Source organism: Adelges cooleyi, unplaced genomic scaffold (genome assembly GCF_023614345.1).
Source record: "Adelges cooleyi isolate 19-005CV unplaced genomic scaffold, UGA_ACOO_1.1 ACOO_flye_CR_arks_rails_tigmint_CR_PRNA_55, whole genome shotgun sequence".
NCBI lineage: Eukaryota > Metazoa > Arthropoda > Insecta > Hemiptera > Adelgidae > Adelges > Adelges cooleyi.
In genome coordinates this window covers 832799-887296 of record NW_026096241.1, presented here as the reverse complement: position 1 = coordinate 887296, position 54498 = coordinate 832799, and the positions used below count along the sequence as shown (strand labels likewise).

General features: G+C 28.9%; 3 protein-coding genes across 4 annotated transcripts; all 3 read left to right on the top strand.

The window, feature by feature from the left end:
* Positions 1-1516: 1516 nt before the first annotated feature.
* Positions 1517-5785, top strand: LOC126842546 (uncharacterized). Its single transcript, XM_050579558.1, has 6 exons — positions 1517-1558; positions 1954-2016; positions 3457-3561; positions 3840-3917; positions 4087-4201; positions 5511-5785. Exons 2-6 carry the CDS (start codon positions 1963-1965, stop codon positions 5783-5785), a joined length of 627 nt encoding a protein of 208 aa, XP_050435515.1. The 5' UTR covers positions 1517-1558; positions 1954-1962.
* A 3253-nt stretch (positions 5786-9038) lies between these two features.
* LOC126842587 (uncharacterized) lies at positions 9039-42239 on the top strand. Its single transcript, XM_050579628.1, has 6 exons — positions 9039-9103; positions 29954-30016; positions 33797-33874; positions 33956-34060; positions 34270-34384; positions 41950-42239. The coding sequence occupies exons 2-6, from the start codon at positions 29963-29965 to the stop codon at positions 42228-42230; spliced, it is 633 nt and encodes a 210-aa protein (XP_050435585.1). The 5' UTR covers positions 9039-9103; positions 29954-29962; the 3' UTR covers positions 42231-42239.
* A 7572-nt stretch (positions 42240-49811) lies between these two features.
* On the top strand, positions 49812-52590 carry LOC126842590 (uncharacterized). 2 transcript variants are annotated; one of them, XM_050579632.1, is made up of 5 exons: positions 49849-49935; positions 50607-50663; positions 50924-51028; positions 51229-51367; positions 52330-52590. In XM_050579632.1, the coding sequence occupies exons 2-5, from the start codon at positions 50616-50618 to the stop codon at positions 52587-52589; spliced, it is 552 nt and encodes a 183-aa protein (XP_050435589.1). In that variant the 5' UTR covers positions 49849-49935; positions 50607-50615; the 3' UTR covers position 52590. The 2 variants fall into 2 exon arrangements, with proteins under 2 accessions (XP_050435590.1, XP_050435589.1); XM_050579633.1 differs by lacking the exon at positions 50607-50663 and having other exon boundaries at positions 49812-49935.
* The last annotated feature ends 1908 nt before the right edge of the window (positions 52591-54498 follow it).

Below are 54498 nucleotides of genomic sequence, written 5' to 3'. Positions count from 1 at the left end.
ATAAATAAAAATGTAGGATACGTCATCGCTGTGATCTTTATTCGAACAGAAAAACCTGTGTATTATAGAAAATTTTGTAAAAAAAAAAAAAAAATCTTTATATTTGCATGATAGTATTATGCGAAAATAAAAATGATTTTTCAAAAAAAATGTTTGCCAAAGATGTACTAAAGTGCGAGAGGCTGTTTTTTTAGAAATTAAATCTTAAGATTTCAGAATATTAGCATCAACCGATATTTTTTGTGTATCTGTAATTCGAAATTCCCATCTCTATATACATAAGTTTCTGTATAGTTTTTAAGCAGCAATTTGAATGCATGCATTACGGTTAAAATGCAATAAGTTGCATTGTTCAAATAGTCTTTAAATGCAGAAATAAATAAAATAAATAGAATCTATTGCCAATGTTCAATACTTTTTTGGTGGGGGTTTCGAGTTTTGACAATAGTAATATATTTGGTACAGACTGAATGTATGGTAAAGATATTGGTTCTAGGTCGTTTAATTTTCCATTATCACAAACCAATCATTTGTTTTTGTATAGACTTGTGTAAGCTTTTAGTATTATAAAATTGATTAACCAATAATTGCTTTTTTTTTCAAGTGCCTGTCTGATATTTATCATAAAACTGTTTGCAAGTTCACTTATTAAATTTAAAAGTAAAAGCTGAAGCTCCATCTAATGTATTATGATGTCAGACTTATAATCTAAATCTTAAATATGGTTTTATAAAATTAATATTAATAATTTTTTTTTTTAGGCATCACTAGAAATATAAATAATGAAAAAGGAGGGATGGGGGTAAATATTCATATAAAATCAAAGTTATGCAAATTATGCTCTTGGTGGGATCTAATAGTAATAACGCATTTTTAAAGAAATATAAATTGAAATGAGTACTTAACAAAACACTTTAAAGTTATAATTAGATACAGTCATTAGTTATTTAAAGCTAGTAATTTTATGTGTTTTTATTTATTACTACAATCTTCTTAAATACTACAAGTTGCAACAATACAATTATTAAATATAATTTTATCGCTATTTTGGGAAGTTTAATTTAAAATAATTATTCTAATTCATAAGCATATACATGCAAGACCCTTCAATGTCTAATCATTAATATTTTATTTTTTTAAATTGCATTACAATTGTAGTTAATTGAATCATTGATTGTAAATACTATTTATAATCAGTGGTTAAATCTATTGCTTACACATAAGCCATGGATACATTTTTTTTTACATTTTATAAAGTTGTTTTCTACAGTTTTTGTATAACTTTATTATTGTATTTTATCACGCAAAAATGTTATGGTTTGTTGTTTATCGAAAACAAATTATTTTTTTCCCAAGGTGGCGGATAGTAGGGCGTGAACATTTGAGTCCGATTGGCTTAGAAGTTTGTTATCATCATAATAACATCTTGAATAAAGCATATATTTCTTAAGTAAACACAAAAGTATTACGTATGCGAAGAGCCGCAATTCCAAATAGTTAGTGGAACAGTCTTAGTGTGTTTGTGAGTTTCTTTGAGATAAGTTTATCTTGCATAAAAGTAAGCGATATTTGAAATTATTTTTCGTAGGACAATGTTTTTCTTAAAAATTTAAAAATGTTGACTTATTTCCATCAAAAAATCATTACAACTAAAATATATGTATTTTTTTTATCGAAAAATAATTAAATTTTCGGTAACGTTTACATTTTAACGTTCAAATTTTACCATATTTAACTTTTTATAAAGTATACAAATTTTAAAATTTTGTTTGGTATTTTTTAGAGCGCTAACAACTTCTGAAAATTTTGTACCAGGGTTATTATAAATAAAAAAAAATGATATTTTTTTTTTATTTAGACAATGATGTTTTAAATTGTAACTGCTGTTTTCGTATTTTTTTTTTGTTTCAATATTATTATTTATAAAAAATGTTGATTTTTATATTGTTTTAGGTATTTAAAATGAAATCCAGTATGAGTGTTGCGCTGTTTGCAGTGTTTTTGTTCGGTGTTATTGTAAGTAAATACCTACTTAGGTGTGTTATTATATTTTTAATCGCAATACTAAAAAACTCACAATGTTTTGTTACGTTTTTTTATTACATATTAGTACATATTCTATGTAGTACCCCTATTGTGAGGATTTCTCCTCATGCTAATCATGTACATATTTTATAGTAAATTTATGTTTTCAAAATACATACTGTAAAACATTTGTTACTGATTGTATAATCTCAATAAGCGCGATTTAAATTAAAAAAAAATAATTTTCTTTGACCTATCTTCACTCGAATGAAAAAAAAAAACAAATATCAATACTTATTAATATTTTATTAAAGTTAAAACTTATAAGTGTGGATTAAATAATTTTTTAATTACTAAAATATAATATAATATGTATAAAAAAACTAAAATTAATTATTTTTTAAGTTTGCATTTAGTTAATACGTCATGACGTGTGGATAGCTCTTAAAAGAATGTTTGACTACTATCATATAGTATTGGCCCCTAGTACCAATAATGATATTAACTTAACCTAACCTATATATTCGTTGCCTTTATCAATGGATTTAGATGATATTGTGTTGAACAATTGCATATGATCGAACTCTTTTGTGATATCTAAAATAATAATGCTAGTGGAGTGAATTTGAAATTATTTTAGTAAGAAAACGGTATTATGTATTTCTTTAGATATTAAAAATATGTTTTTCTTATTGTCGACATAAAACTACTACAACTGACACATATTTATATTATTTTTCCCTCGAAAAATAGTTAAAATTTGGTAACGTTTACATTTTAACGTTCAAATTTTACCATATTTAACTTTTTACAAAGTATCCAAATTTTTAACTTTTTTTTGTAGTTTCTAAAGCACTATTAACTCTTAGACATTTTGTATCGTATACCAATATTTTTCGTTTTTAATTAGTAAATTAAAAATAATTGAATGTCAATTTATACTGGTCGATAGGATTAGAATAGTATTCGATTTTATTATTTAAAGTGAAGGAATTAAACTTTTACAATTAAATCCAATATGAGTGTTGCGTTATATGCAGTGTATTTGTTCGGTCTTATTGTAAGTAAATATAGATTTTGGACTACATTTTAACTATTTCTTTATTGATGTAGCTTGATCCTTTCCTCTCAATATTCGTATACCTAACTCCTAATTTTTTTTTTTTTTCATTAAAAAAGTTCAAGTTTATTCTATCAGTATTAAGCTTTCATATAGTTAATGCATCAACTTCTAAACGTCTTTTTGACTATCATTATAAAATATTGGTCACTTGTAACAATAATGATATTAACTTAACCTAACCTACATATTCGTTGCCTGTATCAATGGATTTAGACGATATTGTGTTGAACAACCGCATAGGATCGCGCTCTATTGTACTACTGCTTGTGAAGTGTACGATAATACTAATATTAGTGTATGCCTTTCAGATTTCATTGAATTGTTCGCCTATGGTACCAGACGGTGGCGAGACATCGGGGACATCAGAGACATCAAACACTTGGCTTGAATTTATAAGAAACTTTATAACAAAAGTAAATTCATAAAAACTAGTTTGTACTTATTTAGGTGAAGCACTTATGATTTCCGGAGCGTCCCTAACTTTATATTACAGTTTCTTTGACCTATGTTTGATCTCACTAAAGACTAGTGTACGTTAATACATTGGGTATTTGACGACACTATGATGCTAGTAATAATACTAATACTAATATGTAGGTCTTTCAGCTTTTGCTTTTTAGCTCTATCGCGCTCTATAATACTACTGCTTGTGAAGTGTACGACACTACTAATATTAGTGTATGTCTTTCAGGTGTTTTTGAATAGTTCGCCAAGCGGCGGCGAGACATCAGACACCTTACCCATCTCTATACGCAACTACATATTGAATGTAAATACATAAAAACTAGTTTGTACTTAATTAGATCAAGCACTAATGATTTCCAGGGCCTCTTTAATTTCATAATACATTTTCTTTGACCTATCTTAAGTAAAACTGCAAGCCAAGAGTACTTTAATACATTGAGTATTTGACTAATATTAATACATGGGTCTTTCAGATTTTGATTTACAATAGACCAGGAGGATTGCCCACAAATGAACATGGTTCTATAAAATATATAGATTTTTCGAAAAATGTAGATAGTCTAAAAGATGATAGTCTTATATCAGACTGTGAGTATTTAAATAATTATTTTTCTCTTATGCACAAAGCAAAAATGAGGGTATTAAAACGATAGAAATTTAAATTAAAAATAATGCACATATTGAAAAACACATTTGTAGTCAAACGTTTGTCTATTTTATCAATTTCCCAAACTTAAACTTTTAAATGTCTTTTTAAACTTTTAAACTTTGTGGAAATTAACGTAACAAAGAGCTGTCAGCCAGCATGAAAATGTTATACCGGGTAATTCTTTTTACGCCCTACACCAGTTTACTCATAAAGTAATTGCAAATTTGTAGTGTTTTTCTTTCAAAGTATTTTTGTCTATACTATATTAAAAAATGAGACATTATTTAAATTTTATCCTTTCTAGTATTTGCTATAGCTTTATTAACTTATAAAATCTAAGGACCACGTATATATTTTATTAGCTTTAAAAATTAGGAACAGTTTACTGAAAAGCTCTACTCTCCACCCTTCCTTAATTTTAAACTTTAATTATATCAAAACTGTTCATTCAAAACTGGTTATCGACCAGTGAAAATGTTCAGCAAACTATTGTTAATTCGAAAAGTTTATAATATGTTTACGTTATCATTTAGGTTTCGAAATCTAATAAAGCTCAAGAAAATACGTAAAAGGTACAAATTTAAATAGGTATAATCGCATACAGTAATAAAGCATAAACAAACATGTGTCCAAAAAGAATAACTACAAAATTGCAATTATTTTAAGAGTAAACTAGTATAAGACTTTAAACAACCACCCGGTATTTAAAACACTTGTTGATTAAAGAAAAGCGGTTTTTTTTCAAATAGACGTTTCAGACCAAAAAGCCAGACTACTTATAGTGGCCCGATTTGAATTCTGCAAAGATATACAGAAGATATCAAATTCACTGGAATCTTAACAAGGTTATGTAGAAAAGAGATTTTTTTATAAAATTGAATTTATTTAATTACAAGAAACCGGCATTTATGAATGAGATTTAGCTTTCTACATAACATAATAAAATAGCCGAAAAACTCAAATCTCTGCACAAGAATTGAAATTGGACTATCCTATGTAGTCTACATTTTGGCCTAGAATAAACCAAAGTTGCTTTAACAAAACTCCTTAAAAACAGACCGCATACAATCGCATAAATAAGTACATCTTTGGCAAACATTAAAAAAAATGTATATTCGAACGTTATCTTTAATTCCGTTTTTCACCAATGGTTGTTTTTCAATTAACGCCAACATATATTATTACAATATGTTGTCTATTAGTTTAATACGATGACCAGACCAAATCTGAATTGTTATTTGTATACAGATTTGAAATTCGGATTAGACCCTGAGTTTATTGCACGGGTTACCGAGGCCAAAGACCAAATTCATCTTGGATTAGCAGAAAGAAATTTAGTCAACAAAATTGATAAAGTACGGGCTAGTTTACTCGATATAACAAAAAAGAAAATAAATGAGAAGAATAGCAATAATGAATTAAAAACTGTAAAATATTATGCATGTAACGACGTACAACTAAATGAAGTCATCAATTATTTCATAAGCGACGTGAACAGTATCGATGATTTCTGTAAACTGTAATTCATTTGTTTTGTGTGATTGAAGCTTTATTGTTTATTTTTACACAATAAACTATATATTAAAAATCGTTGTTAATATTTTTATATATTTTTTTTTATTATTCAAAAGGCTTGACTGCAGGGTCGTTGGCGTATAGTTATAATATTTTAATTTGTCACGTTAAGTTAAACAACACAGTGCATATGTCCCGCCAATTGGATTTACTTTATTTGTCCAAAATAAATATTTACCAATTTTAAACATTGTCTGGCCGTCCACAAAAGAAATAGAATAGTCTCAATTCTTCTTCTTATCTTTTATTAAATATAATACTACTCTATATAACATGATAAAATAAAAAATTATTGAAAAACAAGCTGGAAATGAACGATGCGATCAAATATGTTTACATAATTAAAATACTAAGTAGGCGTAATTTTATCAGGATTTTAGATCTAAATTGGTTTCTTGTGTCACCAAAATGGTTTTAACTCGTAGAAAAAATTGTATACATTAAGAAACATTATAATACCCTGAAGCTTGACCTTAAATAAATTTGATATGGTCGACATTTACTAAAACTTTTTTTTCTTAGATTTTGCCTGTATAAAACAACTTAAAAACCACCCACTTTCAATTCCCTTAACAGCCATTATTTCACAATTAAAGATTTAATATTGAATCTTATAATACCCGATGTTATAATAAAACATGGTCTAAATCTTTTGTATACATTTTTAACAGCTGTGGAAGTTTTTGAAAATATGACCCACGGCCCTTCCCCATTGATTCAAAATTTCAAAACGTTTAATTAATATAAATTAAATTCAAAATAAACAAAATTTTCCTAGATATATTGCGCCTAATAACTTACTTAGTATCTGAAATTAATTTCATTAATCAAACTTTCGCCCTAACTCTGAGAGAAATAACTTTGAAAGTTGTACAGCTAGATAAAATGAATAACAATGGTTACAATATATTTGTGTCAAATATTGCTTAGCCATTTGCATAAAGATCACCAACATGACATTATCCTTCATTTTTGTGTGTCATAGTAAATTGTTTACAATATGTTTGTACCATAAACACATTTGGATACCTAAAATCGTTTTTGGTAAAACAACAACAGTAGGCATAAACAGCACCGCAATGACCTAAACTCATCATAATTCCCGACCATATATTTTTATGCCTAACAAATGTAATAAACACAATTGGAAATCAAAATATGTTTTTAAAGAGGGTGTTTTTGAAAAAAAAATGTTCTCGTTTAGTTAAAAATGTATAATAAAAATATAAATTTATAAAAAATACACCCCCTCGGTGAAACTCTTAAATTAAGATTCGTGGTTACCTAAAAAATCTAATATTTATTTTTTAGACATGTACAATGTACATAGTATTGAGGACACTTTATTAGTAGTTAATTTTTTATCAGGCTATCACACAATATTGTTTGATAGCCTGAATTAAACACAAAATTCCAAACAAAAAAAATTATCGGCGTAGGTACATTTTTGGAAAATATATTTTTGAAAATAAGTCTCTCTAGATATATCATTAATTATAGAAAGTGTGATAAATGTCAATAAAAAATAATTAGAAAAATTAAAATAAATAATTTGTATAACTCTTTATAGAATTCATAATATGTGATTAAAAATCACAAGTCTATCCACAACTATGATATCGCATGGTTTAATGTATATGCTTAATGAACAAGTTTATGTACTTGTACAATATCCACCAAATTGTTGTAAATAAAACTAAATTTGTATCTTTTATCTTTTTTCAACGAGTAGTAATTGTGTTATGTTTCTTTTGGACCATTGTTCAACACAAGTTATAATTATTACGGACAGAAAATATAGGATCCAGAAAATAATAATACACTGTGCCTAGATTTTGTTAGAATAACCCCGAATCTAAATTAAAGAGTGTAACTGAAGGGTTGTATTTTTTATGAATTAGTATTTTTATTATACTTTTTAAACTTAATAACAAATTTGTTTTTTCAAAAAAAAACCTCATTGAAAACATATTTTGGTGTCCAAATGTGTTTTTTCCATTAGTTAGGCACAAAAAAATATGGTCGTGAATTCATTATGATGAATTTAGGTCATGGCGGTGCTGTTTATGCCAGTTGTATTTGCAAAAAGCGATTTTAAGTATCCAGATGTGTTCATGGCACAAACATGTTGTGGAAAAAATACTACACCTAAGCCTGTGTATTGTAATAAATTTGTAAAAAACAAAAACAATAATATTAAACATTATTATGCGAATATAAAAATGATTTTCAAAAAAATGTTTGCGAAGGATGTACTTTAGTGCGAGCGGCTGTTTTTATTTAGAAATCCTGTATTAACAAAGGTTGTGATATTCTTAGAGAAAATTGCTATTAAAGTTACCTTCATAGTTAATGTAAAAACAATTTTAGATTTATTCAACCAGTACTGTCTACAACGAAAGCCTTAAAAACTAGTATATGGACATCCTATGAACTTCCCACATGCCATTTGGCACACAAGTCATAAATACAGACAGGGAAATATAGAACCCTAGATAATAGTAATTTTTTGTCATAATGTAATTTTTGTAAAACAATGTGTTATCTAGAATATAAGACATACGTAGGTAAAGAAAACATGTTTTATAAGTATTTTTATGGGTGTTCAAATAATATCAATAATAATAACAAATAATAAAACAAGATATGTCCAAAAAAAACTTGATTTCTATGAAAACTGTATTTGTAAAGTATACCGATTCTCTCGAGGTTAAAACTTAAAAAATTGCGTTGTTAACAGTCATTTGTCTAGATACAGAAACAGAATGAATCGTTGGCTTTTTTTAAATTACATAGAATCTAACTAGAATAAAATATGTTAGTTGAGTACATAAAAACTGATTAAACTGTCAATGCTCATTAAATGCGATAGTTTAATACGCACAGTGTTATGCCTAAAGTTGTAAAAAAACATAAAATATGGATTTTAATTTAAAATAAATAGTAGGGATTCATTTTTATATCGTGGACTGCAAAATAAACTTAGGTGTAACTCTAGGTGTGTTACATTCTCCTATGCACCGCATTAGGTACTCTGACCAGACAAAGTGGTGGAAAGTAGGGCGTGAACAATTGAATCCGATTGGTCTAGAACATTGTTATCTTCGTAATATCTTGAATAAAGCATACTTTTTCTTAAGTAAACACAAAAATATGACGTACGCGAAAAGTCGCAAATCTAACTAACAGAAGGCAACCCAAGCACCAATAAAAGTATTAGTGTGTTTTTGAGTTTCTCTGCGTTAAGTTTGTCAAACATAAAAAAAGTAAGCGATATTTTAAATTATTTTATTAAGACAATGGTATTATGTTTTTTTTTAGATATTAAACATATGTTTTGCTTATTGCCGACATAAAACCATTACAACTGAAACATATTTATATTTTTTTGTCCTCGAAAAATAATTAAACTTTGGTAACGTTTACATTTTAACGTTCAAACTTTACCGTTTTTAACTTTTAACTTACAAAGTATCCAAATTTTTAACTTTTTTTTGGTAGTTTCTAGAGCACTAACAACTTTTGAACATTTTGTATCGTATACCTATATTTTTCGTTTTTAATTAGGAAATTAAAAATAACAGAATGTCATTTTTTACTGGTCGATAGGATTAGAATAGTTTTCGATATAATTTAAAGCGAAGGAATTAAACTTTTACATTTAAATCAAATAAAGAATACTTTTTCTTAAGTAAACACAAAAACGCCAAGTATTACAGGTAATCTAAATAAATATGACGTATGCAAAAAGTCGCAAATCTAACCAACAAAAGGCAACTCAAACACCACTAACAGTATTAGTGTGTTTTTTAGTTAATCTGCGTTAAGTTTAACAAATATAAAAAAAAGTAAGCGATATTTGAAATTATTTTTCGTAACACTTGGTAAATATAAATGTTTTTCTTTGACTTTAAAATATTTAAAATGTATGTAATAAATTTATGTTGGCAATAAAATAATATTTTATTGCCAACATAAAACCATTACAACTGCAACATACGAGAATTTATATATTTTTTTCCTCGAAAAATAATTAAAATCTGGTAACGTTTACATTTTAACGTTCAAACTTTACCATTTTTAATTTTATAAAGTATCTAAATTATTAACTATTTTTCGATATTTTTTAAAAGTCTATTATCTCATTAACGTATTGTATCATATACCTATATTTTTCGTTTTCAATTGGAAAACTAAAAATGAGTGAATGATAATTTTTGCTGTTCGATAGGATTAGAATTATTCGATTATAAAATTAAAAGCGAAGGAATTAAACTTTTATAATTATTAAATCAAATAAAGTAAAGCACAAATAATAATACACAAAAAATACGACAACAGTATGAATAACAGCATATATAGATAATATTTTTTTTCCTATTTAGGTGATGATGTTTTTAATTGCACTTTACTGGTTTTACACTTTTTTATAATTTTTTATGTTCAAGATAGACTTTTTATTAAGAACAACTTGATATAAATCATTAAAAAAGTTGTAAAAATATTAACTAGAACAAAAGTTGTTTAATTTGTCAAATTGATATAATTATTTATACAAATTGATGAGCTTTTTATTGTTTTAGGTATTTACGATGAAATCCAACACAAGTTTTGCTCTATTTGCAGTGTGTTTATTCGGTCTTATCGTAAGTAAATATACAATTTGGACTAAATTTCAACTATTCCATTATAAATGTTGATTTTAATCCTTTCCTCTCAATATTATTATACCTACCACTTAGTATTATTATTTTCGTATATATTTGGAATAGAAAAATGAATAGTTAATATTATATCATTATAATATTTTAATATCTATATTAGTTTTATAATATTGTGCGAATGTATACAACTATTTAGGTATAGTCTTATTTTTTTAATAGAAATAAACATAATTTCACAATGTTTGAAGAGTCTTAGGAAGATTAATAGGATTTTACATTTTATATAAAATATGATTGAAAATAACTGTGGTGAATCAATCATCAATCATAAATGTATAATATCAATCTTGGTATCACACAAGCTATTAATTTCCCAATAATATTGCGCAATCACTAAAATTCCCAGTGCCTCTATAAACTTATACCGAATAATCTATTGTGGGGCTTTCTCCTCATGTACATATTTTATTTAAAATTTTTTTTTTTAAATACTTACTTTAAATCATTTTTTAACGATTGTATTTCCTCATAAAAAGCGATTTAAATTTTAAATAAAACAAATTTTCAAATTTCATTATTAATGTTTATTTTGATAAATTCCGCGCCATAACCTCATACAGTGCCTAAACTGCCATGAATACGGGCATACGAAATCCTACTGTGCACACCCAGCTAGATGCGTCCGTTGCGCAGAATACTGAACTTCAAAAATTGCGCCATTCAAACTATCACGAGAACAATCATCATTTTACTAAAAATAACGAATATACACTTAAGACCACACAACCCGCGCAAACTCCAACCAACCCAACCACTCCTTTCAAAAACCTTCATGTGCAAAAATCACAGCTAACCAAGATTATGAAACTCCTACCACAACTCTTAATGGTACATGTCTCCTACTTACCAATTTCTTGAACGATTTCAAAGCTATAATAAATCCTCTTCTCTCCCTCCTAACTACAGTACTCAACAAATTGATTTCTCAAAATGACAAATAATTCTCCGACATCAAAATCACTACTAATACTTCTCTGGAATGCCAACGGTATAAAAAACCATCTAGCTGACTACAACAAACCCTTCATGAAAAAAGAATCGACGTAGCTTTAATATCCGAAACACACTTAACTGAATCAATGAAAATTTACATACCAGACTATAAAATAATCCACACAAATCATCCGGATAACACATCTCACGCTGGTGCAGCAATTCTTGTCAGATCTATTTAAAATTTGATTTATCATTCACAACAAAAAGAAGACTACCTTCAGTCTGCAACTATACAACTAACATTGGACCACTCCCCTATCACATTGACCTCCTGTTATTGCCCACCAAAGCATAAATTAACTGTAAACCAATTTCATCAGTTTATTAACACATTGGGAAACAATTTCACAATAGGGGGTGACCAAAATGCCAAACACAGACAACGGGGCTGCCACTCCAACTCACCTCGAGGTAATACCCTCCTCCACGTAGCAAATAAATTAAACTACCACATCATTGCTCCAGACAATCCAACTTATTGGCTGACATCTCCAAGAAAACGACCAGATATCTTAGGTATATTTATTAACAAAATACCAAAACGTATAGCCAGTTGGACAGAAAATCTTTCACATCCCCTCTCTGATCACTCGCCAGTCATTCTAACTCTTAATACAGTACCACCGATAAAAACACCACCCTCTTCACTAATAAATGGAAAAATAAACTGGTCACTTTTCCAAACAAATCTTACTGAAAAAATTAATCTAAATACCCGTCTAGAATCACCAAATGAATTAGACAATGCCGTATAAATATGTACAAAAACCATTCGAAATGCAGCCCGGAGCTCGTCCTCGCCAAAACAACCTAATCGTAATCCGGCGCAAAACCTAGTCCCGACACATACAAGGACGCTTCTTCAAAGACAGCTAGCTAAACAACGATCTGAAGACTTTGCTAAACACACATCTAGAATATCCGTAAAAGATAACTCCCTTTGGAAAACGACCCGCAATTTATTAAGAATTAATCAACGCTCATCTCCCCTTATTAAACAAGACGGCAGCTTAGCCATTGATGATAAAGAAAAAGCTGAGACTTTCTGTGAACACTTATCCAATGTCTTCAAGCCCTTTGACACACCCAACACCACTAGCAATGAAGAAATCAACCAGTTTCTGCAATCTCCACTACCCATGGACAGACCACCAAAATACTTCTCTCCCAAAGAAGTGAAGGCAGTAATACAGAAATTCCCTCTGGGTAAATCTCCCGGATTCGATCTAATAACACCCGGAGTAGCTCGTAAACTTCCACCGAAAGCAATCATTCACCTAACACACTTACTAAACGCAACTCTAAGACACTCATACTTTCCAATCCCATGGAAGTCCTCAATAATAGTTATTTTTTTCAAAGCCCAACAAATCAAGCATCATCTTACAGACCCGTCAGTCTCCTTCCTTTTTTCTCCAAGCTATGCGAAAAACTAATTTTGAAACGAATATATCCAATTATTAAAGATAAATCAATTATTCCCGATAGCCAATTTGGATTCCGAGAATCACACTCAACAATACATCAAATTCATAGAATTGCAGATACAATTTCCAGCTCGCTAGAAAAGAAGCTTTATACGTCTGCAGTATTCCTAGATGTCTCGCAAGCGTTCGATAAAGTATGGCACCCAGGGCTCTTATATAAATTAAAAACCTTACCGCACAACCATATAACTTATTTTTCAAATCTTATCTCAGCGAAAGACACTTCGCTGTCAGATCTGGAGCAGTGCTTTCCAATATTTCGCCAATATTAGCTGGCGTCCCCCAAGGTTCAGTCGCGTCTCCTACGCTACATAATATTTACACCTCTGATCAACCAACTCAATCAAACACTAACGTTGCAGAATATGCAGATGACAAAGTCATTTTCACAACTCATAATGATCCAACGATAGTCTCAACATCAATACAAAACCACTTAGACTTTCTCACACCTTGGTATTCAAAGTGGCATGTTAAAACAAATTAATCTAAATCCAATTATACAACCTTTGCCCTGCGTAGCGGTATACCTCCATCTGTTTTCTTAAACAACAACGTAATACCAGTCGCCCATCATCTGAAGTACCTAGGACTTTTCTTTGACAAGCGGCTGACCTGGGCAAAACATATTCATGAAACAAAAATCAAACTAAACAACCGCCTAAACCTCCTGAAATATATTCTCGGAAAAATCTCCAAAATTAATTTAAAGTCCAAAATTCTATTATACAATACACTCCTGAAACCAATCTGGACATACGGAATCCTATAGAAGATTCAACAGAAGCCTCCTCAATCATACCAACACACTAATTTCCAATCTATCCTTTCCCAATCTCCCTGGCAATCCTGCAAGTAGACTTAAGCGAAACTGGCCGAGAGATTTCCTAAGATCCTAATGTAGTATAAAGCAACTAACCTTACACGTCGGAGTACCACCACTGGGTGTTTTCTCCAATCAAGAAATCTAGCAAAATTATATTTATCCATCATCAGTTACGCTTATTGTACATAATTAAAAAAAAGTTTGATAAATTCCTCTCAATATACCTATTTCTCTTATACCTACCGCTAAGTATTATTTTTTGACGCCACTATTTTATGTTAATAAAAGTGGTTAAAATTAAAAAAAAAACAATTGTGATATCTATAATATTGCTTTTAGTGAAGTGTATAATACTACTAATATTAGTTTATGTCTTCCAGGCTTCTTTGAATGGTTGGCCTATGGGAATAGGCGGTAGCAAGGCATCAGGGACATCAGAGACATCAGATTCCTTACCCGTAACTATAAGAAACTATATAGTTATTTAATAAATGTGAATATATAAAAACTAGTTAGTACTTATATATTATGTCTTTTAGGTTTCTTTGAATAGTACGCCCATGGTACCAAGCGGTGGCGAGACATCAGGGACATCAGAGACATCAAACAACTTGCACGAATCTATAAGACGCTATATAATAAATGTAAATATATAAAAACTAGTTCGTACTTATATAGGACAAGCACTAATGATTTCCAGGGCCTCTTTAATTTCATAATACATTCTCTTTGATCTATCTTAAGTAAAACTGCATGACTAGTGTACTTTAATACATTGGGTATTTGACGACAGTCAACAAGAACCGTATGTTATACTCGTAATAATACAAATACTGATATGTGGGTCTTTCAGATTTTGACACACAAAGATGAAAACACATTGACCGTGGCTGTACAAAATACTATAAGAGCTCCTGATTTTCTGGAAAAATTAGATGATTTCAAAGATAACGTTTTTATAACAGTTTGTGAGTATTAGAATAATTATATTTCTCTAATAAGCAAACCGAAAATATGGGTATTAAAATGATCCAATTTCAATACTGCAGACTACTGTTCCTTTGTTTGGATTTCTTAGGAAACTTATATTTTTTTAATTCTCAGCTGTATTTGCTTACAAACCAAACTTATCGGGTAATTTTTTGAACGCCCTACATCAGATCACTCATAAAATAATTTGCTATAGCTCTATCAACTTATACAACTTAAATGACCACGTAAACCGTTAAAGAATCACCCGGTTTTCAACATACTTGTTGATTAAAGAAAAGCGGGTTTTTTTTACAGTTGTCGTTTTTGACCAAATAAGCCAGACAAAAATGTCGACTACTTAGAGTGGTCCGATTTCAATTCTGTAAAGATACATAGAAGAATTCACTGACAACTTAACTAGGTTATGTAGGAAAGAGATTTTTAATTTTTTTATAAAAATAATCGGATTTAAGTATTAAAAAATTGCAAATCGTATTTATTTAATTACAAGAAATGGGCATTTTTGAATGAGATACAGCTTTCTACATAACATAGTAGAGTAACCGAAGAACTTTTCCCAAGATTTGAAATTGGACCATTCTATGTAGTCATTATTTTTTCTGGCTTTATGGTCTAAATAAAACCAAAATTGCTTTTACTCATAGAAATAATGTTTTAAATTAAAAATAATACCTTGTAGCTTTTACAACTATCTTATAAATTAAATTACATGGTCGAAATTTATTAAAACCTCTTTTTTTTTTTGTAAATATTGCCTGTACAAAACTTCTTAATAACAGACCGCATACAATGCCCTTAATTAAATCTTTGGCAACATTTTTTTTTTAAATAAATGTTTTATATTCGAATGTTATCGTCAAGTTCGTTTTCTACCAATGGTTGTTTTCCGATTTACGCCAACAAATATTACATACATAGTTATATAACATAATATAACTAATATTTATTAGTTTAATACAATAATCAGACCATACCTGAAATATTATTTGTATACAGATTCGAAATTTCTATTAGACCCAGAATTTATTGCACGGGTTACTGAGGCCAAGAACCAAATTCGTCTTGGACACCAAGATTCTAAAATACGTGATGCTTTATTCAGTATAACAATAAAAAAATTAAAAGAGAAGCTGAACAAGAAGGAGTTAAAAACTTTAAAATATACTGCAGATACCAAAGACCTAAATGAGGTCATCACTGATTTCATAGGAGATGTGAAATTTTTTTCATAAAACACAAGTGTTGATGATTTGTAAATTATAATACATTTGTTTTGTTTGGTTGTTGGAGCTTCATTGTTTCTTTTTACGTAATAAACTATATATTAAAAATCGTTGTTAATATTTTAATTTTTTTTTTTATTATTCAAAAGGCTTGACTCCAGGGTCGTTGGCGTACAGTTAATATTTTAATTTGTCACGTTTAGTTAAACAATATACACTGCATATGTCCCACCAATTAGATTTACTTTATTTGTCCAAAATAAATATTTACCAATTTCAAACGTTGTCTGGCCGTCAACAAAGAAAATAGATTAGTCTAAATTCTTCTTCTTATCTTTTATTAAATATAATACTACTCTATGTAACATGATAAAATAAACAATGATTGAAAAACAAGCTGGAAATGAACGATGCGATCAAATATGTTTACAGAATTAAAATACGAAGTAGGCGTAATTTTATCAGGATTTTAGATCTAAATTGGTTTCTTGTGTCACCAAAATGGTTTTAACTCATAGAAAAAATTGTATACATAAAGAAACATTATAATACCCTGAAGCTTGACCTTAAATAAATTTGATATGGTCGACATTTACTAAAGCTTTTTTTTCTTAGATTTTGCCTGTATAAAACAACTTAAAAACCACCCACTTTCAATTCCCTTAACAGCTATTATTTCACAATTTAAGGTTTAATATTGAATCTTATACTACCCGATGTTATAATAAAAAATGGTCTAAATCTTTTGTATACATTTTGAACAGCTGTGGAAGTTTTTGAAAATATGACCCTCGGCCCTTCCCCATTGATTCAAAATTTCAAAACGTTTAATTAATATAAATTAAATTCAAAATAAACAAAATTTTCCTAGATATATTGCGCTTAATAACTTACTTAGTATCTGAAATTAATTTCATTAATCAAACTTTCGCCATAACTCTGAGAGAAATAACTTTGAAAGTTGTACAGCTAGATAAAATGAATAACAATGGTTACAATATATTTGTGTCAAATATTGCTTAGCCATTTGCATAAAGATCACCAACATGACATTATCCTTCATTTTTGTGTGTCATAGTAAATTGTTTACAATATGTTTGTACCATAAACACATTTGGATACCTAAAATCGTTTTTGGTAAAACAACAACAGTAGGCATAAACAGCACCGCAATGACCTAAACTCATCATAATTATCGACCATATATTTTTATGCCTAACAAATGTAATTAACACATTTGGAAATCAAAATATTTTTTTAAAGAGGGTGTTTTTGAAAAAAAAATTTTCTCGTTAAGTTAAAAATGTATAATAAAAATATAAATTTATAAAAAATACACCCCCTCGGTGAAACTCTTAAATTAAGATTCGTGGTTACCTAAAAAATCTAATATTTATTTTTTAGACATGTACAATGTACATAGTATTGAGGACACTTTATTAGTAGTTAATTTTTTATCAGGCTATCACACAATATTGTTTGATAGCCTGAATTAAACACAAAATTCCAAACAAAAAAAATTATCGGCGTAGGTACATTTTTGGAAAATATATTTTTGAAAATAAGTCTCTCTAGATATATCATTAATTATAGAAAGTGTGATAAATGTCAATAAAAAATAATTAGAAAAATTAAAATAAATAATTTGTATAACTCTTTATAGAATTCATAATATGTGATTAAAAATCACTATCTAGCCAAAAATATGATATCGCATGGTTTAATGTATATGCTTAATGAACAGGTTTATGTACTTGTACAATATCCACCAAATTGTTGTAAATAAAACTAAATTTGTATCTTTTATCTTTTTTTCAACGAGTAGTAATTGTGTTATGTTTCTTTTTGGACCATTGTTCAACACAAGTTATAATTATTACAGACAGAAAATATAGGATCCAGAAATTAATAATACACTGTGCCTAGATTTTGTTAGAATAACCCCGAATCTAAATTAAAGAGTGTAACTGAAGGGTTGTATTTTTTATGAATTAGTATTTTTATTATACTTTTTAAACTTAATAACAAATTTGTTTTTTCAAAAAAAACCTCATTGAAAACATATTTTGGTGTCCAAATGTGTTTTTTCCATTAGTTAGGCACAAAAAAATATGGTCGTGAATTCATTATGATGAATTTAGGTCATGGCGGTGCTGTTTATGCCAGTTGTATTTGCAAAAAGCGATTTTAAGTATGATGTGTTCCAGATGTGTTCATGGCACAAACATGTTATGGAAAAAATACTACGCCTAAGCCTGTGTATTGTAATAAATTTGTAAAAAACAAAAAACAATGATATTAAACATTATTATGCGAATATAAAAATGATTTTCAAAAAAATGTTTGCGAAGGATGTACTTTAGTGCGAGCGGCTGTTTTTATTTAGAAATCCTGTATTAACAAAGGTTGTGATATTCTTAGAGAAAATTGCTATTAAAGTTACCTTCATAGTTAATGTAAAAACAATTTTAGATTTATTCAACCAGTACTGTCTACAACGAAAGCCTTAAAAACTAGTATATGGACATCCTATGAACTTCCCACATGCCATTTGGCACACAAGTCATAAATACAGACAGGGAAATATAGAACCCTAGATAATAGTAATTTTTTGTCATAATGTAATTTTTTGTAAAACAATGTGTTATCTAGAATATAAGACATACGTAGGTAAAGAAAACATGTTTTATAAGTATTGTTATGGGTGTTCAAATAATATCAATAATAATAACAAATAATAAAACAAGATATGTCCAAAAAAAACTTGATTTCTATGAAAACTGTATTTGTAAAGTATACCGATTCTCTCGAGGTAAAAACTTAAAAAATTGCGTTGTTAACAGTCATTTGTCTAGATACAGAAACAGAATGAATCGTTGGCTTTTTTTAAATTACATAGAATCTAACTAGAATAAAATATGTTAGTTGAATACATAAAAACTGATTAAACTGTCAATGCTCATTAAATGCGATAGTTTAATAAGCACAGTGTTATGCCTAAAGTTGTAAAAAAACATAAAATATGGATTTTAATTTAAAATAAATAGTAGGGATTCATTTTTATATCGTGGACTGCAAAATAAACTTAGGTGTAACTCTAGGTGTGTTACATTCTCCTATGCACCGCATTAGGTACTCTGACCAGACAAAGTGGTGGAAAGTAGGGCGTGAACAATTGAATCCGATTGGTCTAGAACATTGTTATCTTCGTAATATCTTGAATAAAGCATACTTTTTCTTAAGTAAACACAAAAACGTCAAGTATTACAGGCAATCTAAATAAATATGACGCATGCAAAGAGTCGCAAATCTAACCAACAAAAGGCAACTCAAACACCACTAACAGTATTAGTGTGTTTTTTAGTTACTCTGCGTTAAGTTTAACAAATATAAAAAAAAGTAAGCGATATTTGAAATTATTTTTCGTAACACTTGGTATATATAAATGTTTTTCTTTGACTTTAAAAATATTTAAAATGTATGTAATAAATAAAATATTATTTTATTGCCAACATAAAACCATTACAACTGAAACATACGAGAATTTATACATTTTTTTCCTCGAAAATAATTAAAATGTGGTAACGTTTACATTTGAACGTTCAAACTTTACCATTTTTAATTTTATAAGATGATATAAAGAATAAAGAATATATTTAATTATAATAGCGAATTTTAATATTTTTTTTCTATTTAGGCGGTGATGTTTTTATTTGTACTAAACTGTTTTTACATTTTGTTTTGTTTCAAGGTTACTATTTAGTAAAAAATGATGAGTTTTTTATTGTTTTAGGTATTTACAATGAAATCCAACGCGAACGTTGGGCTATGTGCAGTGTATTTGTTCGTTCTTATTGTAAGTAAATATATTTTTTGGACTAAATTTCAACTACCTAATTCATTATTAATGTTTAGTTTAATCATTTAATACACCTATCGCTAGGTATTATTGTTTTTGTAAATTTTTGTAGTAGAAAATGTATAGTTTATATTAGTTTTTTAATTTTTTTTTAGTAAAAACCTCAATACTTTAATCTCCATGTTAGTTTTATAATATTTTTTAAGTGTATAAAACTACATAGGCATGTTCTTATTTTTAAATAGAAATAAACATCATTTTATAATATTTGATGTACATTAATATTAATATTAAGTATAGTAATAGGATTTTACTTTTTGTATAAAATATGATTGAAAATAACTGCAGTGAATATTGATTCACCAATCATAAATGTATGATATCAATCTTGGTATCACACAAGCTATTAAGTTCCCTATAGGTTCGTAACAAATATTCTATGCGATGCCCGTATCGTATATTTATATAAATAAAAAACAAAAATCAATACTTGTTAATATTTTATTAAAGTTAAAACTTATAAGTGTGGATAAGATAATTTTTTAATTACTTACATATAATATAATATTGGCAGAAATTGTTTGAAAAATAATAATTTAAAAAAAATATATAATTTTTTAAGTTTACATTTAGTTAATACGTCATAAGTGGATAACTTCCATAAAACTGTTTTATTACCATCATATAGTATTGGTCCCTTGTATCAATATTAATATTAATTTGACCTAATTCACATATTCGTTGCCTGTATCAATAGATTTAGATGATAATTTGTTGAACAACCGCAAATGCTCGAACTCTTTTGTGATATTTATAATAATACTGCTAGTGAAGTGAACGATACTACTAATTTTAGTGTATGTCTTTCAGGTTTCTTTGAATAGTTTTCCCATGGTACCAGACGGCGGCGAGACATCAGGGACATCAAACACCTTGTCCATACCTATAAGAAACTATATAATAAATGTAAATATTATATAAAAACTAGTTTGTACTTATTTAGGTCAAGCACTTATGATTTCCAGGGCCTCTTAATTGTTATACTACATTCTCTTTGGCCTATTTTAAGTAAAACTGCAAGACTAGTGTACTTTGATACGGTGACTATTTGACGACAGTCGATAAGAACCGTATGCTATACTAGTGATACTACTATTACTAATATGTGGGTCTTTCAGATTTTGACTCGCAAGAGTCCAATAACTGTAATGCCAATGACAATGTCATTACAGTCATTGCCATTGCCAATGACTGATGGTTTAAAAAATGATAATTTTATATTAGACTGTGAGTATTATTATAACTATATTTCCCTAATAAGTAAAGCAAAAAATAAGGGTATTAAAATGATCCAATTTCAATACTGAATAAAATACTGTTTTTTTATTGGGTTTTTTAGGAAACTTATATTTTTTTAATTTTCAATTGTTTTTAGGAAAAACTAACAATGAGGGGATATATCAACGAAAGTATTAGGTTTTTAAATATGTCTGAAAAATGAAATTTTATGGAATAGTAGAAATTAAAGCCTGAAACTATCACAAAAAGTAGATTTGGAGGATATAAAGAGCAATTTAAATTTAGAACAATGCACTTATTGAAAAACACATTTGTAGTCAACGTTTGTTTATTTTAACAACTTTTAAAACACCTACTTATAAATGTCTTAAACTTTGTGGAAATTTGCCTAAAAAGAGCTGTCAAGCCACTCATAAAACAAAAATGTAGTTTTAATATTGAAAAAATGTCAAATTGTATTTATTAAATTACAAGAAATTGACATTTTTTTGATAAGATTCTTCTAACTACATATCTAATTAATATTTATTAGTTCAATACAATGACCAGACCAAAACTGAAATGTTATTTGTATACAGATTCGAAATTTCAATTAGACCCAGAGTTTATTGCACGGGTTACCGAGGCCGAAGAGCAAATTCTTCTTGGATTAAAAAATGGAAATTCAGAAGACCAAGATAAAAAAGCATCGGATGCTTTACTCGATATAACAAAAATGAAAATAAATGAGAAGAAGGGCAATAATGAATTAAAAACTTTAGAACTTTATGCTGATAACGAAGAAGAACTAAATGAGGTCATCACTGATTTCATAGTAGACGTGAAAGATTATGTATACAACAAAAGTATTGATGATTTGTAAATTATAATACATTTGTTTTGTTTGATTGGAAGTTCATTGTTTATTTTACATAACAGACTATGTATTAAAAATCGTTCTTTATATTTTAATTTGTTACGTATAATATATAGTCAAACAAAACACACGGAATATTTCCCGCCAATTGGATTTACTTTATTTGGCCTAATATACATTTATTATCTATTATAGATTTAATGCCAATTTTAAATGTCTTCCCGCCGTCAACAAAGGAAATAGTTTAGTCTCAATTCTTCATCTTATCTTGTATTAAATAAAATAATAAAAATGATTGAAATACAACCCGGAAAAAAAGAACAAAGAGATCAAGTATGGCCTTAAAGATAGCTTATGAGTCTTAATTATTTTGAATAAGTTTTTATTTACCTTACATAATTTTTTTGTTAAGGGGATTAAAAATGGGCTGTTTCTCAAGTTGTTTTATATAGGGCATATTTAAGGAAAATTGGTTTCATTAGTTTCGACCGCATACATTTTTCTATGAATAAAAGCCATTTTAGTGGAATAAAATTCTTTCGTTCTGATAAAATTTTGAAACTGGCTATTATATAGGTATTTAAAGATATATCAGGAACATATTATCAATATATAAAAAACCAGTACAGAGGGGTCGGGGCATAGTGGGGACGGAGCATAGTTGGGTCGGGGCATATTGGGGACGGGGAGTTCACAGGTTTACAGGAATTTTTAAATCTGAAAGTGATAAAATCACTTTCGAAAAAACGCTTCGATGCAAATCGGTAGTTAGTATTTTCAAGCCAGTACAGTCCAAACCAAGCACAGTATGAACCAGTAAAGTTAGAAAGTTTTAAATGAAGGTTCTGTATTTACAAATGAGCATCAAAGCGCTTATTTGAAAGCGATTTTATCTGAGAGGACTAGTACAGTAGAGTATTGGCATAATGTAATCAAAGCAATGAGGAAACGGAGAGGTCACAGATCTACAAGAATTATTATAAATAAAAGTGATAAAATTGAATAAAATCGCTTTCAAAAAACGCTTTGATGCTCATTTGTAAATACAGAACCTTCATTTAAAACTTTCTAACTTTACTGGTTTATACTGTGCTTGGTTTGGACTGTACTGGCTTGAAAATACTAACTACCGATTTGCATCGAAGCGTTTTTTCAGATTTAAAAATTCCTGTAAACCTGTGACCTCCCCGTCACCACTATGCCCCGACCCAACTATGCTCCGTCCCCACTATGCCCCGACCCCTCTGTACTGGTTTTTTTTTTTTTTGCAAAAACTTAGTGGACCAAATAACACATATACAATGTCTTGTTATATTTTGTTGGAATGGTCGACGATTCATGTTTCAATCGTTTGTACTCCATAGTTTAAATTATAATCGCTTATTCTCAATAAAATTAATATTTATGTATTATATACTTCCATTATAGCAATCTCACACAAACTATTTATACTTCACAGATTATATTATTTCAAAGCTATATTATACTTCTATTTTACTAGATTGACAATGTACAAAATAAAATGTAACTAAAAAAACCTTTTCATAGATCCTTAAAATGTAAAGGGTGGGTTAGTGAAACGGGTTTTACCATTTAAATACATTAGAAAATCGCCGTTTTACTGCCTCATCCTGTATATTAATTTCTTGTTATTTTCTAAAGAAAAATCGATTTTCTTACATTTAAATTAAAATAAATCGTATACTGGTACTGTGATGGAGAAAACAATAAATTTTACCTACATTTATTACTTATTAGTTAAATATTACTAACGTGTATAGCCACTAGCAGTCGGCTGTTGCCTGTTATTTAACAATAACCTTTAATGGAGATTTTAAAAATTGTGTTTTTTTAATAATAGCATAGGAGCAGTATCATGATGTTAAATGTTCACGAGATTTGATCTAGTCATAAAATAAAGTATTATCATTTATGACTTAATTATTATTCAAATTTATCTTAATAGTAATAGTACATAGTAATAAAATAATGAAATATTTTTTACAAAATAAGAGCTACAAGTTGATAAACTAAAAAAATAAAATTAGCACGAAGCAGATTATCTAATATTAGACAATTTAAACAATCAATTAAATGAATAACAGTATAACAATATACAAAACATTAGTTTTTCTTTAAAAAAATTGTGTAATAAAAAAAACATTTTGAGTCGGTATACTGCATAAAAACCAACACTTAATCTGAATCCAAAAAACAACAGTCCTCTTCATTATTTGCAGGTATTTGGACATTAAATACTCATAGTTAACCTTCGGTAAGGTTATATAACGCAGGCTATAAAATAACGAGATAACGACAGTGGTTTTGTCGTATCAGAATCATTAAGTGTCTCAATAAGTACACGGACAGGTTTTTTTCCCAATAAATCGAGTGTCTACTATAATCAGTTACACGATTTAGTCGTCTGTGATATCATGTAATAAACACAATATTATGATACCGATCATTGGGCCCTAAACTAATCTAACACGGATAGACGTTACCAACTGATAGTTTTTAGTGTTCGTTCGTTTCTCACATCTGGTACACTGGGTTTTTAGTTAAAAAAAAAAAAAAAAAGTTGAATTTGTGTAAACTTTAAGTCAAAAGTGGTACTTGAGCACAAAACCTAATAGTATCATTCTGCATAGATATAAATAAAATTGTTTTAATGATTTGATCAATTTTTTTTAAAGATTTTAGGTGTTTTTGATAAAATATACGCAATGTGCGAAAACACGGTTTTCCGGCAAATAAAAAAAAACCGTAGTGCCGAATTTTTTACCCGCTTAATATGTTATGGATACATATGAGTTCCAACTACTGGCAAATTTTCAACCCAAAAGTTTTAAAATTACGGCTAAAAACCCCGAAAAACAAAAAAACTTGTATCCCCCCTAGGGGGGCGGGAAATGGGTATATTTTGAATTTGACAAAACTGACGTGCGCGGGCATACCAAAAAAATATTTCTTATACATTTCAACTCGATCCGACTCTTTTTCTCGATACTATAGCCAGTAAAAGTTCTAACTTAAAAACTCGTACGGTTTTTTTTTTGTTTTTTCAACTTTCGTCTGTGAAGACTTAAACTTTTTCAACTTTTACCCCCTCAAAATACAAACTAGACAAAATTTGTGATTTATAGAGTTGCTATTCGAAGGAATTGGTCTAGTATTAAAAAAGTTACAGTGTATACAGCGAAAAAAAAAGCCCACATCAGAGTAAAACCAATACCTTCTCGCTTTGCATCGAAGCTAAAATGGCTTTAATCAACTTTAAAGTAAAAACGCTCTTAAAAACCTAAAATAAACGAAAATATAAAGCGTTTTTTTTTCATATTATTTGATTTGATTTTCGGTAAAAACAATCATAAAAACATTATACCGAATTATGTACATTTGAAAGGTGTCGCATTTAAATAGACAGTAAAATTAACAAATGGAGAATTTTCAAAAACAATCTGATTTAAGCTGATTGCCTTACTGAAGAATAGGTTTTAATTTAAATTTTAAGCATTATTTCCAACCTCTTCAGATAATTGGTGATCAATTGCATTTTTAAAATTTAATTTTAATAAACTGTTCAAACAAAGTGTATTATCAACACAGATTTACTGAAATCGATAGTATAAAGAATGCAATAACAAAAATACATACGACAATTTTACCAAATTACCCAGTCCATAAAAAATTGAATAATTTAACTCTTTTTAAAATTCATTATATAATGTGATTAAAACTTACAGTATGGCCACAAATATGATATCGCCATTTTTTAACTTAAATGTGTATGTTTAGTGAACAGTTTTCATGTACACTATCCACCAAATTGTTGTGTATTCAGGGACCAAAAAATGCGGTCGCAAGTTCATTTTGATAACCAAAAAAACAAGAATTTAGGTCATGCCTGTGCTGTTTATACGAATTGTTGTTGTTTAACCAAAATCGATTTTGAATGCCCATATATGTTAACGGCATTACTAAAGCACAAACATGTTGTGGAAAATAAACCATGATAAACAAAAATACAGGATACCTTATCGCTATGATCATTATTCGAATAGAAAAACCTGTGTATTATAGTAAATTTGTAAAAAAAAAAATGAAACATCTTTATATCCGAATGATGATATTCAATATTGTTATACAAATATAACAATTATTTTCAAAAATATACTTTAGTGCGAGAGGTTGTTTTTTTAAATAATTCTATATTAACAAAGGTTAGGAATGATAGTCTGATAAAAAAATGGAACTACAAATCAAGTATCCTCAATACTATTATAATTCATAATTAATGTAAAATACCAATTTCAGAACTACATAAATTTTGTTCAAAGAATTTTGTCTAGAACGAAAGCCTTAAAAACTAGTATATTATGCGGCATCCTCTAAACTTTCGTTTGGCCAGTTGGCTCATAACTACAGAAGGGGAAATATAGATCCAGAAAATAAAAACTATTGTCTCCTAAATTTTGTTAAATTACCCCGAATCTACTTAAAACTTTACGAAAACTGTATTTTTCAGAAAAAAACGTTGTCGAAAAGATATTTTGGTTTCCAGATGTCTTTTTAGTATTATTTGAACAGAAAAACATGTTGCCGCAAGTAATTTTTGATAGTAAAAAAATACCAAAAAATTTAGGTCATCGCGGTGCTGTTTGTGCGAATCGTTGTTGATTTTGACTGCCCAGATGTGTGTATAAGGCACAAACATATTGTGGAAATTATAAAAAAATGTAGGATAACGTCATCTTTATATAAATAGTAATACAAACAATTTAATAATTTTGGGAAACTCTATTTAGGATTCATTATATGTGATTGAAAATTACAGTCTTGCCAATGATAGTATATCGCATGTATGTATATTTAATGAACAGGTTTCATGTACTTGTACACTGTCCACCGAATGGTTGTAATTAAAACTAAAATTATATCTCTTATCTTTTTCAACGAATTTGAATTGTGTTACGTTTATTTTTATACCTTTGTTTAACACAAGTCATAATTACAGACAGGGAAATACAGGACCCAGAAAATAAATATACAATGTGCCTAGATTTTTGTTAGATTAATACCGAATATAAATTAAAGAGTGCAAATTATTTTTATTAATTTGTAACATTACGAAAAATGTGTTTTTCAACAAAAAAAGCTCGTTGAAAACATAGTTTTATTTTCAAATGTGTATTTAGGGACAAAAATATGGGGTCGCAAGTTCATTTTGATAGCCATAAAAATAAAAATTTAGATTGTGGCTGTTAAGGCGAAATTCTGTTCTTTCCAAAATCGATTTTGAATGTCCATATGTGTTTACGGCATTACTAAGGCACAAACAAGTTGTGGAAAATAAACTAAGATAAACAAAAATACAGGACACGTTATCGCTATGATATCCATGCGAATAGAAAAACCTGTGTATTATAGTAAATTTGTAAAAAAACATCTTTATATTCGCATAGTATTATTAAATGTTATTAAAATGCGAATATAAAATCTAAAAATAAAATGTCTTCAATACTATCATAGTTAATTAAAAAACAATTTTAGATCTACATAATGTTTATTCAAACAGTACTGTCTACAACGAAAGCATAAAACACTAGTATATACGGCATCCTCTTAACTATCGACCTACTAGTTGGCACACATGTCATAATATACTTAATTGTTGTTAAGTTTATAGTAGTAGTTTTATGTGTTTTTATTCACTTCTACAATCTTATTAGTTACTATAATTTTCAACAATACGCAATTATTTAATCACTATATTGGGTAGTTGAAATAAAAGTCATTAGTCTAGCTCATATACATACACATGCAAGACTTTTTTATATCTAAAAGACCCTTTTATGTTTAATAATTAGTATTTTATTTCTTAAACTTGAATTACAATTTTAGTTAAATCATTGATTGCAAATACTATTTATAATCAGTGGTTAAACCTTTTTTTTACACATAAGCAAACGATAAATTTTTTTACATTTTATAAAGTTGTTTTCCACTATTTTTGTATAGCCTTAATTTTGTGTTCTATCACACAAAATATTCAAACAATTCCATACGATATTATGTTATGGTTTTTTGTTTATCGAAAACAAGTGGTTTATTCAAATGTTTCAATTATATTACAAAAACTATGGTGAATAACTATTTTGTACGTTAGGATACATAATTATTGTATGAAATTGTCCCAATGTAAACATTTATAATTATTATTTGCAACAATATCTTTAACAGTATGGTACACTACCATGCCATTAAATTCAAAGGTTCAAACGAGAAAATATGAAAAATTTAGAAATCAAATATTAATACAAGATATGTCAAAAAACCAACTTGATTTCTATGAAAACTGTGTTTGTAAAGTATTACAATTCTGTCAAGGTTAAAACTTAAAAATTTGCATTGTTCACAGTCATTTGTCAAGAAGATTCAGAATGTATCGTTGGTTTTTCTTTACAAATACATTGATTCAAACTAGAATGAAAAATGTTTGTTGAATACATAAAAACTGATTAAAATGACAAGGGTAGTTATAGTTTTATGTCTGATGGTGTGAAGAACATATAATAAGAATTCTACTTTTAAAATAAATAGTAGGGATTCATCTTTATATCATAGACAGCAAAATAAACTGTTTGAAAATATGTTTGTTTCCAACTTTATTTTACACTTATTACAGAGTTGTTCCCTCCGCATTGGGCTCAATGTGAGTACGCGAAGGGTACAGGAACAAAAAACAAAAAAGTCCCTTTTTTAGTAATCTAAGGAAAACATGTTTAAAAAATGCCCTATTATTGTTTTTAATCAAAAATACATGCTTATTTTTCTCTGTACCCTTCAACATAACTTTAGGTGTGTTACGCTCTTCTAAGTACCGCTTTACGTATCGACTAGTACAAAGTGGTGGAAAGTAGGGCGTGAACAATTGAATCAGATTGGTCTAGAAGTTTGTTATCGTCATAATATCTTGAATAAAGCATATTTCCCTTAAGTCAACACAAAAACGCCAAGTGTTTACAGGCAATCTAAATAAATACGACGTATGTGAAGAGTCGCAAATCTAACCAACAAATGGCAACCCGAACACCACTAACAGTATTAGTGTGATTTTTAGTTTCTTTGCGTTAAGTTTAACAAATATAAAAAAGTAAGCGATATTTGAAATTATTTTTCGTAAGACAATGGTATACATAAATGGTTTTCTTTAGATGTAAAAAAATATTTTTTTTTTCTTTGCCAACATAAAACCATTACAACTGACACATATTTATATTTTTTGCCCCTCGAAAAATAATTAAAATTTGGTAACGTTTACATTTTAACGTTCAAACTATACCATTTTTTATTTTATAAAGTATCTAAATTTTTAACTATTTTTCGATATTTTTTAAAAGGCTATTATCTCATTAACGTATTGTATCATGTACCTATATTTTTCGTTTTTAATTGGAAAACTAAAAATAAGTGAATGACAATTTTTGCTGTTCGATAGGATTAGAATTATTCGATTATAAAATTAAAAGCGAAGGAATTAAACTTTTATAATTATTAAATCAAATAAAGTAAAGCACAAATAATAATACACAAAAAATACGACAACAGTATGAATAACAGCATATTTAGATAATATTTTTTTTCCTATTTAGGTGATGATGTTTTGAATTGCACTTTAATGGTTTTACACTTTTATATCATTTTTTATGTTCAAGATAGACTTTTTATTAAGAACAACTGGATATAAATCATTAAAAAAATTGTAAAAATATTAACTAGAACAAAAGTTGTTTAATTTGTCAAATTGATATAATTATTTATACAAATTGATGAGCTTTTTATTGTTTTAGGTATTTACGATGAAATCCAACACAAGTTTTGCTCTATTTGCAGTGTGTTTATTCGGTCTTATCGTAAGTAAATATACAATTTGGACTAAATTTCAACTATTCCATTATAAATGTTGATTTTGATCCTTTCCTCTCAATATTATTATACCTACCACTTAGTATTATTATTTTCGTATATATTTGGAATAGAAAAATGAATAGTTAATATTATATCATTATAATATTTTAATATCTATATTAGTTTTATAATATTGTGCGAATGTATACAACTATTTAGGTATGGTCTTATTTTTTTAATAGAAATAAACATAATTTCACAATGTTTGAAGAGTCTTAGGGAGATTAATAGGATTTTACATTTTATATAAAATATGATTGAAAATAACTGTGGTGAATCAATCATCAATCATAAATGTATGATATCAATCTTGGTACCACACAAGCTATTAATTTCCCTATAATATTGCGCAATCACTAAAATTCCCAGAGCCTCTATAAGTTTATAACGAATAATCTATGTGGTGCTCCTATTGTGGGGCTTTCTCCTCATGTACATATTTTATTAAACATTTTTTTTTTTAAATACTTACTTTAAATCATTTTTTAAAGATTGTATTTTCTCATAAAAAGCGATTTAAATTTTAAATAAAACAAATTTTCAAATTTCATTATTAATGTTTATTTTGATAAATTCCGCGCCATAACCTCATACAGTGCCTAAACTGCCAAGAATACGGGCATACAAAATCCTACTGTGCACACCCAGCTAGATGCGTCCGTTGCGCAGAATACTGAACTTCAAAAACTGCGCCATTCAAACTATCACGAGAACAATCATCAATTTACTAAAAATAACGAATATACACTTAAGACCACACAACCCGCGCAAACTCCACCCAACCTCAACCCAACCTCTCAAAAACCTTTATATGCAAAAATCACAGCTAACCAAGATTATGAAACTCCTACCACAACTTGTAATGGTACTTGTCTCCTACTTACCAATTTCTTGAACGATTTCAAAGCTATAATAAATCCTCTTCTATTCCTCCTAACTACAGTACTCAACAAATTGATTTCTCAAAATGACAAATAATTCTCCGACATCAAAATCACTACTAATACTTCTCTGGAATGCCAACGGTATAAAAAAACCATCTAGCTGACTACAACAAACCCTTCACGAAAAAAGAATCGACGTAGCTTTAATATCCGAAACACACTTAACTGAATCAATGAAAATTTACATACCAGACTATAAAATAATCCACACAAACCATTCGGATAACACATCTCACGCTGGTGCAGCAATTCTTGTCAGATCTAGTTAAAATTTGATTTATCATTCACAACAAAAAGAAGACTACCTTCAATCTGCAACTATACAGCTAACATTGGACCACTCCCCTATCACATTGACCTCCTGTTATTGCCCACCAAAGCATAAATTAACTGTAAACCAATTTCATCAGTTTATTAACACATTGGGAAACAATTTCACAATAGGAGGTGACCAAAATGCCAAACACAGACAACGGGGCTGCCACTCCAACTCACCTCGAGGTAATACCCTCCTCCACGTAGCAAATACATTAAACTACCACATCATTGCTCCAGACAATCCAACTTATTGGCCGACATCTCCAAGAAAACGACCAGATATCTTAGATATATTTATTAGCTAAATACCAAAACGTATAGCCAGTTGGACAGAAAATCTTTCACATCCCCTCTCTGATCACTCGCCAGTCATTCTAACTCTTAATACAGAACCACCGATAAAAACACCACCCCCTTCACTAATAAATGGAAAAATAAACTGGTCACTTTTCCAAACAAATCTTACTGAAAAAATTAATCTAAATACCCGTCTAGAATCACCAAATGAATTAGACAATGCCGTATAAATATTTACAAAAACCATTCGAAATGCAGCCCGGAGCTCGTCCTCGCCAAAACAACCTAATCGTAATCCGGCGCAAAACCTAATCCCGACACATACAAGGACGCTTCTTCAAAGACAGCTAGCTAAACAACGATCTGAAGACTTTGCTAAACACACATCTAGACTATCCGTAAAAGATAACTCCCTTTGGAAAACGACCCGTAATATATTAAGAATTAAACAAAGCTCATCTCCCCTTATTAAACAAGACGGCAGCTTAGCCATTGATGATAAAGAAAAAGCTGAGACTTTCTGTGAACACTTATCCAATGTCTTCAAGCCCTTTGACACACCCAACACCACTAGCGATGAAGAAATCAACCAGTTTCTGCAATCTCCACTACCCATGGACAGACCACCAAAATACTTCTCTCCCAGAGAAGTGAAGGCAGTAACACAGAAATTCCCTCTGGGTAAATCTCCCGGATTCGATCTAATAACACCCGGAGTAGCTCGTAAACTTCCACCGAAAGCAATCATTCACCTAACACACTTACTAAACGCAACTCTAAGACACTCATACTTTCCAATCCCATGGAAGTCCTCAATAATAATTATTTTTTCAAAGCCCAACAAATCAAGCATCATCTTACAGACCCGTCAGTCTCCTTCCTTTTTTCTCCAAGCTATGCGAAAAACTAATTTTGAAACGAATATATCCAATTATTAAAGATAAATCAATTATTCCCGATACCAATTTGGATTCCGAGAATCACACTCAACAATACATCAAATTCATAGAATTGCAGATACAATTTCCAGCTCGCTAGAAAAGAAGCTTTATACGTCTGCAGTATTCCTAGATGTCTCGCAAGCGTTCGATAAAGTATGGCACCCAGGGCTCTTATATAAATTAAAAACCTTACCGCACAACCATATAACTTATTTTTCAAATCTTATCTCAGCGAAAGACACTTCGCTGTCAGATCTGGAGCAGTGCTTTCCAATATTTCGCCAATATTAGCTGGCGTCCCCCAAGGTTCAGTCGCGTCTCCTACGCTACATAATATTTACACCTCTGATCAACCAACTCAATCAAACACTAACGTTGCAGAATATGCAGATGACAAAGTCATTTTCACAACTCATAATGATCCAACGATAGTCTCAACATCAATACAAAACCACTTAGACTTTCTCACACCTTGGTATTCAAAGTGGCATGTTAAAACAAATTAATCTAAATCCAATTATACAACCTTTGCCCTGCGTAGCGGTATACCTCCATCTGTTTTCTTAAACAACAACGTAATACCAGTCGCCCATCATCTGAAGTACCTAGGACTTTTCTTTGACAAGCGGCTGACCTGGGCAAAACATATTCATGAAACAAAAATCAAACTAAACAACCGCCTAAACCTCCTGAAATATATTCTCGGAAAAATCTCCAAAATTAATTTAAAGTCCAAAATTCTATTATACAATACACTCCTGAAACCAATCTGGACATACGGAATCCTATAGAAGATTCAACAGAAGCCTCCTCAATCATACCAACACACTAATTTCCAATCTATCCTTTCCCAATCTCCCTGGCAATCCTGCAAGTAGACTTAAGCGAAACTGGCCGAGAGATTTCCTAAGATCCTAATGTAGTATAAAGCAACTAACCTTACACGTCGGAGTACCACCACTGGGTGTTTTCTCCAATCAAGAAATCTAGCAAAATTATATTTATCCATCATCAGTTACGCTTATTGTACATAATTAAAAAAAAGTTTGATAAATTCCTCTCAATATACCTATTTCTCTTATACCTACCGCTAAGTATTATTTTTTGACGCCACTATTTTATGTTAATAAAAGTGGTTAAAATTAAAAAAAAAACAATTGTGATATCTATAATATTGCTTTTAGTGAAGTGTATAATACTACTAATATTAGTTTATGTCTTCCAGGCTTCTTTGAATGGTTGGCCTATGGGAATAGGCGGTAGCAAGGCATCAGGGACATCAGAGACATCAGATTCCTTACCCGTAACTATAAGAAACTATATAGTTATTTAATAAATGTGAATATATAAAAACTAGTTAGTACTTATATATTATGTCTTTTAGGTTTCTTTGAATAGTACGCCCATGGTACCAAGCGGTGGCGAGACATCAGGGACATCAGAGACATCAAACAACTTGCACGAATCTATAAGACGCTATATAATAAATGTAAATATATAAAAACTAGTTCGTACTTATATAGGACAAGCACTAATGATTTCCAGGGCCTCTTTAATTTCATAATACATTCTCTTTGATCTATCTTAAGTAAAACTGCATGACTAGTGTACTTTAATACATTGGGTATTTGACGACAGTCGACAAGAACCGTATGTTATACTCGTAATAATACAAATACTGATATGTGGGTCTTTCAGATTTTGACACACAAAGATGAAAACACATTGACCGTGGCTGTACAAAAAACTATAAGAGCTCCTGATTTTCTGAAAAAATTAGATGATTTCAAAGATAACGTTTTTATAACAGTTTGTGAGTATTAGAATAATTATATTTCTCTAATAAGCAAACCGAAAATATGGGTATTAAAATGATCCAATTTCAATACTGCAGACTACTGTTCCTTTGTTTGGATTTCTTAGGAAACTTATATTTTTTTAATTCTCAGCTGTATTTGCTTACAAACCAAACTTATCGGGTAATTTTTTGAACGCCCTACATCAGATCACTCATAAAATAATTTGCTATAGCTCTATCAACTTATACAACTTAAATGACCACGTAAACCGTTAAAGAATCACCCGGTTTTCAACATACTTGTTGATTAAAGAAAAGCGGGTTTTTTTTACAGTTGTCGTTTTTGACCAAATAAGCCAGACAAAAATGTCGACTACTTAGAGTGGTCCGATTTCAATTCTGTAAAGATACATAGAAGAATTCACTGACAACTTAACTAGGTTATGTAGGAAAGAGATTTTTAATTTTTTTATAAAAATAATCGGATTTAAGTATTAAAAAATTGCAAATCGTATTTATTTAATTACAAGAAATAGGCATTTTTGAATGAGATACAGCTTTCTACATAACATAGTAGAGTAACCGAAGAACTTTTCCCAAGATTTGAAATTGGACCATCCTATGTAGTCATTATTTTTTCTGGCTTTATGGTCTAAATAAAACCAAAATTGCTTTTACTCATAGAAATAATGTTTTAAATTAAAAATAATACCTTGTAGCTTTTACAACTATCCTATAAATTAAATTACATGGTCGAAATTTATTAAAACCTCTTTTTTTTTTTTGTAAATATTGCCTGTACAAAACTTCTTAATAACAGACCGCATACAATCCCCTTAATTAAATCTTTGGCAACATTTTTTTTTCAACAAATGTTTTATATTCGAATGTTATCGTCAAGTTCGTTTTCTACCAATGGTTGTTTTCCGATTTACGCCAACATATATTACATACATAGTTATATAACATAATATAACTAATATTTATTAGTTAAATACAATAATCAGACCATACCTGAAATATTATTTGTTTACAGATTCGAAATTTCTATTAGACCCAGAATTTATTGCACGGGTTACTGAGGCCAAGAACCAAATTCGTCTTGGTGGATACCAAGAATCTGAAATACGTGATGCTTTATTTAATATAACAATACAAAAATTAAAAGAGAAGCTGAACAAGAATGAGTTAAAAACTTTAAAATTTACTGCAGATACCGAAGACCTAAATGAGGTCATCACTGATTTCATAGGAGATGTGAATATTTTTTTATAAAACACAAGTGTTGATGATTTGTAAATTATAATACATTTGTTTTGTTTGGTTGTTGGAGCTTTATTGTTTATTTTTACATAATAAACTATAATATATTAAAAATCGTTGTTTATATTTTAATTTGTCACGTATAGTTAAACAATACGAACGGCATTATGTATTTCCTGCCAATTGTATTTACTTTATTTGGCCAGAATAACCATTTATTATCTATTGAAGATTTAAGGTCAATTTTAAATGTCAATAATAATTTAAATATTAATTTTAAAGGTGGAAAAAAGATCAATAAGATCATATATGGCCCTAAGGATAGCTTATGAGTTATGAGTCTAACTTATTTAAAATAAGTTTTTATTTAGCTTACAAATATTTCTTGTTAAGGGGATTGAAAATGGGCTTTTTTTAAGTTGTTTTACATAGGCAATATTTAAGGAAAATTGGTTTTATTAGTTTCGACCACATACATTTTTCTATGAGTAAAAGCCATTTTAGTGGAATAAAGTGCTTTTGTTCTGACAAAATTTTGAGACCGACTATTATATAGGTATTTAAAGATATATCAGTAACATGCTATCAAAAATATAAAATGGCTTTAATTAACTTACAACGTTAAAGTGGAAACCCTAATAGAAAACCTAAAATATACAGCTTTTTTTTTTCTTATTTGATTTTTTGTATAAACACTGTGTGTCAATATATCAGCTCTGACAGCACAACATATGTGTTAACGGCATTACTAAAGCACAAACATGTTGTGGAAAATAAACTATGATAAACAAAAATACAGTATACGTTATCAAAAACGTTAAAAAAATGGAACTACAAATCAAGTATCCTCAATACTATCATCATTAATGTAAAAAAAAAATAACAATTTCAGATCTACATAAAGTTTGTTCAATAAATACTGTCTACAACGAAAACCTTGAAAACTAGTATATGCGGCATCCTTTTAAATTTCGACTTGCCGGTTGGCTCTTAACTACTATAGAATGGGAAATATAGTAAATTTGTAAAAAAACATCTTTATATTCGCATGGTATTATTATGCGAATATAAAATATATTTTCAAAAAAATCTTTGCCAAAGATGTACTTAAGTGCGAGAGGCTGATTTTTTTTAAAAGGTTGTGATAGTCTGATAAAAGATTGAACTACAAATAAAATGTCCTCAATACTATCATAGTTAATTTAAAAACAATTTTAGATCTACATAGTGTTTATTCAAACAGTACTGTCTAAAACGAAAGCCTAAACACTAGTATATGCGGCATCCTCTTAATTATCGACCTGCCAGTTGGCACACATATCATAATATACTTAATAATTATTATTAAGTTTATAGTTGTAGTTTTATGTGTTTTTATTCACTACTACAATCTTATAAGTTACTACAATTTCCAACAATAAGCAATTATTAAATACAATTTAATCGCTATATTGGGTAGTTGAAATAAAAGTCATTAATCTAGCTCATATACATACACATGCAATACTTTTTTATATCTAAAAGACCCTTTTATGTTTAATAAAAGTATTTTATTTCTTAAACTTGAATTACAATTTTAGTTAAATCATTGATTGCAAATACTATTTATAATCATTGGTTAAACCTTTTTTTTACACATAAGCAAACGATACATTTTTTTACATTTTATAAAGTTGTTTTCCACTATTTTTGTATAGCTTTAATTTTGTGTTCTATCACACAAAATATTCAAACAATTCCATACGATATTATGTTATGGTTTGTTGTATATCGAAAACAAGTTGGTTTTCTTAAACTATTTTTGTTATGTCGTTTGTTTATTCAAATGTTTCAACTATATTACAAAAACTATGGTGAATAACTATTTTGAACGTTAAGATACATAATTATTGTACACAATTTTCCCGATATAAACATTTATAATTATTATTTTATACAATATATGGTATACTATCATGCCATCAAATTCAAATGTTCAAACATGAAAATATGAAAAATGTAGAAATCAAATATTAATACAAGATGTGTCCAAAAACCAACTTGATTTCTATGAAAACTGTGTTTGTATTACAAGTATTACAATTCTGTCAAGGTTAAAACTTAAAAATTTGCGTTGTTCACAGTCATTTTCCTTTTTTCAAGAAGATACAGAATGTATCGTTGGTTTTTAACACGCTGATATTATTTTTTTTACAAATACATTGATTCAAACTTGAATAAAAAATGATTGTTGAAAACATAAAAACTGATTAAAATGACAAGAGTAGTTATAGTTTAATGTCTTAAGGCGTGAAGAACATATAATAAGAATTCTACTTTTAAAATAAATAGTAGGGATTCATCTTTAGACCATGGACAGCAAAATAAACTGTTTAAAAATATGTTTGTTCCCAACTTTATTTTACACTTGTTAAAGAGTTGTTCCCTCCGCATTGGGCTCGATGTGAGTACAGGAACAAAAAACCAAAAGTCCTTTTTTTGTAATCTAAAAAAAACATATTTAAAAAATACAAAAAAATGTCCTATTATTGTTTTTAATCAAAAAAACATGCCTATTTTTTTCTGTACTCTCCATATAACTTTAGGTGTGTTACATTCTTCTAAGTACTGCATTAGGTACACCGACCGGACAAAGTAAGGCGTAAAAAATTGAATACGGTTGGTCTAGAAGGTTGTTATCGTCGTATTATCTTGAATATAGCATATACCCTAAGTAAATACAAAAACACCTAGTATTACAGGCACTCTAAATAAATATGATGTATGCGAAGAGTCGCAAATCTAACCAACAAAAGGCGACCCGAACACCAACAAACAGTATTAGTATGTTTTTTAGTTTCTTTGCGTGAAGTTTAACAAACATAAAAAAGTAAGCGATATTTAAAATAATTTTTCGTAAGACAATGGTATACATAAATGGTTTTCTTTAGATGTAAAAATTATTTTTTTTTTATTGCCAACATAAAACCATTACAACTGCAACATACGAGTATTTATACATTTTTTTCCTCGAAAAAAAAATAATATGTGTTAACGTTTACAATTTAACGTTCAAACTTTACCATTTTTAATTTTATAAAGTATCCAAATCTTTAACCATTCATCGGAATTTTTTAGAACACTACTATCTTCTTAACGTATTGTATCATGAACAAAAGTTATTTAATTTGTCAAATTGACATAATTATTTATACAAATTGATGAGCTTTTTATTGTTTTAGGTATTTACGATGAAATCCAACACAAGTGTTGCAATATTTGCCGTGTGTTTATTCGGTCTTATTGTAAGTAAATATACAATTTGGACTAAATTTCAACTATTCCATTATTGATGTATAGTTTGGATAATTTCCTTTTAATATTCTTATACCTACCAATAAGTATTATTATTTTCGTAAATATTTAGAATAGAAAAATGAATAGTTTATATTATTTTTTTTTTTTCTTAGTAATAACCTCATTATTTTTATCTCTATATTAATTTTATAATATTATGCGAATGGTTATAACTATATAGGTATGTTCTTATTTTTAAATTGAAATAAACATAATTTTATAATGATTTAAGAATATTAATAGGATTTCACATTTTATATAAAATATGATTAAAAATAACTGTGGTGAATCAATCATAAATGTATGATATCAATCTTATTATCCCACAATCTATTAATTTCCCTATAATATTGGGTAATCGCTAAAATTCCCAGAGCTTCGTTTTTAACGAATAATCTATGTGGTGCCCCTGTCTATGTGGGGCTTTCTCCTCATGCTAATCATGTACATATTTTATCTTAAATTTTGTTTCACAAATACTTACTATAAAATATTTTTTACAGATTATATATTCTAATAAAAAACGATTTAAATTTTTAAAATAAAAACCAATTTTAAAATTTCATTATTAATGTTTAGTTTGATAAATTCCTCTCAATATACCTAAATATTATTATAATACCTCAAATTCTCTTATACGTACCGCTAAGTATTATTTTTTAACGCCACTATTTTATGTTAATAAAAGTGGTTAAAATTAAAAAAAAATACAATTTTTCTTTGACTTATCTCCATTCAAAAATTATGATTTTTTTTTGGACATACATTTTTTTCCAAAAAAAAATAACAATAATAAAATCAATACTTGTTAATATTTGATTAAAGTTAAAACTTATAAGTGTGTGTAACAAATATGTAACCCACATATTGTGCCTGTATCAATGGATTTAGATGATATTGTGTTGAACAACCGCATATGCTTGCGCGCTTTTGTGATATCTATAATGTTACTGTTAGTGAAGTGTATGATACTACTAATATTAGTGTATGTCTTTCAGGTTTCTTTGAATAGTTTGCCAATGGTACCAAGCGGTGAAGAGACATCATCGACATCAGAGCCACCAAACACCTTGCCCATACCTATAAGAAACTATATAATAAATGTAAATATATAAAAACTAGTTTGTACTTATTTAGGTCAAGCACTTATGATTTCCGGAGCCTGTGTAATTTCATAATACATTTTCTTTGACCTATCTTAAGTAAAACTGCAAGACTAGTGTACTTTAATACATTGAGTATTTGTCGACAGTCGACAATAGCTGTATGTTATACTAGTAATAATACTAATACTAATATGTTGGTCTTTCAGATTTTGACCCACAATGATCGAAATGCATTGACCGTGGCTGTACTAAATACTTTAAAAGATCCTGATTTTCTGAAAAAATTAGATGATTTCAAAGATAACGTTTTTATAACAGTTTGTGAGTATTAGAATAATTATATTTCTCTAATAAGCAAACCGAAAATATGGGTATTAAAATGATCCAATTTCAATACTGCAGACTACTGTTCTTTTATTTGAATTTTTTAGGAAACTTATATTTTTTCAAGTCTCAGTTGTATTTGCTTACAAACCAAACTTACTGGGTAATTCTTTTAAAATAATTGCAAATTTGTAGTGTTTTTTTTTAAACATATTTTTGACTAAACTGTATAACTATATGAGACAATATTTAAATTTTTATCTTTTTTATTATTTGCCATAGGCTTATCAACTTATAAAACTTAAATGAGCACGTATATTTTTAGTTAGCTTTATAAATTAAGAATAATTTACTGAAAAAGTGAACTGGTCGATAACCAGTTTTGAATAAATATTTTTGTGCGGTTGAGATAAGAATAACTCTACTCTCCACCCTTCCTACATTTTAAACTTTAATAATATTAAAACTATCCATTCAAAAGTGGTTATCGACCAGACAAAATGGTCAGCTAATTATTGTTAATTTAAAAAGTTCAAAATATGTGTACGTTATTGTGACGTTTTATCTTAACTGAACTAACAAAGTACTGAACGCACGCATTGACAAGGTTAGACTGGTTTATTGATAATACTGACGCTCGACGGCGACACAAAATATAATATTGTGGTGTATATATATAAATATATAAATTATAACAGATGTCAGATAATACTATTGGTGCATAATCTATTGACAACCGATAGCACATTTTACTTACATACATAGCAGTTATCATTTGAGCTTCAAAATCTAATAAAGCTCAAGAAAATACTAATAAGGTATAAATTTAAATAGGTATTATCGCATACAGTACTATAGAATAAATATACAAATTTTCAAAAATAAACACTACAAAATTGCAATTATTTTAAGAGTAAACTAGTGTAAGGCATTAGAGAATGACCCGGTATTCAAATACTTGTTGATTGATGAAAATTTTTTTTACAGTAGTCATTTTAAGCCGAATAAGCCAGACAAAAATGTCGACTCAAATCGTATTTATTTAGTTACAAGGAGTAGGCATTTTTGAATGAGTTACAGCATTCAACACAACATAGTAGAGTAACCGAAGAACTCAAATCTTTTCACAAGAATTGAATTTGGACCATCCTATGCAGTTGTTATTTTGGCTGGCTTTTTGGTCTAAATAAAACCAAAATAGCTTTTACTCATAGAAATAATAATTTAAATTAAAAATAATACCTTGTAGCTTTTACAGCTATCCTATAAATTAAATTACATGGTCGAAATTTATTAAAACCTCTTTTTTTTGTAAATATTGCCTGTACAAAACTCCTTAATAACAGACCGCATACAATATCCTTAAGTGAATCTTTGGAAAGATTTTTTTTTTAAATAAATGTTTTACAATCGAAAGTTATCATGAAGTCCGTTTTCCACCAATGGTTGTTTTCCGATTTACGCCAACATATATAACAATATGTTATATAACTAATATATATTATTTTAATACAATAACCAGACCAAACCTAAAATGTTATTTGTATTCAGATTCGAAATTTCAATTAGACCCAGAGTTTATTGCACGGATTAACGAGACCAAGGACCTAATTATTTTTGGAGTAGATGAAAAAGATTCAATAAACCAAGATAATAAAGCACGTATAACTTTATTCGATATAACAAAAAAAAAATTAAAAGAAAAGCTGACCAAGAATGAGTTAAAAACTTTAAAATATACTGCAAAACCCGAAGACCTAAATGAGATCATCACTGTGTTCATAAATGACATAAAACGTTTTAAAGGTAACACAGGTATTCATGGCATGTAAATTATAATACATTTGTTTTGTTTGAGTGAAGCTTTATTGTTACATAATAAACAATATATTAAAAATTGTTGTTTTTATTTTAATTTGTCACGTATAGATAAACTATACACACGGCATATTTTCCGTGAATTTAATTTAATTTATTTGGCCAAAATAAACATTTATTATCTATTGAAGATTAAAGGTCAATTTTAAATGTCAACATCAATTTAAATATCAATTTTAAAGGTGGAAAAAAAGAACAATAAGATCATATATGGCCCTAAAGATAGCTTATGAGTTATGAGTCTTACTTATTTAAAATAAGTTTTTATTTACCTTACAAATATTTTTTGTTAAGGAGATTGAAAATTGGCTGTTTCTCAAGTTGTTTTACACAGGCAATATTTAAGGAAAATTGGTTTTATTAGTTTCGACTACATACATTTTTCTATGAGTAAAAGCCATTTTAGTGGAATAAAGTGCTTTTGTTCTGACAAAATTTTGAGACCGACTATTATATAGGTATTTAAAGATATATCAGTAACATGCTATCAAAAATATAAAATGGCTTTAATCAACTTACAACGTTAAAGTGGAAACCCTAATAGAAAACCTAAAATATACAGCTTTTTTTTTTCTTATTTGATTTTTTGTATAAACAATGTGTGTCAATATGTCAGCTCTGACAGCACAACATATGTGTTAACGGCATTACTAAAGCACAAACATGTTGTGGAAAATAAACTATGATAAACAAAAATACAGTATACGTTATCAAAAACGTTAAAAAAATGAAACTACAAATCAAGTATCCTCAATACTATCATCATTAATGTAAAAAAAAAATAACAATTTCAGATCTACATAGAGTTTGTTCAAAGAATACTGTCTACAACGAAAACCTTGAAAACTAGTATATGCGGCATCCTTTTAAATTTCGACTTGCCGGTTGGCTCTTAACTACTACAGAATGGGAAATATAGGACCCGGAAAATAAAAAATATTTTCTCTTAAATTTTGTTAGATTAACCCCGAATATACTTTACAAAACTTTACGAAAAACGTATTTTTCAGAAAAAAGCGCACGTCGAAAACATATTTTGGTTTCCAGATGTCTTTTTAGTATTATTTGAACATAAAAATATGTTGCCGCAAGTATTTTTGATAGCTAAAAAATTAGGTCATCGGTTGCTGTTTGTGCGAATCGTTGTTGATTTTGACTGCCCAGATGTGTGTATAAGGCACAAACATGTTGTGGAAAATATAAAAAAATGTAGGATAACGTCAACGCTGCTATCTTTAGGTGAATAGCAAAACAAAAAATTTAATAGATTTGGGAAACTCTATTTTAGGATTCATTATATGTGATTGAAAATTACAGTCTTGCCAATAATAGTATATCGCATATATGTATGTTTAATGAACAGGTTTCATGTACTTGTACACTGTCCACCGAATTGTTTTAATTAAAACTAAAATTATATCTCCTATCTTTTTTTCAACAAAGTTTTATTTGTAGTATGTTTCTTTTTACACCTTTGTTTAACACAAGTCATAATTACAGACAGGAAAATATAGGACCCAGAAAATAAAAATACAACGTGCCTAGATTTTGTTAGATTTATACCGAATATAAATTAAATAGGCAACTTTTTATATTAATTTGTAACATTACGAAAAATGTATTTTTTCTACCAAAAAAAAAAAAAGCTCGTTGAAAACATATTTATGTTTTTAAATGTGTATTTAGGCATAAAAACAGAATAAGAATTTAAATTTGAATGTTTGTTTGGTTCATCCTAAAAAGTTGCAAAAAACGAAATTCGACTCTTTTCGTTGGGGCAGTCGAAGTGTGTTTTTGTTTTGCTATTCTCCTAAAGATCACAGCGATGACGTTATCTTACATTTTTATACATTTTCCACAACATGTTTGTGCCTTAAACACATCTGAAAAGTCAAATCAACAGCGATTCGCACAAACAGGACGCAAAAACATGTTATTGTGCTCAAATAATAAAAAAACACTTTACCTAGAATTTGTTAGACTAACCCCTAGTTTACAGGGACCCAGAAAATAAAAATAAAATGTGCCTAGATTTTGTTAGATTTATACCGAATATAAATTAAAGAGTGTAACTGAAGGGTTGTATTTTTCATAAATTTGTATTTTTATTATACATTTGTTTTTTCCAAACGTTAGGCAAAAAAATTTATGGTCGTGAATTTAGGTCATGGCGGTGCTGTTTTTGCCAGATGGTGATCTTTTTGCGAATAAACACATGTAAACCAAATATTTTTCGTAGTTTTACCAAAATCGATTTTGAATGTCCATATGTGGTAACGGCATTACTAAGGCACAAAGATGTTGTGGAAAATATACTATGATAAACAAAAATGTAGGATACCTACGTTATCGCTGTGATCTTTATGCTATTTGAAAAACCTGTGTATTATAGTAAATTTGTAAAAAAAAAAACCATCTTTATATTCGCATGATGATATTAAATATTATTATTGGAGAAGTATCCTCAATACTACCATAGTTAATGTAAAAATAATTTAAGATCTACATACAAATTATTCAAACAGTACTGTCTACAACGAGAGCCTAAAAAACTAGTATATGCGGCATCCTCTTAACTTTCGACTTGCTAGTTGGCACACGTGTCATAATTACAGACAGGGAAATATAGGATCCAGCAAATAAAGTTTTCTGTTATAATTAGTTATGCGTGGTTAAAAATTACTGTCTGGCTAAATATATAATATCGCATAGTTTAATGTATATATTTTATTGTACCTATATTTCTTTTTAGACATTCGTTTAATTGTTTTATATCTTAAGATTCAAAAATAGTAGCATCACCGAAATTTTTTATAAATTTGTACTTCGAAATTCCCATATCTGTATGCATATGTTTCTGTATAGTTTTTAAGCAGCAATTATAATGTATGCAGTACGGTTAACCGTTAAAATTCATTTAGTTGCATTGTTCAAATAGTCTTTAAATGCAAGTTTTTGAACTTAGCTTCAACTTTTGAATTTAATAAGTGAACTTGCAAACATTTTTATAATAAATATCGGATAAATTAAATAAATGTGTTGTTAAAAAATGTAGTAACTAATAAAAGATTATAGTAGTGAATAAAAACTCATAAAACTACAGCTATAAACTTAATAATGATTATTGAGTATATTATGACATTTGTGCCAACTAGCAGGTCGAAAGTTAAGAGGATGCCGCATATACTAGTGTTTTAGGCTTTCGTTGTAGACAGTACTGTTTGAATAAACACTATGTTGATCTAAAACTATTTTTAAATTAACTATGATAGTATTGAGGATATTTTATTTGTAGTTCAATCTTTAATCAGACTATCACAACCTTTTTAAAAAAATCAGCCTCTCGCACTTTGGCAAATATTTTTTGAAAATATATTTTATATTCGTATAATAATACCATTTAATAATACCATGCGAATATAAAGATGTTTTTTTACAAATTTACTATAATACACAGGTTTTTCTATTCGAATAAAGATCATAGCGATAACGTATCCTGTCATAGTATATTTTCACAGCATGTTTGTGCCTTAGTAATGCCGTTAACACATATAGACATTCAAAATATTTTTTGGTAAAACAACAACAATTCGCATAAACAGCACCGCCATGACATAACTTTTAATCTTTTTGGCAATCATAATGAGCTTGCGACCGCATGTTTTTGTGCAAAAATACACATTTGGATAATGTTACAAATTAATAAAAAAAAGTTGCCCTCTTTAATTTATATTCGGTATAAATCTAACAAAATCTAGGCACATTGTATTTTTAACACGCTTATATTAGCTTCACTTGTATGTACGTTTGTATGTAACTATGTAACTAAAAGAGATAGGCAACCGAACGTACATGCGTGTATTCATTGTTGTTTACCTGAAGTTTTCAAGTAATAGAGACACGTATGTACTAGAATTAAAAAACACGATTTTAAAGCACAACGAACTAAAAAGTGCAAAATAAATATAGTTAAAAAAAAACTAAAAAACACGCTTAAACAGTAAAATAAACTAAAAAGTAGAAATAATTTTCAATATAGAAATCAATTAATAAAAAATAAATAGTATTATTGTAAAAAAAGCGTGGGGTGCTACATATATCAGTTCTTGAAAAACGCCCCACACTTTTTTCACAATAATACTATTTATTTTTTATTAATTGATTTTTATTTTCTGGGTCCTATATTTCCCTGTCTATATTTATGACTTCTGTTAAACAAAGGTGTAAAAAGAAACATACTACAATTCAAATTTGTTGAAAAAAAGATAAAAGATACAAATTTAGTTTTAATTACAACCATTTGGTGGATAGTTTACAAATCCATGAAACCTGTACATTAAACATACATATAGATTAAACCATGCGATATACTATTATTGACAAGACTTTAATTTTTAATCACATATAATGAATCCTAAAAAGAGTTTCCCAAAATTATTCAATTTTTTGTTTTGCTAAAGATCTCAACGTTATCCTACATTTTTGTAATTTTTCTGCATCATGTTTGTGCTGTAAACACATCACATCGGTATGGCATTTGAATAGAAGAAAAAATGATTAACAAATGGAAAATTTGCAAATCAATCTGATTTAAGCTGTTTGCCTAAAATTTAATTTTTATAATTTGTTCAAACAAGGTTGATGTATTATCAACACATTTAATGTAAAAATAACAATCTAAATGTAGTTTTTCCAGACAATAGTGTCCACAACGAAAGCCTTAAAATCTAGTATATGTGACAGCCCCTTAACTTTTGACAAGCCAGTTGGCTCAGAACTACAGAAGGGGAAATTTAGGACACGGAGAATAAAAAAATAGTGTGTCCAAGATTTGAGGGGTTGTATTTTTTATACATTGAATTTTTTTTTATAAATTTGTAACTTTACAAAAAACGCTTGTCGAAACATATTTTCGTTTCCAGATGTGTTTTTGTATTATTTGAACACAATAACATGTTTTCGCGTCCTGTTTTTTGCGAATCGCTGTTGATTATGACTTTTCAGATGTGTTTAAGGCACAAACATGTTGTGGAAAATGTATAAAAATGTAGATTAACGTCATCGGTGTGATCTTTAGGAGAATAGCAAACCAAGTATTTTTCTTAAATCGCACGGCTCGTTGACTTGTTTTCAAAATGTGAGCCTCTTTTGAACATTTTGTATTTTATACTTGTATTTTTCGTTTTTAATTGGTAAATTAAAATTAAGTAAATGAAAAATTTTACTGGTCGATAGGATTAGAATTATTCAATTTTAAAATTTAAAGCGAAGGAATTAAACTTTTATAATTATGAAATCAAATAAAGTAAAGTAAAATTAAATAAATAATAAAAAATAAATAAGTAATATTTTTCTTTTTATTTAGGCGATGATGTTTTTATTTGCACTTAACTGTTTTTACATATTTTTTGTTTTAAGGTTACTATTTATAAAAAATAATGAGTTTTTTATTGTTTTAGATATTTAGAATGAAATCCAACGCGAGTGATGCACTATTTGCAGTGTATTTGTTCGGCCTTATTGTAAGTAGATCTAGATTTTGGACTAAATTTCAACTATTTCATTATTAATGTTTAGATGGATTTCCTCTCAATATTTTATTACACCTACCGCTAAGTATTATTGTTTTCGTAAATATTTGGAATAGAAAAATGAATAGTTTATATTAGCTTTTAAATTCTTTTTAGTAAAAACCTCAATAGTTTAATCTCTATATTCGTTTTATAATAATATTCAAGTGTATAAAACTACATAGGTATGTTCTTATTTTTAAATAGAAATAAACATCATTTCATATTATTTTAAGCATATTTAATAGGATTTTACTTTTTGTATAAAATATGATTGAAAATAACTGCAGTGAATCAATCATCAGTCATAAATGTATGATATCAATCTTGGTATCACACAAGCTATTAAGTTTCTTATAGGTTCGTAACAAATATTCTATGTGATGCCCCTATCGTGGGGATTTCTCCTCATGCTACTCATGTACATATTTTATTGTAAATTGTTGTTTAAAAATATTTACTGTTAAACATTTTTTACAGATTGTATGTTCACAATAAAAGCGATTGAAATTTAAAAAAACAAATTTTCTTTGACCTATCTTCACACGAAAATTTAGATTTTATTAAACATTAATTTTTGCCAAAAAAAACAAATAAAAACCAAAAATCAATAATTGTTAATATTTTATCAAAGTTGTGATATTTGTGATATTTTTTGTGATACTCATTTGTGATATTTTTAATAATACTGCTAGTGAAGTATACGATACTAATATTTTAGTGAACGTCTTTCAGGTTTCTTTGAATAGTTTGCCCATGGTACCAGGCGGCGGCGAGACATCATGGGCATCAGAGACATCAAACACCTTGCACAAATCTATAAGAAACTATATAATAAACGTAAATATTTAAAAACTAGTTTGTACTTATTTAGGTCAAGCACTTATGATTTCTGGAACCTCTTTATTTTCATAATACATTTTTTTTTACTTATCTTAAGTAAAACTTCATTATTAGTGCACTTTAATACATTGAGTATTTGACGACAGTCGACAAGAACTGTATGTTTACTAGTAATAATACTGTTACCAATATGTGGGTCTTTCAGATTTTGACTTACAAGAATCCAGAACAATTGACCCAGGCTGTAATGGATACTATAACAGCTACGGATTTTTTGAAAAAAATAGATGATTTAAAATATGATAATTTTGTATTGGACTGTGAGTATTATTATAATTATATTTCCCTAATAAGCAAAGCGAAAATAAGGGTATTAAAATGATCCAATTTCAATACTGAATACAATTACCAGACCAAACCTGAAATATTATTTGTATACAGATTCGAAATTTCAATTAGACCCTGAGTTTATTGCATGGGTTACTGAGGCCAAGGACCAAATTCTTCTTGGAGTAAGAGAAAAAAATCAATTAACTCAAGAAAAAAAAACACGTGAGGCTTTACTCGATATAACAAAAAAGAAAATAAATGAGAAGAAGGGCAAGAATGAATTAAAAACTTTAGAATTTTATGCAGATACTGACGAAGAATTTAATGAGGTCATCACTGATTTCATAGGAGATGTGAAATTTTATGTATAAAACAAAAGTGTTGATGATTTGTAAATTATAATACATTTGTTTTGTTTCATTGAAGCTTTATTGTTTATTTTTACATTATAAACTCTATATGAAAAATCGTTGTTTTAATTAGTCACGTATGGTTAAACAATACACACGGAATATTTCTCGCCAATTGAACTTACTTTATTTGGCCAAAATAACCAATTTTTATCTATTGAAGATTTATGGTCAATTTTAAATGTCAATAATAATTTAAATATAAATTTTAAAGGTGGAAAAAAGATCAGTGTTATAATATGTAAAATCAATATTTACGTTCAACGTAAATATGTAATCGTAAAAAATTGAATCCGATTGGTCTAGAAGGTTGTTATCGTCGTAATATCTTGAATATAGCTTATGCCCTAAGTAAATACAAAAACACCTAGTATTACAGGCACTCTAAATAAATATGATGTTTGCGAAGAGTCACAAATCTAACCAACAAAAGGCAACCCGAATACCACAAACAGTATTAGTGTGTTTTTAAGTTTCTTTGCGTGAAGTTTAACAAACATAAAAAAGTAAGCGATATTTAAAATTATTTTTCGTGAGACAATGGTATATATTATATACATTACAACCGAAACCTATTTATATTTTTTTTCCTCGAAAAATAATTAAAATGTTGTAACGTTTACAATTTAACGATCATACTTTACTATTTTTAATTTTATAAAGTATCCAAATTGTCAAGAGCATTTTTTAGAGCTATCAACTTCCGAACATTTTGTATCGTACACCTACATTTTTTCAGAAAAATAGTAAATTAAAAATAATTGACTAACAATTTTTAAAATTTAAAGCGAAGCAATTAACCTTTTTTAATTAAATAAAATAAATTAAAGTATAAAAAAATATAATAATAAATATACAAGAAATATGCAAATAGAATCAATAACCGCATATTTAAATAATTTTTTTTTTCTATTTAGGCGATGATGTATTTAATTGCACTATACTAATTTTGCATTTTTCTTTTTTTTCGGTTCAAGATAGTCATTTTAATAAAAACAACTTTTAAAAAAATAATTAATAAAAAAATTTCTATTATTCAATAAAAAATGCGTTGTTTTAATAGCGCTAATGAGTATTATATAAATATTCATACAAATATTCACTAGAACAAAAGTTATTTAATTTGTCAAATTGGCATAATTATTTCTACAAATTGATGAGCTTTTTATTGTTTTAGGTATTTACGATGAAAATCAACACGAATGTTACGCTACTTGCAGTGTTCGGTCTTATTGTAAGTAATTATAAATTTTGGACTTAATTTCAAATATTTCATAATTAGTGCTTAGTTTGACAAATTCCTATCAATATACCTACAACTTATTTTCTTTGACCTATCTCCAATTAAAAAATTTAGATTTTATTGAACATTCATTTTTAGATTTAGATGATATTGTGTTGAACAACAGCAGATGTTCGAACTCTTTTGTGATATCTATAATAATACTGCTTGTAATGTGTACGATACTACTAATATTAGTGTATGTCTTTCAGGTTTCTTTGAACAGTTTGCCCATGGTACCAAGCGGCGGCGAGACATCAGGGACATCAGAGACATCAAACACCTTGCACCAATCTATAAAAAGCTATATAATAAATGTAAATATATAATAACTAGTTCGTACTTATATAGGTCAATCACTAATGATTTCCGGAGCCTCTTTAATTTCATAATACATTTTCTTTGACCTATCTTAACTGAAACTGCAAAACTAGTGTACATTAATACATTGGGCATTTGACGACAGTCGACCAGAACTCAATGTTATACTAGTAATAATACTAATACTTAAATGTAGGTCTTTCAGATGTTGACTCACAGATCGACCAAGAGAATATTAGCTCACAGATCGACCAAGAGAATATTAGAATCGACAGCATCTCCTGATTTTTTGGAAAACAAAGATTTTATAAACGATGATAATTCTATAAAAGCCTGTGAGTATTGAAATAATTATTTTTCTCTAATAAGCAAAGCGAAAATAAGGGTGTTAAAATGATCCAATTTCAATACTGAAGAGACTAATGTTAACCGAGAGAGCATATCACCGAAAGTATTAAATTCAAAAAGATCTCTAAAAGATGTACTTTTTTAGAATAGTAGAAATTAAAGTGTAAAATTATCACAAAAGGTAGATTTAGAGTATATTAAGAGAAATTTAAATTTAGAAGAATGCGCCTATTGAAAAACACATTTCAAGTCAAACCTTTGTCAATTTTATCAATTTCTAAAACCCAAACTTATAAATGTCTGTAACTTTGTGGAAATTTGCGTAACAATGAGCTGCCAAGCCAGCTTGAAAATGTTATACCGGGTAATTCTATTAACGTCCCACACCCGTTTACTCATAAAACAAATATCGAGTATTAATATTGAAAAAATTTCAATTTGTATTTATTAAATTACAAGAAATTGAAATTTTTGAATAAGATTCTGCTAACAGCATAACATAGTAAAGTAGCCAAAGAACTCGAATCTCATTACAAGAATTAAAATCGGACCGTCTATGTAGTCGACATTTTGGTCTAAAATAAACCAAAATTGCTTTTACTCATAAAAAAAAATGTTTTAAATTAAAAGAAATACCTTGTAGCTTTTACACATTTTCCTATAAATTAAAATACGACATGGTCGAAATTTATTAAAACCTCTTTTTTTCGTAAATTTTGCCTTTAGAAAACTCCTTAAAAACAGGCCGCATACAATCCCCTTGAGTACATCTTAGACAAACATTTTTTTTAAAAATAATTATTTATATACGTATGTTATCATCAAGTCCGTTTTCCACCAATGATTGTTTTCCGATTTACGCCAACATATATTACAATATGATATCTAACTAATATTTATTAGTTCAGTACAATGACCAGACCAAACCTGAAATGTTGTTTGTATACAGATTTGGAATTTCAACTAGACTCAAAATTTATTGGCTGGGTTGCCGAGGCCAGGGACCAAATTCTTCTTGGAGCAGCAGAAAAACGTTCAATAATCCAAGATGAAAAAGCACGTGATATTTTATTCTATAAAACAAAAGAAAAAATAATGCACATGCAGGCCATGAAGGAATTCAGAACTGTTGAATATTATGCAGATAACGACAATACACTAAACGCGATCATCACTGAATTCATAGAAGAGGTGAAACATTATCGATAAAACTGAAGCATTGATGACTTGTAAATTATAATACATTTGTATTGTTTGATTGAAGCTATATTGTTTATTGTTCACACAATAAACTATATATTAAAAATCGTTGTTTATATTTTAATTTGTCACGTATAGTTAAACAATACGAACGGCATTATGTATTTCCTGCCAATTGGATTTACTTTATTTGGCCAAAATAAACATTTATTATCTATTGAAGATTTAAGGTCAATTTTAAATATCGTCCCGCCGTCAACAAAGCAAATACCGAGTGGCCACTGAGTGGCCGGCATGTGACTAAAACCAACACAATATGGCATGCGACACATCATGTAATATAAAATACTTCTAAGAACAGTGGTGTTTTGAGAATAAAATTCTTACTCAAAACAATGTTTCACATGCCATATGTTGGTTTTGGTCACATGCCGGCCACCCAGTGGCCACTCGGTGGACGCAAGTGTGGCCAGATACCAAAAAAATTTGTTACATATCAATTCAACAAGATTTTTTCTCCCGATTTCAAATCTGAACTTATTTTTTTCGTTTGACAATTTGTTAATAAGATACAAGTTCTATTTTAAAAATTAAAAATAAATAAACACCTTTTATTGTACCCATAAATCATCCGGAGTCTCATTTGAAGCTCGGTAGAACTTTACATTACACCATGTATGTTAGTAATTAAAAAATTACACAATAAATTAAAACTAATATAGAGATTAAACTATTGAGGTAATAAAAAAAAATATAAACTATTAATTTATCTATTCCAAAAATTATTAATTAACCCAGTGACATAAGGAGTTGTACACAATAAGTTGATCGCTCTGTATAGATATGTGTATATTATATAAGTGTGCATTCTGTGTAAATCGAAGATCAGCCCTCCCATTAAACAAAATCCTGACTACACCGATTGATTAAATTATAGGTGAAATGAACCCGTGTGTCACGTCTGGGCTTCTGTTATACCAATAGAATCTATTGCCAATGATGAATACTTTTTTGGGGGGGGTTTCCAGTTTTGATAATAGTAATACATATGTTACAGACTTTTTTTTTTTTCACATGCACCCATAGAATACCGGGGGGGGGACGCGCCCTGTGAGGAATTACTTCCCCCCAGTCTCTGATGCCATGTATTGGGTATACTAAACAATAAATACAACCATAAACTTAAAAACTAACACACCCACTTCGGGTGGTGGCCTAATAACAATATTCACATTAGGCCACAACGAAATTTAGTTACAAGTTTATTAGTCTATACAGGTTTATGTACAGTCGGTGGAATGTTTCCGGACCAGTGACGCGCGCACACGCTACCCTTGCACGCCGGGGCTCTCAATTGGCCGGCCGCTGTCTAGCCCTCTCTGCTTCCTCCTTCTCTTTGAGGACCGACTCGGCAAAGCGGGTGACCGCGTTCCACGCATCAGGGCTTGCAATCATGTTGGCGACCAGTGTCTCCGGGACAACTTCGCCGACGACGTCCTGGAGGTCCCGCCTTTGGGACTCCCAGGCCGAACACTTCACTAGCGTGTGATAGGCACTGTCCACCATGCCTTCACAGTGTGAGCATGCTGGACTGGATGCTTTGCCGATCCTGTGGATGAATTCGTTGAAGCACCCATGCCCAGACAGCAACTGGGTTAGGCGGTAGCCCATCATCCCGTGCTTCCGTCCAACCCATTTCCGGAGGTCAGTGACGAGCGTTCTCGTCCACTCACCTCCTGTTGCTGTCCGAAGTCTGTCCTCCCACTTGCCGAGGGTAGCAGTCCTGAGGGGGGCCCGTTGTCCGGATCCTTCTTCTGCTTGCCGGCGGAGGCGGAACGCCTCTTCTCGCTCCCTCGCCAGCAGGTCGATCGGCGGTATCGCAGCCAGCACGTTGGCTGCGTCGTACGACACGGTGCGG

Coding starts and splice junctions, on each gene's coding strand:
- LOC126842587 (XM_050579628.1), top strand. CDS start 29,963: ATGAAATCCAACACAAGTTTTGCTCTATTTGCAGTGTGTTTATTCGGT. Junction 30,017..33,796: donor TGTGTTTATTCGGTCTTATC/GTAAGTAAATAT, acceptor TATGTCTTCCAG/GCTTCTTTGAATGGTTGGCC. Junction 34,061..34,269: donor TAAGACGCTATATAATAAAT/GTAAATATATAA, acceptor TGGGTCTTTCAG/ATTTTGACACACAAAGATGA.
- LOC126842590 (XM_050579632.1), top strand. CDS start 50,616: ATGAAAATCAACACGAATGTTACGCTACTTGCAGTGTTCGGTCTTATT. Junction 50,664..50,923: donor TTGCAGTGTTCGGTCTTATT/GTAAGTAATTAT, acceptor TATGTCTTTCAG/GTTTCTTTGAACAGTTTGCC. Junction 51,368..52,329: donor TGATAATTCTATAAAAGCCT/GTGAGTATTGAA, acceptor GTTTGTATACAG/ATTTGGAATTTCAACTAGAC.
- LOC126842546 (XM_050579558.1), top strand. CDS start 1,963: ATGAAATCCAGTATGAGTGTTGCGCTGTTTGCAGTGTTTTTGTTCGGT. Junction 3,918..4,086: donor TACGCAACTACATATTGAAT/GTAAATACATAA, acceptor TGGGTCTTTCAG/ATTTTGATTTACAATAGACC. Junction 4,202..5,510: donor TGATAGTCTTATATCAGACT/GTGAGTATTTAA, acceptor ATTTGTATACAG/ATTTGAAATTCGGATTAGAC.